General features: G+C 38.4%; 1 protein-coding gene across 2 annotated transcripts; it reads left to right on the forward strand.

The window, feature by feature from the left end:
• Positions 1–21,806: 21,806 nt before the first annotated feature.
• On the forward strand, positions 21,807–57,386 carry SNX2 (sorting nexin 2). Of its 2 annotated transcripts, XM_063319645.1 has the most exons (15): positions 21,807–21,944; positions 30,568–30,685; positions 38,927–39,090; positions 40,413–40,479; positions 40,690–40,733; positions 40,820–40,961; positions 44,281–44,359; positions 47,595–47,670; positions 48,957–49,070; positions 49,298–49,391; positions 51,179–51,384; positions 52,459–52,602; positions 55,265–55,345; positions 55,453–55,524; positions 56,323–57,377. In XM_063319645.1, exons 1-15 carry the CDS (start codon positions 21,837–21,839, stop codon positions 56,371–56,373), a joined length of 1,560 nt encoding a protein of 519 aa, XP_063175715.1. In that variant the 5' UTR covers positions 21,807–21,836; the 3' UTR covers positions 56,374–57,377. The 2 variants fall into 2 exon arrangements, with proteins under 2 accessions (XP_063175715.1, XP_063175716.1); XM_063319646.1 differs by lacking the exons at positions 55,265–55,345; positions 55,453–55,524 and having other exon boundaries at positions 56,323–57,386.
• The last annotated feature ends 3,562 nt before the right edge of the window (positions 57,387–60,948 follow it).

Here is a 60,948-nt window from a genome sequence, read left to right on the forward strand (position 1 = left end):
TTTTGACAGGTAGGAGGATACCATGGCACAAAGCCATAGCATCAGCGCTGAAGAGAGAGGGGAGAAGCCTTGCCAAAACACACTCCCTCAAAGCTAGCTGCTTACTATAATCGCACATCATTTATTGAATATGAAAGACAGTCTGATACAGGCAGGGTGCAATGACCTTGCAATTTATTTCACTTTTCTTTGCCACAGACAAGACACAGCTGGGTCAGACTGAGGTTCTTATCCACTCTCTGCCCAATATATGCTTTTTTCCCCGCCTAATGTTAGTTTTCTTTACACAGACCAATTAGGAGAAATTCCTCTTCAGAAGTTAGCAGCTCAGATACAGTGCAGGTGTTTACACTGACCCGGCTCAACTGCTCACTGCTAAATCTGTCCAGAGCACTACCCAGTATCTCGGTGGTCTCCAGATACTGTAGGGGCCCTGCCTTGCTGACCTCGCCAGTGCTTGCCCAGGGCTGGAGGAGAGACCACCAGGACTCCTCCCACAGCCATTGCAAATAGCACTTGTCCTTGTGTGGTGCATCCTGATGCTTACCAGCTTGGACTGCCAGAAAAGCAGTGTTGAGTTTGTTTCAGATACCATTTTGGGAACACTTATGGTATCACCCTGAGTTTCTCGCTAATAGAATGTACAGCCTTTATTAAATATATCTGTGCAATTCCAGGCATCAGATATTTCTCTTGAGTTTTAACAGGTTCATTTCTTTTGTGGCAAACAACATTACCATGTATAAGGTATTTATACAGAGTAAGATGGAACATGTATAAAAATACTAATCTTGTTAGGCAGCTCCATGTTTTAGATGGCACACAGTGTCTGAGCTCTCCTCCTATCTGCAGGTCCTTTTGTTTAAATAATTAGTGTGTTTTGTTGACGTTATTAGACTTGAAGGCTTGAATGACTTAGAAAGCTTAAGAGTGTACCTTCACCTCCCTTCACTGCACCCAAATTCCCTTTCAGTCTTCTCATAGCGTACAAACAGTGCTATACTCCCTGGAAACTTGACTGACTTCATTTAACTGCAGACAACCAGGATAAGTATATTATTGACACAAAAGCAGATAACAGAATGTGGGCAACTTTTGGCAGGTGACCATCTAGTGACATGACAAATGTGCCGCTTTCGTGCCAAGTGCCATAAACAGCCATGTATGTGCTGCTTTTTTATAATCCACAGGGCAGGTTACATGGATAGGACAGTTCACAGATCTATTCTTATGAAATATATAAGCTGTAGGTAGAAAACATAGATTTATTTACCTAATGGGTTTACTTGCAGAAAGTGTCTAACTCTTAACGCACATAGCAGCTTAGGATCAGAAAGCACTGTATATGTATTCATTCAGCAGCTCCTGCAGTACTCCTATGGCAAATATCCCTCTGTTCCAACTATTCCATAATTTTTTTCCTTTAGTTCTGTTAATTAATATTCATATAGTGCTTACTATTATTCTCCCAGGAAAGGACTGCATTATTTCATTTTGCTTGAACGGATCTTCCCCATTTGTTAATGTATTCTTTTCTCTTCGTGTTTTACAGGGCATTAATATGGTTTGCATGTGCTTGCCTGATCTCTTGATCTGAGGTCACAAAATTTCATAGTGCAAAATGCAGTCCAAGTCTTTTTTCTCATAAATGAAATGAAAGCAAAATATTCAGCTCTGTAGTGCTCTCACAAATCAAAGACTAAGTGAAGGATTTAGGACTCTCTCTAATAAAAAAAGCTTACAGAGAGTACTTAGTCAGGGATAAAGCCACATAAGGAAAAGGTAAATAAGGTAATAAAAGACTTGTGTATGTCCCCAGTCTTCACAACCTTTACCCCCAGGCACTTGGGATGCTGTTAAACAGTAACAACAAGAGGCAGATTATTTCGCCTTGCGATGGTCTTGCAAGAACGAAAGGAGAGTAGCTTCAGTCCTAGTGGAGTCATCCAGGCACTTTTGAATTCCCTAGTGAGTTGGGATCCAACCAGTTTAAGATAGGGCTCTCCCAGATACCACATGGCAGAACAAAACCTAGAGGTCCCTCCCGAGGCCCTTCTATGCTTCGTAACACCTAAAGCCACATAGAGAGATGTCATGCTCAAAGAGCTGGAAAAATAAACCCAAACTGATGTGAGAATGTGACTGGGGAAAATCAGCTCATGAAAGCCAAATCTGACATTAGTTTTGGACTTCATTGAATTTATTTTTTGCACAATCATAACCTCAGCTGTTGCTCTGGGAATTATAATGTAATGTTTTCCTTCATAGCCTTTAGGCTATCAATTAATGAATTCTTGGAGATTGTTACTATTTGTACAATATAAAATATATCAAGTTTATCTACTTTCTCATGGTGTCCAACGAGAGGATGATGGAGCCGTTCTTCTAACTGAACTTTAATTCTAACATCAACGAACTAAATCCTGATTCACAGGCACTGCTAGTGTAAATGTCCCGAGTACACTCCATGTCAACTCACGATGCTTCTTAGAGAAAAGCTCACTAAAAATTATATTTCTAGCTGGTCTCTGATGAAATACTTCACTAGTTTCATCAGTGGAGCCTTAGACTCCTCTACTCATCTTCATTTCTGTTTTAGCACCTTAGTAAAGCTTTTGGGATAGATATTGTGGAGACAGTATAAGAGTGGTGAGAATACTTTTCTGGCATTGAAGCTGGCCAACAGCTCTGAAACAGATCCACCTCCTAGGAATGGAGGGAACTCCTGCGTGTTACTCCAGGGAACCCCTGCGTGTAAAGAGAATTCCTGTGAATTTTTTTAAATCAGGAAAATACAAAAGATTTTCATTTTTTTTCCCAATTTGTCTTCTTCAAGGACCTACATGCTTTCTTTCTGGTAACTTTTGGGGTGCCCTGTTACTGCAGCTCACTTTTCTTGCCTACAGAAAAGAAAGTCCCAATATTTTGGGGGGATTTCCTAGGATCCTCACTGAAATGGATGAGTATCACCCAGACAACTGCTTAGAGTAGATCAATATACATCTTCCATTTAAACAAGCAAATGTCACATTGTAAATTGCTATATGCGCATTAAGCTCTCTCTTGTTCCTTATTTTCAGGGCAAAAGAATCTTTGCTATCAGACATTCAGAAATACAACATGCTTCGCAACTACTTTAATTCTTTTTCTTGCAAACAGAGTATAAAATTAAATATAAAGGTTCAAGCCTAATGAGTTATGTTATAAATAACCCAGCCCTTGACATTTCTTCTTTGTGCGTGAACTTTTTTTTCTTCTTTTCCATTTTAAATCATGATTTATGAACCGGAGTTTCACAATCCAGCTGTTCGCCTTGGGGATCCATTCCAGAACAGCACTGGAAAGGACGGCAGGTCATCTGGAGCAGAGGTTGTCATCGGTTCTCCCAGCTGGTCCCTAACCTGACAATGGCACTAGCTGCAGAACAATGCAGATGTTGCAACAGTTACTGAAAGACAGTAAGAGAGAAAAGAATTAGAACAAAGGAAGTTGAAAATTGATTACAAAAATACTCCACAAGAATTTACATTATTGAAATCCAACTTTAGCATACCTAAACAGTTTTGGTAACACATGGGAAGCCTGTACTGCATCATCATGGAGTTTAGAAAAATGGGATTCTACTCTCCAGGCAGTTTTCATTCATTTTAAAAACCATTCTGGTTTACACAGTTATTTCCTGCCTTCAGGTTTACATTGGGTATGTCAGCAACTTCCAAGAAACAGGCTGGATTTTTCCCTGGAAGGTTTTTGCCGGCTGGATTTTTCACTGGAAGTTTTTTTTCCAACAGATCAGATTCCCGTAAGAAGTACCCAGGTGGGAGGTCAGCCATCATGGCTTTCAGCCATGTTGCTGGCATCAGGTCCATGCTGAAAGAGCAGAGAAGGGAATCTGATGTCCAGGGAAAACAACAGGCAGCTGCCAGAGAACCAAGGGTGGGAAAGAGCTGCTTGGATGCAACACAGAGTAATCATTGTGCACTTATGTGGCATGTCCAGACCACAATATAAATGCAATCAGAGTAGGGAAAAATGGACTGGGAAGGTCTTGAGATGATTATGAACAATTACCAGCATCATTTCTGTGCTTATTGCATTTCCATTTTCTTCAAGGGGAAGATAGCACACTGCCGATGGCTCTTCCATAGCAAGTAGTTCATTCAGTTCTCTTTGCACCATCATCTGTGAAGATAACAGAAGAAATAAGGGCAAAGGAAAGAGAGAAGCTAGAAAGCAACAGTCTATAAAAATATGCTGTGAAACAGTGTAAGGAGGGAAAGGAAAACAAAACACATCTTGATATTGTGCCAGGATCACCATATTGTGCCAGGTTCTGCTTAGGCATGCAGTATTTTTCCCTCTACCTTGAAATTTTCATCTCAGTTTTTCCAAAAATTAGAATGAAAAATGAAAGATTATATGTTCTAAAAATGGATCTATGCATTTTGTCAGATACAAGACTGAGGAGCATAAGGCAGTGGGATGAACCAGAAATTTCTTGAGGTTCATTCCAACCCCATCTCCTAAGATCCCATGATAAGGCAGAACGTTATCACAGACAGATACATAACTGACAAAAATAACAGATCAGGTTGAACAAATGTGAGAGACAAGATCATTTTTTTAAAGAATTCTTAAGAAAATACTGTATACAGGATTTATATTGTGACAGAATGATCTAAGTGATTTTGGTTTATGTTTCAGGATTACTATCTTGCTTCACGTGAATTGGAATACTTGTTTGTGTTGGATGCTTTCCTTTTAGAAAATCCCCTGTGCCTTCTTTTTCAGATATAAATAAAGTCAAAAAAAATATGTGAAGTGTGGATGAAGGAGGAAAAACAACAGATCCAGACTCCCTGGTACCATTCAGTGGAAGCAGATGCCAAACATAACAAATAAGTTTTACAACGAGCTTTACACACTAGTCACCTTCTTCAAGAAAACTCTCAGGCAAGAAAAAAAGGGAGTTTAATTCTGCACCTCTTGATAAGCCCTTTTCAACAATCCATAAAATGGGGGTATCTCCGAGGCAATAAAAGAATCCAGTGCTTGTTCTTGCATTTATGGCTACAGTCTAAAACTGAACAAAAGGAATTAGTCTGCAGAAGCTGTCTAGGTCCAGAGGTAACAAGATGCCACCCAGCACCTAGAAGATGTAGACCTAGAAGACAGGAAGTGACCCAGTCTGCTTCCTGTTCTAAGATCTCATATACATAGACCATTCTTGAAAGACATTGTTCAGACTACTGCGTAGTGTCTCATGGAAGCGTTGATCCACACACAATCAGCTCCACACATATTAGAAAGTTTTCTAAGTATCCACACAAAACTTTCTCATATGCAAATAAGCCTTTACTTCTTGACACATTATGAGGGAAATGCATTATGGTTCACCATCACTTTTCTTTACACCATTCTTTACAACTTCTCATAGATTGGGTTAGTATCAAGTCCCTCATTGTCTTCTCAGCTTTTCCTCACAGATCATGTTATTTAACATCTTATCCTTCTTGTTACTGTCCTTTGAAGTCCTTTTAGTTTGTCTACATCTTTCTTACTGTGCTCTGCAGACACAATATTCTTGACCTGGGGCCTGAGCATGGAGTTGAGTATGCCTTATATAAAATGCCTCATGCCTTATATAAAATGCTCCTGTTAATATTCCCAGAATGAAAACTGCCTTTGCACGTGATGTCCTCAGGATCAACTTGTGGTGTGCTCTACACTCTCAATTTCCTGACGCAGTTTTGTTTCCTCAAAAATCAGTCCTTGTTTTGTATTTGTGCATTTCATATTAGCTTCCTGAATGTGATATTTATTTTTTAAATTCTAATAGGCAATTCTCAAGTTCTTTAATTTCAGAATTTAATCCTCTTTCAGCTCCTCTCACTTATTGATAGTGCACCTACACATTCATTAAGTCTGAATCTTTTTCATCAACAAAACCACAATTGAAGGACTGACCCAGAATAGATACCAGTGGCATCAGCTTACGACATCTTTGCATTTTGGCTGTGAAGCATTGACTATTCCTTTCTGATATGGCTTCTTGACTCTCTGTTGTGGTAGATGGATGAGACAGCAACTAGCTGCCACTTCCCATCAGTTTCAGATAGCTTCTCTGGGAAGCAGGTGTGTCTTTGAAAATGCCTATTACAGTAATTACTCAAAGCTATCAAGTGAAATGTTTTTTCTAAAGACAACAAACTATTTTAGGTTTCCAGTCAGTAATGTGCTATGGCTTTGATTCAGTAGATTAGCATTTTTCAATATTGCAAGCCATTTGTTACTTCTTTCTTCGTTCGTATATTCCTCATCTGCTTGGATGGACAATGTCTGATGCATCTTTCATTCAGCTAACTGGTGCACAGGTTTTATGATGCTTTTCTGGTGTACATCTCTCTGACTTTTGTGACTGAATTTGTTATCCACTTTGTAAAGATGCATGAAGAGAAGTTCCAGTCACACTGCTTTCTCAGTATGTTTTGATGCGCATAGTTCTCTACCAATGTAGCTACCTAACTAGAGAAATGGTAATTCCTGGACAATGGAGGTCTGAAGTTAGCCGCCAGAGGGAGTCTACCTAGCTTCAAATGTAACACAAAATACCCTGTGATCTCACAGGAAAAGGACTATTTCAGACCATGAATTCTGAAAGAAAGCCTGAGAAAATGGAATATGAGGACATAAGTGGCAACCTTGAAGTATGTTCTGGGTATAAACTGTGTTTCCCAGTGTAGCTTAAACACCTGTGTTAGAAAAGGAAGTCTCTTCATTTACTGACTTCATAAAGTAACTTGCTGTTTATTCCAGCTTTGACAGAAATGTCTGGGGAAAATGAAATCCAATGCACTGCTTTTCTTTGATGAAGAAAAAACACAAAATCCTTTGACTGAGACCAATGAATTTTTCCAGAAGTAACATGCTCATCTGAAATAATAGGTTCCATGTCAGCATACTGACTTAGCAAAGAGAAATATATTCTTGGCAATAGCTTAGGGGTCTTATAAGAGAACAAAAAGCTCACTAGTTCAAAATAGAATTTGCTTCATTTTTTATACTTCTGGTTAAATAACAGTATGAGAATTTCCTAAGGCTGATGGTTTATGTTAATGATTTTTTAAGAGAAGTGGCTTCTAAATAACATTTACTCTCTAAGCCAGAAAACCCACAATGCATTCCTGTCACACTGAAGTCATAATTACAAATCCACTAATGTTTTTCATTTAATTTAATTTGAATTTTCTAATGCTTGGATCTAATAAGCAGTACAATGTCAGCGTTTAAATTTTTCATCCATCAGAACCTCAGAGAAGACTTTCATTTCCTCTGTGTTTTAAAAGGCTTCAGTAAAAATGTATAAGCCCCTGAAAAAAAATACAAAAGAATTTATCCCATGTAAAATTCCAACAGGTTACACTAATCTTGATCTTGACTCAGTATGCATAAATTGCTTAGATGACACTGAAAGATGAAGATATATTAAATACTTTTAATGCTACCCTGAATCCCACATTGTCTCAGGGCGTACGGAAAAACTAAGCAAATGGCCATATCTTTATACAGAATGTCTCCAGGGATGGGGCTTCCACCACCTCACTGGAACATCTGTTCCAATGTCTCACCAGCCTCATTGTAAAGAACTTCTTCCTAATGTCTAATCTAAACCTACCCTGCCCTAGTTTAAAACCATTGCCCCTTGTCCTATTGCTCCACTCCCTGATAAAGAGTCCCTCCCCATCTTTCCTGTAGGCTCCCTTCAGGTACTGGAAGGCTGCTATATGGTCTCCCCGGAGCCTTCTCTTCTTCAGGCTGAACAACCCCAATTCTGTCCTAAGAGGAGACGTGTTCCACCCCTCTGATCATCCTCGTGGCCCTCCTCTGGACCCACTCCAACAGGTCCCTGTCCTTCTTGTGCTGAGGGCTCCAGAGCTGGACACAGTACTCCAGCTGGGGTTGGGTCTCACAAGAGTGGAGTAGAGGGGGAGAATCACCTCTCTTGACCTGCTGGCCATGCTTATGCCTATGTTTTCATTGACAGCTTTCAAGGTACCTCCTGAATGCTCCAACTGTATTCTCGGTACACAACAAATACAGGGGAGAGAATACACAGCGCCTCAAGAAACGCCACCCTCCCCCAATCCCCATCCACTCCTCTATATCCAGTGAAAGGATGTAAGGACCACTGGTGGACTGTTTCTTGGAGCTTGGACAAGGGAGAGTGATGAGCAGGGGTCAGATCTAATTCTTTGAGAGATGCTTAGCCTTCCTCAGCCTTTCTCCATGACCAGTTGGTGCCTGGACCTGGCAACCTGTATCAGACATCACTGCAAACATCTGTCTTCACAGGTCCCTGCTGCCTAAACACCTACACAAAAGCATTGGTGCCAGCTCTGCGCTTGCATTTTTGCATTTCTCTCAGTCCGCCCAGTCTTCACCAGTTCTTCAGATAATGTTGCTTCTGGGACAAGCCCTTCTACATGTGCAGCCTGCTCCACAAAAATAATATGCCAACATAATTTTTTCAGACCTTCCTTGACAAATAGGTACACAGAAGTCAGCCTAGCACATAGACTAGCTTGATGACGGCAAATGCTGGGGCACATACCAGGGTCACAAAATGAATAAAACTGTTAATGCATTGTCAGCAACAGCAGTGATGGTGAGGACCACGCAGACTGCCCTGAATCTGTTTGTGGACCACACACTGCAGGCACCAGCACTCTCTATGGTGGAGGCAGACAAGTGTCCTGTCACTGCAAGGGCTGTGCTCCATCCTTCTCTGCTCCATGTAACCAGCCCTGCCACCTGGGAAGGGGATGGGACACCTCCTCAGCTCCAGACAGGACAGATGAGGCAGCTGCTTACTCTGGTCATGGTTCCTACTGCACTGAGAGCCCCAAGTGGATTTCTTCCTTGATGGAGTCAGGCACCTTCCCAGCAGGTGCCTATTGCTAGCATGACAGTGTGCACTTTTAGGAAATCTCTGGAGTGTTTAGGTAAAAGCCAAAGAATAACTAAAGCTCAATCTACACAGGTGTGCAAGTGTCCAACCCTTTTGATCTCATTAGGAAACAGGTACCTGAATGATCTTGGGGATATAAGGTAAATTTTTAGATCACTAAAAGCATGCAGACAGTTGCAGGTCTTACTGCATGCCTGTGCAAATCAGTGTTGTATGAACTGCCTTTCTATGCTGATGAAACTTAGCCAAATGTAGGAACAGAGGAACCACCACAAGGCAGAAGTAGGGTCCTATCCCAACCACAAAAAAAATTCTCCTCCCACATAATAAAATGAATGTAGGGTAAATCTTCCAAACATCAAGAAGCAGATCATTTATATTTTAAAACATGAAGACTAATTAACCTTATAAATATTTAACTTAGTTTAACTATGGGTGACACTACACCATATGAATGTATAAGTCTTTCTTAAGGTTTCAACTACCACGTCTACATTCAGATTTTTGTACTGAACCAGATTTATTTAATTTTTATAGATCAAAAAGTACTGCAACTGAGTAATAGTTCAATCATTGGTTATAATAAAATAAATATTCTCTGAACATGAAACTTAATGCTTAGCTATTGTTCCAAACCATCATGTTCTTCACCACTTCTCACATGTGCTATTCATTACTTATTTGCCACGCAAGACCTATTTAATATTTTTAGTCCTGTGTTTCTGTCACCAAGTACATGGGAGTTGTTTCCAGACCACCTGGGACAAAACCAGCCAGGCTTGTTCAGGCTGCGAACCCGGCTGGATCCTGCCTGGGCTGGCAAAATCACTTCTGACGGCCCATCTCAGCTGGCTGGTTGGAGGATGAGCACAGCAATAACCTCCTATAGGACAGGGCAACAAAAAACAGAGTGCAGCCGCATCCACTGCTGACACAGAGAGAACTGGGGAGATTTTGGGGCACAGCCAGGCAGCCCATCCGCACAGAGCAGGTGCTGCTCCCAGCTGACACCTCAAACGGCACGTTACAACCAAAGGGTTCCCAGCACGTTGATCGTAGTGGTTCGGCCGTTCACCTGACGGCTTCCGACCGCAATCACTCCCACAGGCACTGCAGGCAGGTCGGCTGCGGCGAGCGGGCAGCCACTGCGGACAGCCAGGTGAGCAGCTGGGAAAACGTGGCTTTGAAACACCACAGCTTTTGTAGGAACTGAATTGGTCTATGAAAGAGGAAGGTGGGTATGTTTGCTGGAGGAAATTACTCCAAAAAATTCAAAGAGCTCAAATATCTTGAAATAATTAATTCCGTGGGCTGGTCGTGTTTGTTCCTCTGGATAAATCAGCTTGTCAGCCATTTATGATCTCTATTCCTAGCATCAGGCAGGAAGTGGGAGGCTGCCCTTCCTTCTTCCCTTTTAATCTGTAGAACTGCAAACCAGAAGGAAGAACTGAGATATCAGTCCATTATCCTTATGTTAATGTGCCAGTATATTAGCAGACACAGGAAAAGAACTTAGTGATCTCGAGGACAAACAAAGTTTTTTTGTTATACACTAAAATTTTGCTTCTCAAACTTCTGGCTTGGTGTATTCTGGTGTATATATATATACACACACACACACACACACAGAGATAGATATTTATACATTGAGAGATATATATAGTCTAGATATAGGGAGACTATAGACAGATACAGAGTGTATATATAAACAGAGTATATACTCTTTATAGAGTATATAGAGAGTACAGTGTATACATATAGTCTTTATACAGCCCACACATACACTATATATCTATATATGTAAATTATCTGTATACACTGATATATATATACATATATTTTGTAAATATATATATATATGTATATATCCTATCTCCCCACCCTTCCACTCTCTATGTATTGTTTTAAAGTGGCTTTTTATGTGTGGATCTATGTATTTTGTGCCTAAAAGATCAAAGCTACAAAAGCTAAAAGATAGTTTGTGTCAAAGAGGACATCCACCCGAGTTGCCCAAGGTAAGGGCCAAAAGCAAGGTGAGATAGGTTTCCTGTATGGCCAATAGAAAGAGATAAGGGCGATAAGCGGGGGTGATCTAGGGTAAATTGGAATTGCTCTCTGTATCTCGTACTGGTTAAATAGGGAACATAGAAATGGGGATGCTTACGTCACAGACAATTTAATATCATGCTTAAAATTAGGTAAGACAAAGCTCTTTAAAATCTGTCTTTATCTGAAAGGGAAAAGATGCCTTAGACAGAAAGTCCCTCTTTTTGGTAGTGCTAGGTTTTTTAAGGAGGTCTACTTAGGTGAAGTTAAGACAATCCCACCATGTGCCACTCTGGAATGCTCATGCAGAATTTCATTAGTATCACCTTAAGTTCATTCTAAGTTCATCCTGAACAGGTTCAGTGATTTCACTAATTAACTTACTGGCAGAATCATACTTGCGACCTATAGTATTGAAATGAGATGCTTGGTGCATCTCCAGTTTTTTGACATACACAACACTAGGTTAATCAAAGCAAAGAAAATATATTGTAGGATACAACATAAACTAGATAAACATAAAATTAGAAAACTGCATGCACTCTTCTGTAGCTAAAATTCTGGTTTATACAGGTTAAGCACTTAAAAAATCCCATCTAAGACAGCAAGTGAATCTCAATGGTTTGTTACTGAAGCTCCCATCTCTTTATCACTGGATTCCTCACTATCTTATGGCTGCGTGCTCCTCTAAGGACTTCCCTGAGCTCTCAAAGCTGTTTTCTTAGGAAGAAATTTGAAAATGTGATTATTAGCTTGTTTAGACAATATTTTGATTGCTTTCTCGATGCTCTTGAGAGATTAATCTTTTTTTCTTACTCTGTGTTTAGCATCTGTTATGACTTGAAGCACAAATTTGAAGCAAACAGATTTCCCAAGACCAAACTTACGCCTCTACAGGATAAACTTAGCTGGAGCATAGTGAAATAAAATTTGTCAAAGAAGGACAATGGTGTAAAGCCAGATTTTGGCTTAACATATCTGAAAATATCTTAAAGAAAAACAAATATATGTATCATATATATAAATATATGTATTAGATACTGTATTAGCTCCAGTGGCAGCAGTGCCAGACTCTTCTTTTGCAGTGCTGTTCAGTGCATATTTGCAAGCTTTCCTGTTACTTATTGGGAAAGCCATAATCAACATTAAATTGATAAACTAATTGTTATAACAGCCAGAGACAGTGCTATTTGGTGGAAATCAATTATGTTAGAAGTTTTTCATTTTTCCTACTTATCTTTTGCCTGGTCTGGCTATAATGTAGACAGATGCCCCAAGTCACTTTACAGCAAAATTGTAAATTATGCAAATTACAGCTGCATTTGGGCTGTGGAACTTTGAAACAAAGCAAATACCGGTTCATGCATACTCACTGTGCAATTTTCAATGAAAAATTGCTTTCACATGCCCTTATCTTATATGTTCACAAAGTGGGAAAAAAATGTCGGCGGATTGTAGATTATGCTCTGAAAAAAATGACTAGAGACATTTAAAACAACTTTTTCTGGCGCCTAGCTCTCTTAATCCATGCAAATACAAACATTTTGAGAGATATTTTTAAGTTCAACTGTGTTTTTTGTTTTCTTTAATTTTAGGGCTCTGGAATTTTTTAAAGCAGCAGCAGTACATGTGCCAGTGTGTCTGGAAGTGAGGGAAGTAATTTTTTCTCAGACTAATTTTGGATTGAGTATTACTGATAGTATTTTGAGTCAGGTTAATTCTACAGCCACTTTATAATTTTTATGAAGATAAATACCATAACCAGCCAACAAGACACATTTAAGATTAAGGCTTAATAACTTAAAGAGTTTACAATTTAGGATATATGCATATGCTTTGCTAAATGCGATTTTCTCACCTAACTGCAGTTGTCTCAAAGTCAAGTACCTGTCTATGTATTTGTGTAAGCATCCTCTCTGGGCAATGGAAATAGGCAGTCATCAGGCAATACATCCGAGCGTAAGAGTTAAAGACAGGTAGGACTCTAGACAAATCATCTTTTCTTCTGTTTCCTTCTGTAACTTACAAATTGAGATGAACAGTTAAGACTAGATTCCTGCCTTTTAGCCAGCTAAAGTTATGAGGGGTAAACTGTACCCAAAATGCATATGAAAATGCCAAGGGAGAACTGAAGTGCAGGGTTTTGGAGCTTTGTGTTGGATATGCGCGTTCTTAAAATTTCAACAGTGGTCTCAGAGAGCAGATTTCTGTTCTCTTACTTTCTGCTTTAAAATCAAAGTGAATTACCTCAGATCAACCACACGCAGCAATCTGAGAGGGGCAAACTTTTTTAAACCTGTAGAAGAGCAGATGCAATGTGTATCTGCTCTTGCAATGTGTCATTGCAGCAGAGGAACGGCTGGAACCCAAAACCCTGACCCTCCACAAGCTCTTCATAGACCCTCTTGGCAACTCCCTATCAATGGCTTCAAAGTCATGAGAACACACAAAATAAAGACTTTGTCTCCAGTGTCTGGAATATAAACAACAAATACTGTTCCTTATCTGGCCCAAAGATCTAGTTGCAATGTTGCCTTTGCCTTTTATGCGCACTTTATAAATGGATGAATTAGCCAGCACTATAGTTTAATGTTTTAAGAATGCAGATCTTTCAGAAAAATCCCATGATCAGTAAAACCTGCTTTTGTTCCTATGGTAACAACTGAAAACTCTCAGCCACCTTAGGATATGGCAAGCCCCCCCACTCCCATCACTGGGATCCCGCAGCATGGCAGTTGGCTGCTGCATATGAATATCTCAGCTGCTTCTTTGGGCCAAGCAAGCAGGAAAACAACCTTCCTTCCCACAGGATCAAGACTTGGCAGAACACCACAGTGCTCCCAAGGTTTATGTTTATGGTGATGAACTGGAAAAGTGATTCCACCTGTTTTTGCTGCATGTCGCTTCCATCTTCTTCTGTGCTGCCATCTTCTCTACCTTCAGGCTTTTGCCATGATTCTCAGTAAGGTCCCCACACATGCAAAAAGCTTCCTCTTCATTCACATTCTCCCCTACTCCCTCCTCAAATCTTCTAGACTAAGGTTAGCTCAAGAATTGTAACTCTTTGAAAGAGAAAGACAATCTAAACTTTCTTCACCCACCAAGTGATAACACAAAACTTATCTCATCTTAGTAAGTTCTACACTAGATGGAGGTAGTACTGCTGTCTGATAGATGTACACTGCGATGCAGCTCTGGTTACAGGATTTTTTTAACAAAGTGCGTGCTTTCAGCAGGTGATTTTCCTTTTTCTTCTAAAAACAGACACTTAGAAATGGATTGTTGTTTTTCTTCCCATTAAACTATTTTCATTATGATTCTGACCCTAATGTTCTCACTAGATTAAATTTTCCCTGGAGAAATTAGATAAAAATAAATGGTAATGATAAATCCTCCCCTGGTGAAGCAGTGATGGTAAGAGTTAGGAGGCATTTCTGAGCAGTTCCTAACACAGTACCAGAAACTAGCTGCAGAAAAAGATTATCACGTCTGACCCTGTCACCTGGCTGAGGAAAACAAAATGGTCTACAGTTGAAGAATCTTGGAATACATTAAAGAAAAATTGCATAATAGCTACATGATAGCTACATGAAACCTTTTCTCTGACCAGAGGGATTTTCAAATGGTAATTCATGATGTGCGAAACAGGGATGGCACCAACAGAGACTGTGCATTTACTTGTCTCTGACACTCTGCCAAAGGTCCAGCCTCTTTCCCTCCACCATTCTGTTTTCCTAGGTACCCTTGTATCATCCAGTTTTGGATGAAAGAATGAAGACAACCAAAAACATCAATATAGACACATATGTCTAAGAAGAATCAAATAATATGCGCTGAAGTGAATTGCTACAAATATGACTCAGAGAGCAGCTAAGATTGCATACGCCTTTTTAAGCAGACTGCCTGCTTCTTATGATTCTACCTCTAACTGAAAGTCCCAGCAAGTTAGAGAATAGTAAAAAATGGATGTTGACTTTATTGATTTGTTGTCAAAAGTCTTGTAACAATATATCCCTCATAAACAAGTTAAAATTCATTAACAAAATGTTGCAAATGTTCATACCTTATATGGGACCAGCTGCAGACCTTACGTGATTTCTTTACATTCTCTGACAGTAGGAAAGCAGGTCAAGACAGCTTTATATTTACAGAAATTTATTAAATTGACTTAGTCATGGACCATGGGCTTGTAGTTACAGGACCCCAGAATTTTGCTGGGGTGTAGTAGAACAAATAATTACTCATCATTTAGGAACCCTTAGCTCTCTTTAGTGTGATTAAGACTATGCTACTCTCTGTGGCCATAAGCAGATGCTTGAAGAAGGGGTAGCTTCAGGCAAATGCATATGATGCTTCTTCCAAGTATTTTCCTACCTCCAACCGTTCTGGGGTTTTTTAGATGCATGGCTTCTACCTTGGCAAGGCATGCCTCTGGTTTACCACCTACTAAAAACATCCTTGTGTTTGGTTTCAGCATGACTCCTGTATTGGGACACAACTCCTTATGAGCTTTGGGGAACAGCAGTCAGTGAACAGGTGACTGAAGCCCAAAGCAAATCAGGATGTCTCAGAAGTTGCTGTATGTCTCTCAGCAAGTTGCAATGGCCTGGTTTAGATTTAAGACCAGTAATGCCAAAATAAAAACAAAGCTTTGCTGGAAGGCATTTTGTCTCTTATAAAGCATAAGCAGTGGAGGACAATCCTGACAGCAGATAAATGCGCATCACAGTAACTAATGTTTCTTGCTTAGTTCTTACCTCCCATTAGTGCTTATGAAGATGGAAAAAATTACTGTTCTTCTACATCCTCTTACTGTTGTAACAGGGTAAGCATACTCAGCTAATATAGAGCTTTATATTTTAGTATACTGCAACATTAGATGAACTGGGAAACAGAAATTCCCATTCCATTAATTGATTGAGGGCAGTACCTGTCACTACTCCAAAGGTGAATGAAGTACCTGACTGGTAAAAGAACTGGTCTCTTTCACATATATGAAAATTATTTTGGTCTAATAAATGAAAACACTGACCACTCACTAGCAAAGAATAAAACAAAGGTGACAGAACAAATAAATTTTTTGTAAAACAAGAAATTAAATACCCAGCTGGAAAGATGGCATATGTTTCACAGAAGAACAGTCATCATGATCTGAAGTGTAATGTTCATTTGGCTGACTGGATGAGTGGGCACATGTGTCAACCGCACAGATTTTGTAAATATTAGTGTTTTGTAATTTTTCTTAGGAAGGCTGACTCACCGCAGAGCTTTACTGCTGTATGCAAGTGTAGGCACTACACAATAGCATGTTATTCCCTTTTTAATATTTTATAAATGGGAAAAATCAAATCTCCAAAGTCATCTACACTAATTCTAAGCACTCTGGTGGTTGCTGTTCCCTCACTGCACTTAGCCATTTTCTTACAATATTTCTTACTGAGGAAATATTCTTTTACTATTTCCTGAACATTTCTCTTTTATGATGTTTTCATAAGGAAGCTAGTGAAACATTATATATTGATCTAATATAGAGTAGGTACAAAACTGGTTAGAAAACAAAGTCAAAGACTATTTTTCAGTGATTACCATTTTTATGGAAGGACGCATGGAACGAAAGATGACAGTGGTCTACCATAGGCCTGATACAATTTAATATTCTCTCCAGTGATGGAACAGGGAGAATGGATATCATATTTGCAAGTAATACCAAACAGCTGTAGCATAGCAAGAGAATTCAACACGGTCAAAACAGATTGGAGTAAATGTTGGTAAAAAGAAAGACAAAATTCAGCTGGGAATGTGAGATTTTACCCCAAAGTCTGACTAAACCACTTCACAGATACAAAATGAGGCTGGTATCCGTTCTGAATATGTTCACAAACTGAATGCGTCCCAAGAGCAACACGCTGCTACAAAGTCATACTCCCTATGAGGAGGTATAACTGGCAGGTAGCAATGGAGTTGCTCAACACATGAGGAATATGTGTTCCTCACACACGTATTCCTCAACACACGAGGAATATCTTTTCTGATGCTAGAGAGCACAGCACCAAAAGCAGCTTGACTGCAGAGGTTTTGGGGTCTTCATCACTGGAAACCTTAAAAAAAGGTTTGACAAATATTTTCCAGCAAATGGGCAGATAACCGGTGGGCAGATATTGCTTAGAACTTTCTCATCTTTATTTTGCATCTAATTTAGTTGTTTCTGGACAGATGAACAGAAGTGTATCCAAGCAAAGTAATAAATGGTATATTGCCCATACCCAAACAACTTCTTATAACTATTTCGACAATTCAGCACCTCTGTGGCCTGAACTAGGGAAATGACACAACCCTAACACTTGCATTTTTCCTTTTAAAAGCCATTTAAAATCAACAAGATTATACTCCTCAGTGAAACCTGCTTTTGCATGATAAAAGGAAGTATTTTATTGCATAAAAGCTCCCAAGCATGTTTATGCACAAGACGCTTTTGATTTCCATCTCTCCTCTGCAAACGCTGGGTGGCAAAGGCTTGCAGAGCCCACAGCTGCCATGAGCAGAAGCAGGAGAGGTACGGTGAAAGTTTTGTGCAGCAGATGTATTGACTGCTGGGTGGTGGGCTAAAACTAGAAATGACCATTTCTGGAGGATTCTCAATTTTTCTCAAGGCTATTCAAGAAAGCATGGGACCTGACAATGGCTGATAGAAGGGAAGAAATAAAAGCCCACCCATAAAAATGGGTGTGGGTAAGGCTAGTACTGTGACAGTGAGACTTGCTGCCTAGGTTTGTAAACTGTTGAAATGTTAGGCATTACAGAAAAAAACCAAATCCTAGCTGTTTCAAGCTGGGCATCCAAATTAGTAAACACTTCAATTTTCCAGTCTCTGATCACTGCCTGTGTAATAGGCAACGTACTCCCACAGGAATACTCTGAAGATAAAATTCATCACTGCCTCTGAAATGCGGAGATTTGGTAGTGAAAAGCCTCAAAGAAAAGCTTGTGAGGAGGCAAATCTTTTTGTCTTCAGAGTAGGGCTAGAACTGCATATAATAAATGCAGTACGGTGCTAACTGTTAAGAAACAATAAGGAAAAATAGTGTCTGTTAACACTGTGGTCAATGCTCCTTGGAAAGAGGGCTCCTATAGAAACATTAGCATGTAACCAGGTAATTAAAGCAGGCACACAGTGCATACACAAAGGGCTGAAACAAGTTCCACGTGTAAATTTAGCCTTGATGTTTCTACTGTTCAGGTTCTTGACTTTGCAATCTTAATACCCTTCTCACGTAGCGTTACAGAGGTGGGTTTATTGGCTGCAAAGGAAGGGGTGGCTGCAGTTTCCATTAGGACACATGGGTAGCTTCCTCTCCTCTGCCTTAAATTCTGACTTAGTAGCACGAGGTAGAGTTGACAGCTATTACACATTTGTTGCGTGACACACAGATTAATACCTACACTGACAGGGATGAGGCTTGGCTTTAAATTGAGGTTTTGGTTTTTTGCAGTAACATATCACGATCTCATATGTGATTGGCTTTTTGCAATCATCTCGTGCAGCATTAATGGTTTTCCAATTTATTTCTGTGATTGTTTTTTTCTGTTTTGGATTATTTTTCCACATGGATTTACTAATTCACAGTTTTTCAAACTAAAATCTCAGTTAGTTAAAAATCCATGTCCTGTAGTTACCTTTGTGTTACTCCTTGACACCTCTGCCACAAAAACATCTGTAATAGATTTCTGTGGCCACAGATCTCAGAAGCATTGGAAAGGTAAGTAAAAAAATCTCCATCCTATAAATACAATGTTACTTTAAATCACAGAATCTAAACTCCTTACATACCTTTCTTAAGCAGTGACAAAAAAAGTAATACCACAGCTGACATCTTGTTTGTTCTTCATTTTATTCTGCTTCTGTAGCATACTCAATTGGTGTGAGAGATGACTACTTCAAGGTATTTCAGAGCGCGCTGATTTATAGTCTAGCCACACGAATGTTAAAGGCACGGGTGTGAATCTTGATGAAGTCAGAAAACTAGTCAATCTAGTGGAAAACTATTAAATACCTAAATATTATGCTATATTAGTATGCTTGCCAGAAATGTAAAAAATTTAATACAGCTCGTATGAACTTTCTAATCATAGCAAATAAAATTATGGTGAGATATCTTAATGTATACAGTCAAAGGACACAGTCTTATTACTGAGGTGTTTGAATCGTAATTTCTAGATAAAGCGTGCACATGCCATTTATTTGAAAAGCTTCCAGGAACAGCATAGCAGAACAGGAATACCACAACAATTTGGAAAGGCAGTAAGGATGTAATGATAGTGCCATCCACAAAAATGTACATGCCAGAAAACTGCACTTCTGGCTGGAAAATGTTTGTACCTTTTGAATAGATGTTTTTCAGTTTCTAACTCTACATTTTTAAATCTTAAAAAGACATCTGAATGTTATTTAGAGATATACTGAACAGCAATGGGATGAGTTTAGGAATAGAACAAAAATATGAATAGAGTATATTTCATGTCATAGTCACTGCAAACAACCAAAGCATCACTACTATTCTTCTTTTGTACAGAAAGGGGAAATACGGATAAGTTGGAAAATTTCGCATTCCCATGAAGCTTAAAAATGCTACCCAACTTCGTAAATGACAAAAGAGTTACTACAGCTTCTAGCGATATTGTAGCTCTGTTGGTCTCAAAATACATCTTTTACTAGAGTAGTGACAACTTCTTCTGACCTGAGGAAAATGGGAAAACTTGGTTGTTCCTTTTCCATCTACTTCTATTCTTCTAAGAAGAGATATTGTCACTCTCGTTAGAATTTTTGTTCATAAATCTCCTCTATTTGATAACTTCTTTGTTATTTACAATAGGAAACTTGGAGTTCCCAAGCTTTAACACAAATTTAGGTGTCCTGACTGGGAGATTTACAAGGTCTTACTCAAAGCACTGAGGCATAAAACGTCCTCAGATGTCAGAAGGCGTGAGGGACATTCTCTTTTAACTTAGCACTACTCATCTCCAAGGAGGGAGATCTCCACAATTTCTGCTGTCTTGAGCTTGAGCAGCACAGATAAAATAACGCCTGATATGTTTCCAAGATAACACATATTTCTGCTTACATATTTACCACTTTCTTATTTTGTGATTGGGAAGAGGCCGAAGCGAAACAATATGTAAGACTGCATTCTTTCCACTTAGTCTTTAATAGGCACTCTGCAAACACTAGAGAGGTGCCACCCTTGCCCCAAAGAGCTTATAGCCTGTAGAAACAGACACATTCTTCCTACGCAAAGAGCGCTGTCTCCACTGGACACAGTTTAGAAATTAAGTTCAACACAGCAAACATTAACAAAGTCCTCACAAAGCACGAGCATGCTGAATGGATGAAACCTGTTCTTTATCAATATGGAAAATCAAGATACTTTTAAAAACTTGTTTTCAATATAGCAGAAACAACAGTAACAGCTCAAATCAAGTGTTAAGTATCCTAGGTAATGCTTACTATATGGACACTGTTGACATCTGACTTAATCTTTTTTTTAAAATGAGTATTATAACTTAACATTTTGGAAGAATTTGTATCATTTGTGACCTAAGTCACAAAATGTTTTTCTTTGTGGGTTAGCTCACAAATGGAGGGAGGGAAGAAAAGCAATTTGGAAATGGTAACTTAGGGAATGGGCCTGCAAATATTTTATTTGCACAAGAAGTGTTACTTTAGTAGTTGTGAATATTACTGTACTCCACCAAACGACTGCTCTGCAAGAGTGGGGCGTAATACTTTTAATCCTCACTCCCTAACGAAGACCTGTTGGAGTGGGTCCGGCGGAGGACCATGAAGATGATGAGAGGGCTGGAGCACCTCTGCTATAAGGACAGTGTGGGAGAGCTGGGATTGATCAGCCTGGAGAAGAGAAGGCTCCGGGGAGACCTTATAGCAGCCTTCCAGTGTCTGAAGGAAAGATGGGGAGGGACTCTTTATCAGGGAGTGTAGCGACAGGATGAGGAGTAACAGTTTTAAACTAAAGGAGGGGAGATTTAGATTTTAGATTAGATACCAGGAAGAAATTTTTCACTATGAGGGTGGTGAGGCACTGGAACAGGGAAGCTGCGCATGTCCCTTCCTTGGAGGTGTTCTAGGCCATGCTGGACGGGGCTTTGAGCAGCCTGGTCTAGTGGGGGGTGTCCCTGCCCAGGGCAGGGAGGTTGGAACTAGGTCATCTTTAAGGTCCCTTCCAACCCGAACCATTCTATGGTTCTATGATTCTCTCGTTCTATGATCTCTTCAACAGTGTCCTGAGTGGAGTTTCCTCCCAGAAAATCAGTTTCTAATTCACCGGCTCAGCATGAAACGGAAAATAAAGCTTCTGGAAGTTCCTCCCTTGCAATGCTACAAGTCTCCATGTCGCCGTGCCGTCCGGACTCCTCGCGCAAGGCTGACAACGGGAAATGCTTCAGAGGGGAGAAGCCGGGAACGGCAGGGTGAGAAGAGGGGAGGGAAAAGAGCTTCTCCCATCGCGGCACCGGCCACAGTCCCGATCCCCATCCCGGTCCCGATCCCGGCCCCGATTACACTCCCGACCCCGATCCCCATGCCCATCCCGATCCCGCTCCTGCTCCAGGTCCCGATCCCGGCCCTGGTGCCGGTGCCGGTGGCGGCCCCGATCCCCATCCCGATCCCAGTCCCGGTCCCGGGTGCGCGCGCGCTCCCGCCGCTTGCCGGCCGCCTCCCGTCACGTGGCGGGAGGGGGGCGGGGCGGTCGTCACGTGAGCTCGGTGGAGGAGAGGCGGGCCGGGGGGGGCGCTGGGGCTGGCGGGGAAGATGGCGGCGGAGAGGGAGCCCCCGCCGCTGGGGGAGGCGCGGCCCGCCGACTTCGAGGAGCTGGAGGACGGCGAGGACCTCTTCACCAGCACCGTGTCCACCCTGGAGGTGAGAGCCCGCCCGTCCCCGCGGGCCCCGAGCACCGCCGCCGGACCGGCACCCGGCCGGGCCCTCCCTCCCCTCCCCGCCAGGCCGCTGGTGCCGCGCTCCTGAGTGGGGCCGTCGGCCCCCCGCTGGCCCTTACGGGCCCAGGCCCCAGCCCCAGCTGCAGCCCCGCCGCCTGCCACAGTTCTGGGAGCGGCGGCTGCTCGGCGCTTCCCGGCGGGCAGGCGAGTGGCCTCGGCCGCGCCGGGGCTCGGTGGTTCCCCTCAGGGCTTCTCCTGCCAAAAGGAACCGTACCCTCCTTTTTCCAAGTACCGCCGTGCTAGGTCGCCGCCTTCCCTCTCTCGCCTTGCCCCCTTCCTGTATTGCCGGAGTAATAAATATTTCCACCTTTCCTCTACGACGCCAGTTTCGCTGGTCCTGTCCCCCCGCGCCTCCCCTCCACCCCCCCTTAGATTTTGGGTGGATGTATGACATCCCATTTTTGTTTGGCCTCTTTCCGAGGCTTCACCCCCTTCCAGTTTGCAAAAAAGTTGTAGAAACTTAACTCCTCTCTCAGCCTGGGAGAGCCGGGCTGCGGGTCCTATCGCCGAGCAGCTGCCGGGGCCCCGCCGGCCACTCGCCCCCGGGCAGCCCGGGCCGCCACCGGCCACCGAAGGCAGGAGGGATCTGGGTCTGGAAGAGAAGAAAACTAGTAGTGGATAAATACCTCTTTAAACTGTGGTTGCTTTCTATGTCAGGAGTCTAGTACCAAAAAAAACCCCAAACCCAAACAAACACAACTGAACGTGTAAATAGGTCCTCGTTCTGAAAAATATATGTTCATTCGTTATAATGGGTGGTTTTCGTGCTGTGTTGTTGTGGTCGTGTTTCACCTGTGTGTTTTGCCAGTGTCTTCTGGAAGAACTTTGTTCTTCCTATACATAGTTGCCCATTTAAAAAGAAAATTGTTCCTGTTCCTCTTTTTCTGAAGAGTTTCCTGTCCCTGACCTTTACAGTGATAGGATCAGTGCATGTTTCTTTGTTTTGCTCTGGCTGTTGCCTGTCCTTAACAAAAAAGGCCAGTACACAAAGAGGCTCTGAAATGTATTTTAAAGTCACTGTTTTTCTCTCAAGTCAGTTTATTTTTTTTTTCTTGTTATAGATGCATAATCCGTGCATTGGTAGAAAAAGATCTGTGGAAAAATGCTGTGAAGGAATAGCAAATGACGTGAACCTGCAGTTGACAAGAACAGTATGAACAGACCTCTGTGCATTTCTGTGTGATACAGTGTGTATTATTGGAGTCTTGTTCTGTGCCTTAAGAAAGACTGCAGTATAACATATTGTCTGTACTGATATGGTCTAGAATTAAAGCTGCAAGAGACAAGATAGATTTAGCATCTAAATCACAGTTACAATGAGAAGTCCTTATCTTAATGAGTAAAAATAGTTACTGAAAACTCCCGTAACTGCAAAAACTGTCAAAAAAATGCACTTTCTATTGGGTGATTTGGCTGACAGTTCTGTTGTGCTGCTTTGTTTTGTAGACAGTCTATTTAGAAGAAAGTAGCTAAGCAGAAAGGGGAAGCCTCTTAGAGAGAAGCTTTGAAAAGCTTTGTCAGTAAAGATTTTTTTGACATGTTAGTCAGCTACAGCATTTAGGGAAGAGCCCTAATCTTGCGATGTTCCTGCAAATTTGGAAGGAAGAAATCATGAAAGTTTACTTTAAACTTCTCACTAAGTTGAACGTGGATTGTTTAACTCAAGCGTATAGGACACCTTATTCCAGAGAGTGGTTATCTCATGGTGTGGACCTTATTAAATTTCTGTCTTGAGTGTTGCTTTAATCCTGAAGTAGCTGATTCTAAATGTCAATGGGAGTTCTGTAGTGACAACATGGTGTCACTGGTGCTAACAGAATGGTGGTGTGCTTTTTGTAGTTGATTGTGTATTTGTTTGCTGATGCCAGAGGAGAGGGCATGGCAGGGGATGGTGAGGTCCAAAGCCAACTTATATGAAGGCTATGATACTCTGAAGGGGATCACAACTGGTTTACCTTGGAGCTGTCCATTTGCTCTTTTGTGTGATTAATTTCAGCCCTCTCCTGCCATTTTTTTCTTGCTTTCATTTTCTTTGCAGCTGGCAAAGGATGTGCTGTTCCTTTCTTACCTGTTATTTGGTTGTCCAGTGGAGAAGCTGTAAGATTTCTAATAGGTTTTCCAAATAGCTTCCATGTTAGCAAAATCTCCATTTAGAAAATACATGCTAACTTGTCTAAGTTTCTTATGACAAAATATGAATTCAATGTATTATATGAATGGCAAATATGAAATATTTAAATACAGGAAGGCTTATCTATATTTAAGTGGAGGAAGACTTCAGTGTCTTATCTGTATAATCAAATGGAGAATATTGTTTATTTCAAGTTGAATTATCTAATATGAAGAAAAAGAAGCTGGAGTTTTAACTTTCTTTGTGCAGTGCACATATTAAAAGCTAATGTCTCTGTGGATGTAAGGCACCTGTGAGCTGTGGGTGTGGGGCTGAGCAGCAGTTTGAGCTGGTGGGGTTCTCATTTCCTCATCGGATATCTACGGTGCCTAAGACTAATACTGCCTCCATTAAATTCGTGGTGACTGTGTGGTCTCCCTTCAGCTGTCAGCATTTCTTTCATCAATGAGAACAGCTAGACTGAACCAGACTAATGGTCTAAGCCAAGATTGTGTTTACAACAATACTTAACAGTGGATGCTGGGTGAAGAGCATTGCTGATGATTATATGTATGTGCTGGTAGTCATCTGCAGTGCTCTCTCAGTTACCAGAATTTTGTAGCTTAAGGACTTCCTGAGCCCTAGGTAGCATTACAATATTAATAATCTTCCATGGACTTACCTGCTTGCTAAAATGTCAAGTGCTTGTTTTTTTATTTTGTTAAAAAAAAAAAAAAAAGAGGTGTCCATGATATGCACAACAAGAAGTTCTGGAAGTTAACTGTTCATTATGATAAGAATCATCCCCTGTTATAAGTTTGTCATTAACAAATTTGTGGTCTGTGTCCTCTGCCACTACTGGGAGAGACTGCAAACAACTATATGAAAGTCACTTTTGGCAACATACATGAAAAAAGATTAGGTTAGATAAAAGTGTTAGATTTTCTGAAAAATTATATGTTTAGTGTTATTCTCATGTCATCATTTCCTCCTCCTCCTTGCCCTAGTCTGTTTCTCCGCCACCTCCCTTGTTTGTCTGTTGCACAACTTCTTCATTCATTTCCCTTAAACTTCTCACTCATTTCTCTATGGCCTATCTTTGTCCTTTGTAAAGCAGGTGCTATGTGAACATGTAGCTAAGATGCCACATACTCATTTCAATCGGTATTTATATTCCTGGCAGTTTTTTTGAAATGGAAGAATACATGGAGGCACTTGAAAACAATGAGTAAGCAGTAGATGTGTTAATCTGTCGATGACTGTCATTTGGGGCAGGGTGTGTGTATAATCTCATTGCCAGTTTATCAGTTTATGTCAAAGATCTGCAATATGCATTTGGTTTTTGCAAGCAAGGCAAAACATTAGATAGGCACAGAAGTCCAGATGTCTTTAATGATATCCATTGAATTTAACAGTGACAATTATAGAGGATGCAGTAAAGACCTCATTGGAATATCTGAGAGGAAAATTTAAGTCCTTCAATACTGTACCTTTGCAGCAAACTAAGTCTATATCCAAGATTATTGGTGTAATTCTACTGGAAATGTTTGTCTTGTTCCTTGGTGTTAAATCCAGTCTGTAATGGAAGCATGCAGGCATTCATTCTTTCATTCTAGTGTGATTGCTTGTGTCCTCTTACTGTCTGCTGAAAACATTACTGTCCTACTGTTGAGTCTGTTCGCTCTGCCCATGCTGTGATTTGTGAGCTTCTGTAACCCTGTTTCAGACAATGAGCCAGGTTAACTTGAACAACTTGAATAGTATGATGGTCAGCTTTTGTTAGCCTACTGTGTTCTGACTGAAGGAGGCTAGGAGGGGTTCAGATGAGTAGTTGAACGGGTCTGGGGCAGGAATCTACTATTAAGAGAAGGGAGGATGCCCAGACATTTAGGGCTATAATTTCAGCCAAGAGAAAATGTGAGAACTTGTTCTTGTTTCTTCATAAGTCAAAGCTATAAAATATGTAGTTATTGCCACCAAACGTAATGCACAATAAACGGAGTAAATTGAGCTTGTAATTGGAATGGGTCCGTAGGCCTCTCACCAGAAACTTGTAAAGCAAGAAATTTCACAGGCATGTACTTTTCAGGAAATGGACAAGTTTGTGACATCTTGTGAATCGCTGGCATCAAGCAAGTTTAAAATTTGTGAACAGCTATGCTGTCTCATCTTGCATTTGTTGGTTCATTGCACTGTTAGCTCCTCTGACAGCCATTTTAATCACCATTTTAGCTGTACTTCATAGAGATAAAAGAGTAAAGTTGGGGTTCTGTCTTTTAGCATGCACCTGTAGTAGAGTATAGCTGGAATAGCTTAATATGTTAATAGTTGTTGGTGTGTGCATGTCTGTTTTTTATGAGAGGCTGAATAGCGCACTCTGACCCACTGACTGTGTAAAATAATCAGATTATTAGGAATTACTGACTCTAGTTTCTGATACGTTCAGGCTGTGGCTTTCTGGGCTTTCATAGTTCCTTGAGGACTATGTCTGTTTTGAGGATAAATTTTGAAGATAACAAACTAAACTTTGTTGCAAAAACGCTTTAAAATGAGCTGATGTTGTGTTCAAGCCATGAATAATTTTTAATAAGTTTCTACATATTGTCTTTTTCATATAAAGTCCTAACTGTTTGTGAAGATATTTAACCCCATCCTTAATTTATCTTGTCTGAGAATGACAGCTGCTTAAAAATACAAAAGACTCACTGAAAGATTAATAGGCCAGGAAATACCTTATTCAGCTGTCAGCTTGTTGTGGTTTAAGTCCAGCTGGCAGCTGAGCCCTGCACAGCCACTCATTCACTTCCCCCAGCAGGATGCGAGAGAGAATTGAAAGGGTAAAAGTGAGAAAACTTGTGGATCATGATAAAGACAATGTAATAGGTAAAGCAAAAGCTGTGTGTGCAAGCAATATGTAATGAATTCATTCACTCCTTCCCATCGGCAGGCAGGTGTTTGGCCATTTCTGGGGAAGCAGGGCATCATTGTGTGTAATGGTTGCTTGGGAAGACAAATGCCATAACTCCAAACATCCTCTCCATCCTCCTTCTTCCCCCAGCTTTTACTGCTGAACACAGCGTTACCTGGTGTGGGATATCCCTCTGGTCAGTTGGGGTCAGCTGTCCCAGCTGCGTCTCCTCCCAGCTTCTTGTGCACCCCCAGCCTCCTTGCTGTCAGGGCAGTGAGAAACAGGGAAGGCCTACATGCTGTGTAAGCACTGCTCAGCAATAACTGAAATGTCCCTGTGTTGTCAACAGTGTTTTGGTCACAAATCCAAACCATGTAGCTCTACAAGCCATTATGAAGAAAATTATCCCAGCCAAAACCAGTATGCAGCTGAAAGGGTATTTTAAAGGAAAGACTTTTTACTTGTAAATTATCCACAAAACTAAGCTTTAATATCTACTGTTCTTAAAAATGGAAGTTGATATTTGTGACAAATATACATTTATTATATCTTTATAAAACAAATAATACGCAGACAGAACTTCCGTTTGACTGGAAATCTTCCTGTAAGAGTCACTTCTAGACTTTGTGTCTTGTGTACAAATTATACAAGCTACATGAATAAGGTTTGCTTCTTGAGCTTTCTAAGATGCCCTTAAGGTCTATTTGAGTCCTCTGCTTTTGCAAATATTCTTCAGTTGTGGTTTGTGGAAAACAGGGTATATGAAATTTGGAGAAAACCGTCTGAAACTGGTACACTAACTACAGCTGTGAAGCCTGGTATAGGGTACAGAATTCTTGTCTTTCTTTAACAGTGCCAACGGACAGGATCTTTCCCAGCTCAGTAACAGAAAGAAATCCATAATCCTACTAGGACTTGGTGGCATTTATTTATAGCTATTCTGTGGAGGAGTCCATTCCTTTCTGCAAAGCGATAATAGCTTTGTATTGGCCTCTGGTTAACTGTTTCTTTAGGCATGTAAATACTTGGGATTTTATATAATACCATACATTGATCAGGTTTAAGTGTTCAAGGCTAATTTTGTATCTAGTAGGGTTTCTTCTTTTGATTAGAAGACAGGTATAGTTGAAAGTAATCATCAGTAACCAAAATAGCTACCTCAGAAAAAATTGAAAAGATAGGCAAAGGGAATAGCTTGAAGATTGAGTATTCTCCAAGAGCTCTTTTCCACCATTCATTAGTCAAGAGGTCAAGGGCACAATTAAGGGATAAAGCAGAAAGCCCTCTGCTGTGTGCAACAAGTGTTCAGGAAGGCTTTTATTCCCTGTGCCTGGCTGTATTACAGCTGTTTTTCACGGAGGTGAATTGACAAGCGTGAACTACATGCCATTCTGCATCTGTGGTAGTGTGGGGTCCCCACGATGTCCTAAACCTCAGATCTATCAAAATGTTAAGTGCGTTGCTGTTCAAAGTTGACTAGCAGCAAAACTAGTTTGGAATGAGTATCTGTGTTTTTCTGAAGAATTGCACTTGCTGATAACAACTTTAAACTGCTTGAACCTCATGGGGAAATCAAGCATTCCCATTCTTTGCTGTTCTAGCTGAAGTACAAGATCTTGAAGTCGCAGCTCTGTGTAGCACTGCCTGGAGAGACAAGACTGTTTCTTCCAGAATAGGCTACTTCTGAGTTCCAAAATCACTTAAAACTGTTGACTATTACATGTGACACATACAATCTATACTATCATTTATCAAATAATGAAGCATGTCAAGAGGTGAGGTTGTCTTAAATTTCATAGTTAATTTTGTCTAAATTAGTTGCAAGTCTTGTGATACAACTTAAGTATCATGCTTCATAGAGTGAACAAATACACCTGTATTACCCCAGAGCACTCTACTTGCCATTCGGTAATTTTGGCATTGGTTTAGTATGGAATGAGAAGTGTACATGTGACTAGTGGATTGGTTCCTTTTAAGGTTATGAACTCTACTACCTACGTACAGTTCCCGTGTGTTTCTGCTTTGGCTTTCTTTGCAGGCTTTGGAGCAAAATCAAACAAGCAGTTTGAGAGGCTGCTCCTTTCATTGTTCATCATTTTGGTTTGTTTGTTGGTTTCCCCACATTACATATAGGCTTTTGAGAGAGTGGCAGCCTTTGGCAAAGGGAAGGGGGTATAACCTCTTCTGTCATCTGAATGGTGTGGTTCCTTGTTACAACCATAATCTAGAGAAATATAAATTTTCTGATATTCTTATATTTGCTTTCATCTTCCTTCTGTCTTCAGCATGGAAAACATAGAGGAAAACATTTCTTTCTTAGCTCCTCTGTACCAGAATTTCAGGTGATTCAGATCTGGATAGATGTGGGGGGCAGGATCTTGCTCTGTGCCGCTTACAGTAAAGCAGCGGTGCCACGCTCCATGTCAGGATGTACACTGTTCTTGGAGAGCAAGCTATAAGGGAGGGCCTCTCCCTTAGAACTGTTGCCCTGCTGCATTTATGAGTGTGAAAATACAATCCAGACAGACTTTTCAGTATTTTTCATCTTTAACCTTTTGTAGCCTGTGACATATGTTGAAGTGTAGCCTGAAATGTTTACTACCTGTTTCAAATTCTGATTCTGAACTTAATTACTCTATGCAAAAAACAGGAAGCAAATAATGACATAATTTACAGATGTTCCTTTTAAAGTGCATGCATCAGTGAGTAACTATGCTGTTGAAGACTCCTTAGCTAGCTGTCTTGGATGAAGTTGTGAGAAGCGAGTCTTGCAAATTTTCTAGTACTATGGCAGTAGACATAGTTGGTACTTACTCAACAAGGATTTTCTAACTAAAGGACTAATCTTCAGTTAGGTGTGTATTTATTTGGTAGCCCGTCTTCGGTATTGCTTTAATTTTCCTTGGTGTCTTACAGTATTTCTTTTTCAAAGTCATCAGTGAACTAAAAGAACTGTACCTATGGCAAGCCTAGCTTCCATGTACAGTACAATGTGACCCTCTGTGGCAATAATCCCCAAACGTAACCTGTTGCAAAGCTATCAAAATTTCTTATGCCTGCAAGCATCCTTGAATTATTTGGATGGCATTAATGCATTCTTTTAGTCTCTGAAAAACTGGTATAGAGCACTTGGGGATTTCTTTATGAATTTTTTTCTATGTACAGATACAAATTTCAATCCAAGCCTTTCCAAAAGGAACTTAATAATCAAATTACATTCGGTAGTACTAATAAATTTATTCTAGATATTTTAGTAGCAACTTTTGTTTCATGTTAATTAAACCTGGGGAAATGGGTAACTTTTTTTTTCTCTCTGACAAATGAAAAGAACTGTTGACTAGCTCATATCCTTTGTTTATTGTTACCATGCTAGGAGTAGGAAATGGAAATAGCTGACAGGGTTTCCTTTTTGTACATCTTGCCTTGTTTCTTTGCAATGAAAGAATGTTTGTTGCAATAATTCTTATATACTGACACATGGCAACTGGTTCTGTGCTAATTATTTAACTTTTTTTTTTTAATAAACAGTCAAGTCCTTCATCTCCAGAGCCAGCAAGTCTTCCTGCAGAAGACCTCAGCACAAATTCCAATGGTCCAAAGCCGGCAGAAATAATGCTAGATGATGACAGAGAAGACCTCTTTGCTGGTAATTGCTCTTTTCTTCTAATGTGTCTGCATAAATTCTTTCGCTCTTGGACTGAAAGAAGGGTGCTTTGCTGGGAAGGAGGGTTAAAACTTTTTAAGTAGTTTGACAATGATGTACAGGTTTTTTCTTGTGGTGCTTTGTAATGTTAGTTAAGTTTGTTTACTAAATACAAGTTTCTCAGTAGTGTGTACTGTCAGTGCATAGCGTGGCTGTGTTAGCTGGTTGGTATCATGTTCTGCTGACTTTAGTAACAGTACTTATCATTGTGTAATAAACAATATTCTAATCTGTTTGTAAAAACATTACTGAAGTTGCATCCTTGTTTTCTTCTTAATAACCATACATAAGCTGTCCCAGTCTTTTTTTCCAATTATAAAGAAAGATAATTCAGATCGTAATGCAAATTGGAGGGATTATCTTTTTCTTAAGACACTCTTGTTATAATGAAAAGGTAACAAACTGGCATATGGGACCAGTCCTATTGTTTCACTAGGGCATGATTCTGTCTGATACTTGACAGTACTGCATGTTTTGGAGAAAGATATATGAAAGTTCTGATAAGTAATCAGTCAATAAACACATTTCTAATTTTCTGTTAATCTGTCACTACTTTGGTGTTGGTTTTTGACTATCCTAACATGGGTTATGGTTGCTGTCAATTACAGGTGTAGGAGCAGTAACTAATCAAGAAAGGAGATATGATATTTGGAGTGTATTATGTATGTGAAAAGTTGATTCTGAATGCTGCTTCTCAATACTAACACTTTTCCTATTATTACATATTGAGTGAGTGAGTTGTCAGTCTGCTTTGAATACAGTCCCCACCTCATCTTCATTGATTCTCTGATGTAATAATTCAAAAAGAAACTTTATAGCCTTTAGTTCTGGGCTATTCTTTATAGACACATGCATACACATGCCCATTACACTTGGTCTGAACTTAACTAAATTTGTATCTCCATATATTTGAACTTATATTTTCTCATGACACACTTAGAATGTATGGACTAGTTTACTAACTCTCTGACAGTGTTTTAAGAGGAAAAAGTATAAAGAATAGATGGGTAATCTTACTTCTGTTGTATTTATGCTACCTGGTTTTATGACTTATAAAGACCAGCAGTGCTCCAGCAATGAAGCTTTCTAGTACTAGTAATGTGGTTATTTAGCTTCAGTATATAAAGCTGGCTTTTTATAACCATAGAGCCATCTGGAATGGATATTTTAGGAAAGCCAATTCTCCTTTGGATAATATTAAGAAAAAAAGGTGGCTGGAGTAAATATTGAGGGGAACCAGACAGAATGAACAAATGTTAGCAGCCAGATTGTTTCAACTGAAATGAATGCTGTGAGGAAAACACACAGAACTGATTTAATGAGTTTGAGTTTTTCTACGGAATACATTCTCTTAAATGCGTGCAGCTCTGAACTGAAAGCATCTAATACACTGCATGTCTAACACAACTAAGGCTGGTCTTTGAAAGGTCAATTTATATACAGAATGAGACTAGTACAAACTCTCAAATAAGGGGAAAAAACAGGAGTGATTTATGGAGCCTAAGACAGAGTATCTTTCACAGTATCCTATTCTGAGCAGGAACTTGGTGTAATACGGTTGTACCCTAGTGATGAACTTCTGTCCTTGTATCACTGTCAGCATAGGTGTTCTCAAAAATGATGCGTGATTTGTGTTCCAGTGCTGTGCACTTACAAGTATAAACTGTTTTTTTCTTTCTTAGGACTGTTTTGCTTGACAGTGATGTTAATCCATGTGATTAACTTTCTGATACTGATTTGCAATGAATAGAAACAGTGTAAGAAGGCAACATGAGATTTCTATTTTCTCGCTTCCAGCATGATTGTGTAAGCCTGGCTTTCTGTGAAAGCAGGACTTAATTTACAAGTGGGTGTGACTGGATTTTTTACTTGAACATGCTGAAATTCCAAATAAAACTATCTTGGGACAGCTTATAGGAATGCTTAACCGGAGAGGAAGAGAATGAAGTTCCACAGCTTTCTAACTTATGTTGTTCCTTCATATTGAATTATTAGACACTATATAATCTAGGTGAAGGAAATCCTATGGGTGGCTGTTGAAAGGAGGGGCTTTGCTTTGGGGGCATAAACAATTCTAGTTTTGCACACTTATTTGTAAAATATATGGTGGTATGCCTCTCTAGATATTGTAGACTTGATAAGTGTTTTTCATTTTTCCATCTAGTAATGCAACCTAATAGAAGAAGAGGTGAGAGAGAACAAATTATATGATTTCCTGTACTGTTTAATGCAGTTCAGAACCTGGGTTTTCTTAGTCTTTTTTGACTATACTTAAAACCTCTTTGCTATTATGTTTCTGAGGCAGCTACAGGATAGTATGTGCAATAAAATGTTTTAGATATTCATTACCTTGTCTCTGGTGAGTCATAAGTGCTTTGGCTGAACTATTAAAACTGAGTTTCAAAGGTGGAAGAAAATGAGTTTTCCAGCTGTCATTGGAGACCAGTAAATTTTCCGGCTGCGTGCATTAGTATTGCTTCTGTGAAAAAAGCAAACTGTCTTGCTAAACCCACTTAAGCACTTTCACCCTTAGAATAAAAGTCAGTGTGTTGATTATTTGGCCAAAAAAGAATTAGTTTATCTTACCTTATAGAGCTCTTACATCTGAAGACCATAATGGTCTCCAAAATCAGGTAGTATTAAGAGTATGTGTCTTAAAACCCGGCTGTCCATAAGCTTCTAATGTAGAGTGAAGAACTAGATACTGAATTAGTCTTCCAAAATGTAGGCCTTAAGTTCTCTGCAGAAACATGCCGTGGATTGCCTGTGCAGTACGTAGCTGTCTGCCTTCTGCCTCTGGTACTCATAGATGATGAGCAGGACTGTGGAGTTATATCAGTGCTCTGTCACCATTTTTGGAACAATGGAAAATTATCAATTTTCCTCTCCCCAGTCTGGTAAAAGATTACTTTTTATTTTCTTTCGGGTTTTTTTGAGCTATGAAAGGTGTTTGGGGATGGATCATCTTATGCAAGTATCTAGTTACTGTGTCCTAGGGAAAGTCAATGATTTGGGGTGGGGGGTGATATTTGCTTTACTGGGTTTTTGTTTTGTTTTTCTTCAGGTCTTGATATGTTTGTTTTAGGCTTTTTTCCTAGGAGCTGATCCAGAAAAGGAGATGCTAATTCTGCGGACCAGAGGAGACGTGTGCTTTAGGCACAGCTGAACAGCAAAACTTTCTAGGCTGTTGTCATGTGGTGTGTCTGATCAGAAGAGTTCAGTGCAGATGCCTTGCTGGTTTTTAGAAGTTGTTTGTTCGGTTCTAGGTCTTTTCCGCAAGAAACAGATGCACAGAAGCATGTACGTCTACAGCTTTGAAGTCAGAAGAAGGCCTTACTAGTGGCTGACTGTTCCGTTAAAACTATTTCTGTTCTCATTAAGATTATCTTAATACTCCTGATATAACAGCAAGGGTCATGGCCCATGACTTAGATGTAGTAGTTCTTACAGTCACTTCTGTTAGGATATCTGTCTCTGAAATAAATATTGCTACACCTGAAGCCTTTTTTTTTTTTTTAATAACTTGTCCTCTGTTCTGGACAACAGTTTCTGCTTCAGTTTACTTCCACATTTATGTGATCACCCGAGTAAACTTTCAAAGATAATAAGCCAATTGAAACACCCAAGCCATGTCAGAATGTTAGAGGTCTGACATTTAGAAGTGTGACCAGTAAAAATAACTTACTCAGCTGAAGTGAGTAAGTTCTATGGAACTCTATGCTAGTGAGGAATTGCAAACTTGCACTTCCTAAGCTGAGTTTGACAAATACTGGTGGTGAAAAGTAAAGAAACAAGAGCTGTGTAATGCTAAGATTGAGCCCTGTGCTTGAGTGCTGATAAAAAATCGGTGTAGTTGGCTGTAAAATGTTAATTAAGCATAAATGCAGCAGGATGAGATGTTTTCATGTTCTTTTGGAGCTAAGGGTCTTGACAGTGATCCATAACAAAGCCTGTTAATGGATTGTGAAGTAGGTAGTTACGTGTAGAAGACTTAACAGCATTAGATTGGTGGGAGTGCTTAACATGTGGTGATAACTGCCTTAACTGATACAAGTGTTCGATCTCACTGTTTTTCTCCTAAAAGTTGGGCAGAGTAGTTGCGTCTCTTTATGCAAGAAGAGCTTGTGCTTTTGAGAACTTCCCAGGAAAGCAAGACAAATAGATTTTATTTTTCATTCAAATACTAATACAGAATATTGAAAAAACCAACGCCTCCCCCCACCCCAAGCCACAGCCTGATTCTTAAGTTTTCAGGGGAAAATCTAAAATGAAAAAATCAAGCAAATATTTCTGAAAGTGGCATAGTTTCTACTCTGAAACCTACTGAATTCATCTTTCCATGAAAAACAAAACAAACCACAAACAGAAGAATTCTCAATGAAACTTTTTAATCTAGACCATGTCATCTGATTTCTCGAAGTGAACAAATGTATGTAAGAAGCATAAATGTCAGAGTTCATCAGAACAAATCTATTTCTTGGGAAGTCGATCTTCAGTTTATGTACTCAAAGACTGCTTTTCTGAGGGGGAAAAAAATAGCTAGAAAGTATAAGAACCTGCTGTTGCTATATAAAGTTAATACTTCTTTTTCCCTTCAGAATCTTTTAATACTTTTTTTTTTAAACTAAAAGTACAACATCCTTGTCTCTGTCCTGCTCTGTCCCATCACCTCCTTCCACTATCTTTTCCATTTCACTCGTCTAGATTTATGTAATGTCTAGAATTATGCATGCAAACTTGGGGATGAGAGGTAATGGGAGGCAGGATGGCATAAATTCTCCTTTTTTCTTCCTAAAATAACTGACCTGCTGCTATCAAACAAACAGATACTGTTTCTTCTGGGTAAGTTCTTCCAGGAAAATAGAAAAGCAGGGCTAGTAGGCAACACCTCTTAAAAATTTGCTCATGTCCAACCAACCTAGGGTCAAACAGCTTTAGAAATACTGATGTGGTCAAAGTCTAACGTTGCTGGCCTTGATGAAAGGAAACCTCGCCTTTCCCACTGCTTGTTCCTGCCGCTTTCTCTTTAACAGAAATAATGCACCAGCGCAGCAATATCTTCAGCTACCTGCTGAACATGTGATCCACAACCCAGATCAGTTTATTATACTAATGGGTGTGTGGATACAAGTCTAAAAAAGAGGATTGCTAGGAAGGAGTGTGCTTCTATCTCATCTGATAGCAGTGCTGGTTTGTTACATCGAATTCACATTTTTTTCATGAAGTCATACTTTTACAGGAACAGGAATGTTTTCTAAGCTGGTGAAAGTGAGAAATCTCTGTGCTTTGAATTGTTTCATGACTTGTTTTATAAGCCTGTCTAAAATTTGAAGGTACAGAGAAGTACTTGGTGGTGATTAATAGTTTGTTTCCTGAACACACATCCTGGAATACAACTGGTGATAGAAAAGGGAAGAATTGAGTGGAATGGCTTTATTTTATGATTTTTAAAAACATTTTATATTATATCATATTATATATATATAACATATTATATTACACAGGTATATGTATATTTTCTCAGAAATGTTTCTGTGAAATAGTCATTTGTATAACATATAACATATGTATTGAAGGCTGTTAGCCACCAAAGGAGAGAACTACCTCTTTTCCATGTTTAAATGTTGTTGTTCTAGCAATATAAAAGCTTTTTTTGCAACTCCCTCAGCATGGCTTCCCACCTGATCTGAGGTTTTGAATTAAAGTTTTTTATTGGTTTACCCTTCCTGTGGCATTTGAGGGCAGGAAGCATCATCAGGATTCTTCAGAAAGATTTATCATTAAGAATAAAGCTAGTAGGAAAACAAAGCTTTTCAAATAAAGCTTTTAGATAATCTTTATTTGTATTAAAAATGCAGAATATGAAAAGGTGATTGCTTTCCATTTTAGTTTGAAAATACTATGAAAATGTGCAATTTGAAATCAGGAAGAGTATTGCCAGCTGTCTGAGGGAAGTCATCATTACCCTCTGCTCAGCCCTGGTGAGGCCACACCTGGAGTGCTGAGCCCAGGTCTGAGCTGCCCAGTACAAGGGAGACATGGACAAACTGGAGTGAGTCCAGTGCAGGGCCATGAAGATGATTAAGGGCATGAAGTATATGGCATATGAGTAGAGACTGAGAGAGCTGGGGCTGTTGAGCCTGGAGAAGAGCAGGCTTGGGGGGAAACCTACAATATGTATAAATGCCTGATGGGAGGGAATGGAGAAGAGGGAGCCAGACTTCAGTGGTGCCCACTGACAGGACAAGAGGCAGTGAGCACAAACTGAAATACAGATAGTACATAAGAAAAAAACGTAGTTTTTTTTGTTTGGTTGGTTTTTTATTAATGGTGAGGGTGGTCAAGCACTGGCACAGGTTTTCCAAGGAGGAGGTGCATTCTCCATCCTTGGAGATGCTCAAAACCCATCTGGACATGGTCCAGAGCAGTGTGCTCTAGCTGACCCTGCCTGAGCGGAAGGGTTAGACCAGATGATCTGCAGAGGTCCTTTCCAAATTTGGCAATTCAGTGATGTACTCCAAAACACAGTGATGACAGCAGACTTTGTCAGCCGCAAGCCAGAATGAGCATCTGCTTCAAACCAGGTTAAGGCATAGTGACCTTGAAGTTTGGTTTTCAATTTATTTTGGGCTTCATTATCAAACAAAATGTAGGCACACAGTCATTTTTGTCACTGAAATAAGAGAAGTGTGGTTTTGTTCATTTATATAAAACATCAAGGACTGGCAAAAAAGGTGTTATAGAATAATGGGAAACAGAATCGACTAACAGAGTATCTCAAAGTGACAGCAGAGATAAAGCTGAGTGGTTTTGATATATTGATTATGAAAGACCATAATGTAACTTTTTGCAGTAATAAATAATATGGTTCATTGGATGCTATTTCCAGTTCTATTTTTACATTGCTAGTAGATTGTGGGCTGTTCTAGAGAAGCATACAATCCTACACAGGAAAAAAATGAGATATTTTTTTTTTAACACACATTACAACTATTTCACAAATTTTAAAGTAGATCTGATCTTTAAAACTTCTCTTTTCTTAACTGTTGAGTAAGGGCTAGTTATATTCATTATATACACCAGACTTTAAAAAGTTTGGAAGAGAGGTGGCATATTTTCATGTCAAATTCAGTGGTTCGTATAGACAGAAGTTTCAAGCACAGGTCTTCTACAAATTGCATAATAAACCTTTTTGGTGACTTTGCATAACTCGAGGTGGATCTGGTTTAGTGCCTTTTTACCTCCATGGTAAAGTACTAGTTACAAACTAAACTTCCTGTGGCAAGACTTGAGATCAGTTGGGAAGTCAATTTTGGTATCAAATGACTGTTCTGTGGTCGATGTTGTCTTTTACGGAACTAGAATTCTTGAAAACATGCATTTAGCAAGAACCACATCATTAGTTATTTAAACTAGAGCAGGAACTTCTCTATATCCAGGAAGTGTGTAATTTGCCGGTGGTCAAAACCAGTTAGAGGAAAGCTTGTGGGATTTGTAGAGCAGAGATTTACATCCCATTTAAAGACAGATGAACCGTCTACAGTCTGAAGAAAGTATTCAGTTTCTAGTGAACTGTTTTAAGCCCCAAAGAGACTGAAGACAGAGACTAAAGATAATTAGTCTTACTGTCAGAATGTCTCACCTAATATTTCTGTTTTACAGGTTGTGGGCTTTTGGCAGCAGCGGGGTGTGTTATGGTTGTGTAACTTCATTTAACACATGGCGTGGTCAATTACCAGCCTATATGACTAAATCAGCTGTTGTTCAGAGAGGAAAAAAATTGAAATTAGTACAGGTGCTGAACAAGACCTGCTTGTGTGGTAAAAAAATGTCATTGATTTTCACAATATCTGATGCAGAAATGGATCTTATCACTGGTGATAGGGTTGCAGCAACTTATCACTTGTGACTAGTTTAAAAGACTCTTTACCTAACAGTATATTAAAAAAAATAAATTGCAATCTTAATCTTATTTTAAGCCATTATGTGCAACAAGCTGAAATATCACATCTAGTTTTAGCTATGTATTGAAATAAATTATCTGGCACAAATGGATGCCATTTACAGGTGATCTTTTTAAATTTGTATATCGTCATTTTTTAGTGTGCGTGTTTGTTATCTTTGTGATGCACATCCATCTCTAGTGCACAAAAACTTCTTTGCTAACTCAAAATGTTTATCTAGAAGCAACAGAAGAAGTTTCGTTGGACAGTCCAGAAAGGGATCCAATACTTTCACCAGAACCTACTCCAGCAATCACTCCTGTAACACCGACTACATTAGTAGCTCCCAGAATGGAATCGAAAAGCGTAACAGCCCCTGTGATTTTTGATAGATCCAGAGAAGAGGTACGCAGTAAAATTGTAAATTATGGAAATGTCTTGTTTGTTTCTTGAATTTTTTTCTTCTTTTGAAATTACAGTTCCTAAATGTTGACTCACGGGATCATTTTTTGATAAGGGGAAGTCTGTAAAAGAAAATGTATTCTGTTTATTTTGCATATAAAGTTTAGTGTGAATTGGACCTATGAAAATACCATAAGAATTCATTACTTAGGTGATTATATTGGAGATATGTAGTGCAAAGAACAAGAACCTCCTTTCCTTCAGAATAGATACTGTAAAAGTGCATGTAGGAGCAAGCCGAAAGCTTGATACAGGAGAACTGTTGATGATGTATATATAATACCTCTTACTAGCATGTTATAGGTTTCAACTTGGATTTCTGAAGCTGTTGTTAATGGGGAAATGGAAGAAGCAGTTGTTAGCATTATCCTGCATGCTAACAAACAGCTGAAGCTAATGGTACTTCCAATATTGCTATTTCCATTTGGCATTCCATTCAAAGCCTGGGCATTGCCGAATGCCATTCATTCTGGAGTGTTCTCGTGCTAGACGGTGCTTCTGCTAAATGAGTTTGCAAACAAGACTTGCCTGTGACTTGATGATGGCTGCTTCCCCACACACCAGAAGATGGCATTTTATTCTGATTTTTTTTCCTCCCCCTTCAGCCCTGGTACACTGTCCCGTCTGCCGTAGTGTTTCTGAAGACCTCTGTTTTTATCAAGCTTATGCATATTACGTGAAAGAGTACAAAATTCTGCATGATTAGAGCTCAGGCAAGCATCAGAAAATTCTCATCTGTTACTTTTCCCTTCCCAAGCTCTTCTGCTACAGATACCATTAATAAAAAGGAATATCTGTCGTTTGACTAATGGCATATAGAAACATCACAAATGAAAGTGGTTTTAGAACCATAGTATCTGCTGGCATTGTAGAAGATACAATGAACATACCCCTAAGATAAATATTTGCTAAAAATTTTAAGGCCAACAAGTTCTGAGAAAAGGCTGACATACTAAAAGTTTTGCAGGAAGGCTTAAATGTAAAACCAGAGAAATACAGAATCATTTAGGTTGGAAAAGACCTTTAAGATCACGGAATCCAACCCTAAACCTAACACTGCCAAGTACACCACATGAACTTTGTCCCAGTGACAAATCAATGTTAGAAATTATATTCACTTAACATTGGATGGTAGTTTTGTAAGGGTTTTTAAATTATACAAACATACTGACTTTTCCTCCTCTTTCCTCTGTACCCTTATCCTTGTAACCATTCATAATATGAATGCACATTACTGTGTTAAATATGGCTTATCTTTTTCCTAGATGGAAGAGGAAGCAAATGGAGATTTGTTTGATATAGAAATCAATGTATCAGACCCAGAGAAAGTTGGTAAGTTCCTTGAGCCTAGTTAAGTCAGATGGTAGACTGTCTTGTTCCTTGAAGACTATTCTGAGATTTTAGCATGATTTCTTATTCAGTTACCTTTTCGCAGTTTTTAGTATCTAAATGGAAAGCTATTTAATATATATTTTGGAACAAAAAGTGTGTGGAGGGATTAAAATAACTTGCTCTCAGATAAGTATCTTAATTTTTTTACAGGAGATGGCATGAATGCTTATATGGCATACAGAGTAACAACAAAGGTAACCGGTGCAACAAATATTTGCAGATAACTTTGTATCATATCTGAGTAGATGAATCAGTAATTCATAACGATTTTTTTTTTAAGACATCACTTTCCATGTTCCACAAAAATGAATTCTCAGTTAAAAGAAGATTCAGTGATTTTCTTGGCTTGCACAGCAAATTAGCAACAAAGTACATGCACATTGGTTACATTGTGCCTCCAGCTCCAGAAAAAAGTATTGTAGGTAAGTGTAGTTCCTCTAAGGTTGAATTTAAGCATGTAATTTAAGTACTGTAATACAAATTAAGTATTTTAATACCTGTTGGGCTTGAAAAATAAATTACTTTTCTGCACAAATATTACTTACTGCTTATCAGGTAGTCCGAACTATTAAGTATTCTTCCTGTTCTGTATTTTAAAAAAGTTCGGGGTAAATTGGGAAGATATGTACTGGTCTCTTTGTAACTCAGACCAGTGTTGATAATAAGAAGGAACAGTCGTCTTAATACGTGGCCTTCTGTTTCTTATCTATCATTCTTTCTTCACTGTTGCCCTTCAAGATCTGATTAGTCTATCAAAACAAAGATGTTAAAAGAAAGTTTATTTTTAACTTGTGCTGTTATCAGTTGCCTGCAATACAGAGAGCTTCATATGTACTCCACTTCTGTAATACTTCAGTCTGTTTCTTTTGGTCATGGTGAATGCTAAAACCTCTAGTTTATTCTTCAAAGTTCTAATTCAGAAAACACTTTTGAGTGATGCTGGTCTTCATAAATGCCTTGAAAGATCGGATCCTTTCTCCATGAGCTAAGAAGCATGTCTGATGTGTTGAAGCAACTTCAGTTTTATGACCTATAAGTAGTAGAGTTTTTTTCAAAATAACTATTTAAAGCAAGAAAACCCATTGAAGTCTTTTGGATTACCCATATAAGTCAGTGATTGGACTCTAGAATGCTGTTTGATATGTAGGGTGTAGTAGGACTTTTTCAGTAGTTAGTCTGTAAAGTTAATCAGAGCAGCAGCTTCTCATATAAGTAGGAATAGGTAGACTGAGTAGATGTAGGCAGCAGAAAGCTTGGGAAAATCATGCTTTTAATCTGTGTAAAATCACTGCGTTTTTCAGTCTAGGATTGAAAATTTGGTCTGAATTTTTCTTAGTTCTTGAAGTAATGTATGATTCTATAATAACCATTTGTTTCATATAACAAAAATAATTTTAATTACAAATGCTAACATGGCTTATAAAGGTGGAATGAGGCTTCTATTCACGTCCTTTGGATGATGCAACAATTAAGGCGTTTATGACAGTGTGCAATTATGTGGAAATGTAGTGCTTCCATCACAGTCAACTTTATCTGTAAAACAAAGCTTGGACTGGATTTGAGATACTACTTTAACAAAACCAGTATAAATATTGATACACCTGGAAGTGTGTAAAATGGTGGGACTTAACTGCAGTCTAAGCAAGCATGGGCTGTCACTTCAGATCCTTATATAGAGACTTTGCTAAGCTACGGAGAAGTTGGGAAAACTCAGAGACTCTGTAGGACATTTTCCAAAGAGCATGAAGTTCCCGCTTTAAACTTGAACTTCAGTGCACAGGTGGTATTTAGCTCTGTCCAAAAATACGCAGTCTATACACTTCTAATTCTGGAGAAAAGAAGGGATACTAGGCTGATTTAAAATGAGGCATGTTAAAGCAGAGTTGTCAAAACAGCCAAAAGTAAGATGACATATTGTGTTTACATCACAGGTGTTTATTTTCAAAGTCTTAATACAAAGTATACAGTCAGTGTTATGCAGTATGTATTGTAAAAAAACTCCTTAGTCTGTTCATTTTGTTACACTGTTGATAACACCTGGAGTTTTAAGCTCCAACTTTATTTTGGTGATGAGTGGGAGGGGCTGGCATTTCAGACCTTAGCCACAAATTCAAGTGGTCAATTACTGACTGTAGAATAACAGGATAAAACTTAGTCAGTGGTGAGCTAGAGCTGGACATTCAGCCAGACTGCCTCACTACTTACATAAGTGTGTTGGAAAATCACGCTTTCTGTTTTCAAGAAAATAATCTATTTCCTTTCCTGTGAAGCATTAGAGTGCTCAGGCTACAGAAACTGCCTTTACATGTGCATTTAAGTAGGCTTATATTAGCAGAGAAAGAAACCTGATATGGTATCTAGAAATAGCTGTCAATATCACAAGGTAAGAATTCCTCATTTTGGTCATTTGATTATATATTCAGTTCTTTCCCTATGAACTTCCATTGCTATCAGATATGAAGGATCTTTTGTATTAAACTGCAGCATTTCTGGAGTGAAATATTAACAAATAGTAATACTCTAATGCCAAGAGATAAGGCATGTGAATTACCTCACCTTTGTTTGCATACTTCAATCCTTAAAGACTTATTCAATTTTACAGATAAATTTGTGGATTCACAGTTATGTTACAGTGTGTAGTATACCATTGAAAAAAATGCCGATCGGGTTTATTTTCATCATGTTACAGAGAAGGGAAAAAATAAGACTTCACTGAGAGGTTAAGGGTCCCTCCTTGTTCCTGTAAGGATGCTGTTTGTCCCCTCCATGGGTTACTGTGTGAAACTTCTAAAGCCAGAAGGAGATCTGGTGAGGAATGACTTTGGGAACTATTGACCTGGCAGGTCACAGAGTTCATATTCAGAATCTCAGAACTTATAGCTGGAGAAGCACAGAACTAACAGAGCAGGAATACACTACAGGTAGAAAGAAGGTGTCTGGACTGTATCATAACGTACCTCGCCTGTGTTTTAGGAAATAATTATGAATGTTCAGTGTTTCATGGTGTTTTTGAAAGGACTCGGGTTTCTTAACTGTCTGAGTTTAAGTCTTTAGCATGAAAAATATTGACCTCACAGTTTTAGAATTCCTCTGTTGCTGAGGTTGGATGTATTTTCCATACCACGATATATCAGTAAATCTGGCTACCCTATTGCAGTTTTTTGGCCACTCTTGAATTGGACAGAGGAAGCGATGTGAAGCTGCATACACTTTATTCCACTAATTTTATTCTCCATTCAGTTTGTAGCTGTTCATATGCTTCAGAATTTTCAGAGCTGGTTAGTTTACCTTAGTTGACTAAAAAACTTAGTTTTAGAACTTAAAAAAATAATAGAATGAAAATATTGCTATAAGCTTACCAATTAATAGGCTTATAACCTGAGATTTATTTTCCTATTCTGCTTTATTTGGGTAACTGTTTTCTTCTTCTGAACATGAGTGACCAGTAAGACTCTGATCTTCATTTAGATTGGCTTCATAAATGCAAGTTAAACTAGTTCTGTATAACTTCTAGTCACAATTATTAATACATTACAGGAAATAACATATTTCAAGAGCTGTTTCCGCAAAACCATGCAGCATGCAGTACTGATGGGGTTTTTTTTGTTCCTGTGTAGTGTTTTTCATTGTAATTTAACTTAAATACGTAAACCTGGGTGAGCTTTATCTTCTAATCACATCAGTTATATTAATGATTATTTATGATAAAATAAAATCAATATGATGCCATTTTCTTCAAAGGCATGACCAAGGTTAAAGTAGGCAAGGAAGATTCTTCATCTACTGAATTTGTAGAGAAAAGAAGAGCAGCTCTAGAAAGGTAATGTATGTATCTAACTAAAACTTGTTTAGCCTCAAAATGACTTGTAATATACTACGTGGGCTCTGTAATTGATTTTTGGGCCATCTGTATTTAGATTCTGGAGGCTGTATGCAGCTGCCCAATTTTTGTGTAGAAATGGAATAATTCCTATTAACAATGGGAAATGTAGCCTTATTCAGAGAGAGGATTATAGCTAACTCTTTTCAAACTGATTGGTCCTTAGACTTCAGATTGCAGAGATTCAGTAAGTAAAACTTTCTCTATCAGCTTACTCAGGCGTTTTGGGTTTAAGGAATTAATGCACTTCAGCAGTATTATCTGTTCCATAGAAAAATCAACTCTTGGGCAGGGAGATGGGTAAAAGAGACCTTCAGTCACTTGCAAGTAAAACGGCCTTCTGATGACTTATGGCACATTGATGTGGCTAGCTGAATTTTGGCATAAGAGATATTGGATCTCTGTCACCCAGTACTGGTATACAACTGAAATTGTTCACGTATCTTTATCGTGGAAGGGTTCCATCACTGATACGCTGCATCATTTCCCTCTGTTGACATGGCTAGTAAAGCCTTCAGAAGGTAACTAGTAGAACTTACACAAGTATACAGCCTCGATTTTTGTATGATTTTATAATTTGCCCATTGCTGTGATGCAGTTGCATCATATGAGAACAATAGACCATTTGACAGTTTCAGTTAAACTAGATTACCAAAAGTCAAAGGCTTTACGTTGTATGCTTAAAGACCTATATAACATATGAAGCACTTGAACTCCTGAAGTTCCAGAGCCAATCTTAATCAAAAAATATATCTTCAGAATCCTGTTGATAATATCTTTCCATTTCCTAAGTAACAGAAGAACATCTGAAATGATACTGAATCTCAAAATACTGATAGATTAGTTATCTCTTACTGAAAATTGGCATATAGCTTAACACTTGCCAATTAAAATTGCACCCAGAGGTTACTGAAGTTCTTCTGTCACTTGGATTGGAACTGTGAAACACATTCTAGTTGTACAAGAAGTCTATTGCTAAAGGAGCGCTGCTGTGAGATAGGAAGACTTGGAATTAGAGTCTGGAATTAGCGTAATTGGGCTTAGATAACTGAAGAGGTAGTTCCACACAACTTTAGGTCTCTGTAATAGAGATGACTGATTTCCCTCTTGGTTGCTTACTCGAACAACTGAAATAGAATTAGAAAAAGTTCAATTCACAAGCTTGTGTGTGTGCTTTAAGTGCTACTTTTTCATTTATTTGTTAAAGGAGTTGCTCTAGTGTACCACTTCTAGCGGATGTTGAGCACTCCTCCCATACTGGGTAGTGGACACCTTGGGACTTCTCACAATGTTGGAAAGGCTTCACAGTATATTCATTCCCCCCCACACCCCTGAAAGACTATGAATATCTGGCAAGGAGCAACTTTTTTGTCATGCCAACTTTGGCTGTCTTTTCCTTTTAGAATCAAAACGTTACCTACCTACCAAGGTGTTCAAACAACATTTAGAAGCGGTTGTTCTGTTGCTCTTGCCTAAAGCTGCCGAAAACATATTAATGTTCCCCAGAAAGTCATACCAAAGAAATCTGCTTTTTTTTAACTGAGAACTATAGGGAAAGTGGACAGGAAAGCAATATACCTTGTTAGTTGAGGTCACTAAAATTTACGCCCTGCAATAGTGAACTTACATACTACAAGTCTGCCTGCCAGATGTCCTCAAGCACATTGCCAGTTGTCTCCACTGAAAATGTTAGAAGTCTCCCTTGAAGTAAAGACTGTTCTCTAGCAGCAAATTTCTAAAGAAAAATCTCTTTGTCTGCTTGCCATGTTAACTTGTACTTGCTATTGAGTATAGAACAAGGAAGGAAAAGCTGAGCAATCGACTGTATAAAATAGTTTCATTGCAACCCTTAGCTTCTTTAGGAAGAAAAATAAGGATCTGGTGACCGTAGGGGATGGAAAAAATACATTACATTATCAACACACTCAGACTTTCAGTTAAAAGTCCCAGCCCACATCTCTTTCTCGGACAGTTTCGAAGCAATTTGTGAATGTAATAGGGCTGTTCTGGTACTTCACAACTGAGGCTTGAGCAAAGCTAAAGCTTTGCAAAAAGTAGAGTGTGCTTCTGATTGTTTCTGTCACTGCATCTTAATTGTCAATATCACATACTTTCTTATATTCCTGTGATCTTTTGAGGTACTAGATTTCTATAAAGCATTCACGTAATCATCACATTTTCTGTTAATATGTAATGTTAAAATCAGTTGTGGCAAACTTGCAGCAGTCTTTAGCAGAAGACAAACTTGCAGCACTTTTTAGAGGAAGAATACTGTTGAAATTTCTCTATTCAAACCATATTTCTTCAATTGACAGTTTTTAGATCTAAGCAGAAACACAAAAAATTGCAAAGGGAAGGAGTTGCATTGATTTTTATTTTTCTTTGGGAGCGGTGGGGGAGTGTATAAGTCCATTAGAACTAAAATTGGTTTAAGGTTTTAGTCTAGACAGCAAATAAATAGTTCATACCTAGAACATAATCAGCTCACTTCCCAAGTTTTCCTTTAATTTTAAAATAAGTCATCCAGAATCATCTGTAACAAAAAGCCTGTCCACTGGACTGTACAAGAATGTTGAAACGAGCTCATCTATTTTTTTTTCTGGCATAAATTGGCTGTTATTAGAGGATGAGGACTTTGCTCAGCAGTTGAAAATGGGAGTTCTAATATTTTACCACTGTGCAACATACAGTTACGGCAGGTCCAACCTTAAGGAGTTTCTGGTGTAAACAACTATGTTAGAAACCACTGTGTTCACTTCTGGTGTGTTATGTTGTGGTATGGTGTGCACGGGGCTGCAATTACTTTCAGTCAGAAGTTCCAGGTTTTGTGGCAGCCTTACTGGAGTGAGGCTTCAGTGAATGTTTCAACAGCTTCGTGGTCCTAGGGTGTAACTCTGTGTAGGATTTAGCCTAAGTGTTTGTTGGAGGAAAGTGAAAGAATGCTAAATATGGTTTGAAGAGTCATCAGAGAAGCAAAGGATTGAAGGGGCATGGAGGCTGAACTATCATCTGACCCTTTAGAGGTGACTTTTTAAGAGTGTTCAAGCCCCATTAGATAATGAGGGAGGTTTTATGCCTCCATTGTACCCATTCTTTAGGTGAAGCACACTTTTCAATGCTGTCAGCCACATTAAATCTGTTTTGTTATCTAATATTTTAATTTTTAAAATCATAGGTATCTACAACGAACAGTAAAACACCCAACCTTGTTACAGGACCCAGATCTAAGACAGTTCTTGGAAAGTTCTGAGGTATTTAAGTTCTTTCAAGTTCCCCTATTTAATTCTAGATATGGCAACCTACAAAGCAATATATTCTCTTTGTATTGAGACATAATCCCCTAAATTCATATGAAGTCAAATTGGATTGTACCCTTCATGGGGCAGAATGGCAGAGGCTACTTACGTAATGGTGTGCCTCTGCCTCTGATAAAACTTAGAGAGGTAGTGACCAAAAGATATTTGCTGTTCAGTGACTTCTCAAGCGTGTTGGTCTGTCCAGTTCTGAGTGAAGCTTGTCATATACGGTGAAAAATCATAATTGATGTTACTGGTTGTTAAGTAAGATCAAGAATTAAGCTGGCTTGGGAGCAGCTGTCTTGCCTTTAGGAGTCCAACTTGAGGTGTATTGGTAGGATAATGGGAAAATGCTAGCAATGCTGCTGGCCAGGCTCCATGGTATAGTGAATAGAGGACTTCGGTCAGCTGTGCCATCAGTCTGGCACCTTTCACAATATTAAATGTATCATTAAAGATATATAATATCTTTATAAAACTGCATACTGGATTCACTGTAATACTGAACTGTCTTTTGGTCAATGTCAATATCTTAGTTATACTAATAAGTCACAGAGACCTCACTACTGACAAAAGCATCATTGACAGATAACTTACAGTGGATTTGTCAATGCTGACAGACAAAACATTGCATGAAGGGTAAATGGTCTGACATAGGGGCCACCTTGTATGGCATATTCAGACTAGCCTGAATAATAATGTCAATTAAATTTGAAGTTTGTTAACTTACCCCTGAGGATTTCTGAGTACCTAAGCAAACGCACAGTTTTGTTGATATGCATGAGGTAGGTTGTGAAATCTGGCCTATAATGAAAAGCAAAAAGACATCAACCTTTTATAATGAGCACGCAGTGCAAATCTTGAATTACAATTAAATGTTTTACAGAATTTATTTCATCTAATTTGTTGTAAATCTAAGCTTTTCTGTTCCTATAGTGGCAGTTTGTTCTCTGTAGTGTCTAGGTGGCTAGTTAGGACCTTTGGCTAGTTCATAATAATTTTGGACAAGTGGGTTGTTTGTTCCATTTAAATGTAAAGATGTAGAAGAAAAGAAAATAGTCTATATTTTTAAGTTTTCCTCTTGAGAATGTAAAAGTAGTAAATCTGAGAAATTAGATTCCACTACACTGAAACACATAGGAGTAAAGAAAACACTATATCCTTTTCTTTCCCCCTTGTGCCCAGTTAAACCTCCATCCTTTTAACCAGTCTGTTTGCCCTTATTTGTCATTCAATTCCAGCTGCCGAGAGCGGTTAACACCCAGGCTCTGAGTGGAGCAGGAATATTGAGGATGGTGAACAAGGCTGCCGACGCTGTCAACAAAATGACAATCAAGATGAATGAATCGGATGCAGTAAGAGCTGATTTTTCGGCTTGAATAATGAGACGAATTAATGAGCCTCAACAATTGCATTTTAAAGCTGTAGAAGTAGAAAATGGGTTATTAATTTGCTTATTGGCTTGAATTCTTAGCTGTATCAGTTGACCACCCTGGCAGTATGTGGATAATTTGCTTCTTTAAAACCAGAAATGGTGTTGGTAATCTAATTTGTAATGCTTGACTCTTTCATCTTTTGTCAGTGGTTTGAAGAAAAACAGCAGCAATTTGAGAATCTGGATCAGCAACTTAGGAAACTTCATGCCAGTGTTGAAGCGTTAGTCTGCCACAGAAAAGGTAACTTTTATGTGGCTTCATGAAATGACGTGCTTAGAACTTTAGGAAATGGTGATGAAACAAGAACTTAGTATGTTAGCGCTCTTAACTAATTAATTGAGTTAAACAGTATATTTTAATGCAAAAAAATCTTCTAAATGTACCTTTTTGTTTAAACTTCTGTAGCATTTTTGTATACTGCTTTTTAATTTTAATTTTAACCAGAGTATCTATCATTCCTGAAGTTACTATATTGATTTAGCATTGCTTTTTTTGTTGCAGAGATTCAGTACCATACCTAGCAAGTGATTCTACTACAGTAGACATCCATAAATGTATCTCTAGGTCTCATAGCAAGAGTCATTTCCTTCTGAACAAAAAGTGGCTGCATAAATCCATTTAAACATCTTTTAGTTCATATTGCTCTGTTAACTGAGTTTAAACTCTTAAACAGAAATTACTATTCTTAATTTGGTCCATGTAATGATACATCATCAAACTACTGTTAAGGTAAACTTTTCTGGAAAGATAAGTAGACTCACAATATCAGATTTTGGTTTACTTATTTTAGAGAGAAGCAAAGCCTGTAAGTTTACATTTTAAAATGACCTGTGCTGCTGTGTTGTCCAAGATTGCTTTCTGACAGATGACTTTTAAAAGCCAAACACCAAAACTTCGATTTCTAGATAAAGGAAGACCATAAATATGCCTTCTGACACTACTGTGTTATGTTAAAATATGAAGTCACCATTCAGCTTTACAGTTTGAAATGTGTGTGAAAACATCATAAGTTGCATTCTCATAACTCTATCAGGAATTACCCTCTGCTGTAAAAAATCTTTGGCCAGATGTCCTTAACACTGAAGAGTATTTTAAAAAGTAATGGAAAATCGAAGTGTTGTTTGGGTTTTTTTTTTTACTGTTGATTTGACACCTGCTTATAGGTTTGAAGAAGTGTTTATTTTTTCTAACGAGTTGTGTTTGAATTTTAAGGATTTTAAATATCTGAAGACATTTTGCTTCTACAAATGTTTCTGGTGTTCTGATGATTCCACAGAAGCAGCAGATTTGCAAACAAACCTGCACTTTCAGTCCTGAAGTAATTTGAATTAACATTTGTTCAAAGGTCCTTCATATGACTTAACTTTGTACAGGATGACTTACATGGGATTTGATGAGACAATTGTCCTAGAATTTGTTAATAAATAAGCTCAAAACTTTACCTTCATAGATGCCAGCCACGCTGGTATGTGGTTTGTTTTTTTTTTTTCTTTTAAGGCTTGTCAGGATGTTGCAACACATTACAGTATTCACAATTAAAGGTACTTTAATCAATAAAACAGTCCAACAGAAAGAAATTCCACTCATGGGGGTGGATGGTTTTGTGAAACAGCTGAGATTTTTTTCCAATCTGAACTGCATGGAACAACTGTGCTATAGACCTATTTCAAATTTGTAGGTGACTTGTTTTGTGTGCTTGCATTTTCTCTGAACTAGGCAGGTGGGTAACACCGAAGTGACAGTTTTTTCCCTGTCTTTTGATAGACAGTGTAGGCATGACATTAGCAGTCTCAACAAAATATTTACTGATGGAAAGGTGGTTTTGTGCAGGAGGTTTTCTCCTAAATGTGGTTTCATCATGATCTTCTTGTGTATTTTATCATGAGCTTTAGAAAATACAGCTTATATTTTTTCAGTTGGTTAAGTTAGGTTTGAAATAGGGCAGAGGTCTCTGCTCCATTGATGTATGCTGCAGAGTAATGTAACAAATTAACTACATTGTACTGAACATCACTCCTGTGTTTCAGAGCTTTCAGCCAACACAGCTGCCTTTGCTAAAAGTGCTGCCATGTTAGGTAACTCTGAGGACCACACTGCTCTATCTAGGGCTTTGTCTCAGCTTGCAGAGGTTGAGGAGAAGATAGATCAATTGCATCAAGAACAAGCTTTTGCTGATTTCTATGTGTTCTCAGAACTGCTTGGTGATTACATTCGTCTCATTGCTGCAGTAAAAGTGAGTACTACTAGGAAAAAAACTGATATTTTTCTGTGTGTAAAGTCACATTCCTCAACTTCTAGATTTAGGGTAAATGAATGTGTGCATTTGCACACATTGTAACACAATGAAGACTAAGTTTCTGCCTGAAACTTAGCTGAGTAAAATGAATGCGTCCATGATCAGTTATTCCAATGATAAAAATGGTTGTGATCAAAAATGTGAATGGATTAATAAGATTCAGCCAAAATGTAAATGGTGGACATATTCTTCTTTGAGCAGTACTAGTTGTGCAGCAGTTGACCAGCACTAGTAGTGTATGGTGTCCCCAGATACTAGAGTATTTGTGGACACCATACACTACTGTGTCTAAGCATACTGTAGTTGTTTCTTTCAGGTTACTACATTTTCAGTATGCTCATCAATTTTCGAGGACGTAATTTTGCCGTGTTTGGCAGATAGCCAATAGTTTCTGTAAATAAGAAACAAATATAATTTGTGGATTTACATCTCATTAAAGGAAATACTCAATTTTGGTGTAAGTCATGCTGCACAGCATAATTAGCTTTTGATATGGGAAGGGGTGTCTACAGATTTTATCCAGAAATATCTTTGAACTTGCCAGGTTGTTGGGAGTATCCATTTTTCTTTTATTTTCTTTTTTTTTTGTTTTTTACTATGTATCCTTTGATTCTGCTACCTTAGTCCATTGCTAACAAAATGTATTGCTGAAAAGCATGTAATCCATATGCATAAAAAACTTGCTAGAATCTGCATTTAGAGAAGTTTTTGCATAATAGAGCACTTTGTAGTGGTTCTTTTGGTAGTCTTTTGATGAAATGAGGAACGTAAAATGGTTTGGGGCACTAAGGTATCTGCTCTGAAAAGGCTTCTTGAATATCCTGTTATTTGTGGAAGGTACTGAGCTGCGCAAGCATGCTGCCAAATGAAATGCAAGAAGACATATGGTAGACACAGTGAGGTTTCTTTGAGTATACTTCTTCCAGTTTTATCCAGAATTACCTTTTCCTACTAGGAATTTAGATAGCTTTAACAATTCCATTTGTTTAATAAATTTGTCTGTCCTTACAGGGTGTGTTTGATCATCGAATGAAATGCTGGCAGAAGTGGCAAGATGCTCAGGTCACTTTACAAAAAAAACGTGAAGCTGAAGCAAAGCTCCAACTTGCCAACAAACCTGATAAACTGCAGCAAGCTAAAGATGAGATAAAAGAGGTAATGTTATCAAACATTATTTTGGAGGCTAGACTTTCTGCATTAACTCATTCATTCTGCATTAATGCACTACTTTATACCATTTTTATTTAGAAATCATTTACTCATGTTCTGTTTTCCATATTTACTGAAATTGTTAAAAGGAATTTATTTAAAATATTAAATGTGCGCAATTGTTACTCATTGTAAGATCTGTAAGGCAGTTAATACTGTCTCTACAGAGTCTGGGAGATGGGAGGAGGGGATCATGGACAAGTTAAATAATGCTTTTTAAGTGTTAAGAGATCACTTGGGTAGGCAGAGGAGCATCTCTTGGCTTCTAAAGCTAAAATCTAGCTAAGATGACTAATGGAGAACTGTTCCGATGTTTTTCTTAATTATGCAGCGTATCTACCCATATATATGTGTGTGTATATATGGTGTAATTTCAGTAAAAATAAATCTAACATGTTGAAGTGTCATAATTTATACACTTTTTCTGTCATGCTTCACTAAGGAAATTGAAGAGGTAGGACAACTTAATTATTTAACATTAATGCATTCTAATTATGCACCAGTAGTCTCCCATTAAATAATGGGAGAACATCATTGCAGGTTTCAAGCTCTCTTATGCAGTTACTTTGTTTGGCTTTCTCATTGGTCACTAACCACATGCTGCTTTGTTCTTTTTTGCCCTTCAATGTATTTTGCGTACGGTGTTGAAGTTACTCATTAACTTGGCTTTTTCTTAAAAAAGACCTTTGTTTACTGGGAAAACTTGCTGTCACTCTTGTGTGACCACATTCTTGCTGGTTGCCTCTCTTGATGTTACCCATCCATCCACAATACAAGTGAGCTGGAACTCCTTGTCAAAAATACTTCCCGAGTACTGGAAGTAGTAGGATCCTTTCTCAGTCCCAATATTAAAAGAATTAATTATGGTGTTCCTGAAGGATTTATTTTTCCTCCTTTATTGGATGATTAGAGAAGGTTGTTAGTAAACCCACAATTTGAATGTACTGATGGAAAGTTATTGCTGCCATTGAAATACGTTCAGAGTTGCTGAATTCTGTAATGGTAATCCTTCTGGCAGAGAAATTGCAAAGTGGAAGCCTACATAGCTTGAGCTTCATCCATTACTCAGTTGCTTTTTGCAGATAAAAGGCCAAAGAGCAGTCCTAGAAATACCCTATTGAATAAGGAGAAATTTTTCCTTGTCAGAAGCTGTAAGATGGCAGACTATTATCCAGGGATAATTTGTATAGGACCTGGCATTTGGGCATGATGAAACTGGAATGTTGGATCCATTAGGCCTACAGATGTTTTCACTGAAGTCTCAGGCACCTCTAGTTGCTGTGGTAGGAAGGCACAGACAGTCATAACCTACCTTTTCCTTGGCTGAGTTTTGTAATGTTTCAGTTATCGAATAACTCTTCAGGCTGTTCTTCTGTGAAGAACATCCCATTATGACTTACTGCATAGCTTCGTAGTGTATAACTGAAAAGGCAATAAGAGGACTGTGAATAATAAATATCTATTTATTTCTATTTTTAGTTTAGAACATACGTGATGTTGATCTCCTATCACAATAGTAACTTGACACTGCACCACAAAGTGCTCTTGTGAATAAATAGCACCAGTGGATTGCTAACAGGAATATGCTGTATTGAAGAATGTTGTTTCCCTGCTGCCTTTTTCTGAGGAAGATAAGTGTTAGTGGATGTATTGGCTCCCATGACTCAGTAATATGTTGAGATGGACAGATACAGTTGCATTTTAAATATCTGTTAGCTTGCATGCATCTGAAGTGTGGGGCTGATAGCTTTTTTTCACAATTTATCTACACACTAACAATACAATAGGTGTGTAAAAGCAGTTATAAGGTAACGTAGATGATGGTGATCTTGTATTGTGTAGCTGGATGCCTTTACCCTTAAACTAAGGAGAAACGTAACTCCCAATATGGCAAAATCGGACAAGCAACATCACTTTCTCTGAATTTTCCTTTTGTGCCCTCCTTACCTGCAGCAATTTTCCTACTGCTGCTTTCTCTGAAAATAGTCCCCACTGAATAAGAAAGCATCTGTTTTGGATTGCCTAAGCAATGTGCATTCTGGCTGGAGAGCCAATAAACAGGTCCTCAATAGCTCGTCATCTGCAACAGAAATAGGATAGAGATAATCATATACTTGAAAATAGGCAGAGAGGAAGATTTAGTCATCTCTTCTGGGATTAGGAAAGTATAGGGAACTAACTTTTGAGACTCTTCCACACTTGGTTAGACAGGTAGTCACCGAAACCTTACAGGTTTAGATTCCTTTTACAACAGTGTTTGTAAACAGAATAGCAGATAACGCTTTAGTGGTCCTTTTTCTTTCCTAAACAATCTCTAGAAAATGTTGTGAAGTGTTCCTTAATGGCAATACTAAGATATTTTCACATTTCATCTACAGATAGCATTACCTTAGATATACCATTGTTTTAACTGATCTGATGACATCCTATTATACAAACTGTTATTTTGAAATTGTTATTGTAAGACTTCCCCTTAAGTATGCCAAAAAATCAAATATGTCCTGTCAGCTCTTGAGTGACTCTCACTAATACACTAAAAAATGTTCAGATACTGGTAGACTGAATGGACAACATGAAGTCTTACCTCTGCATGTCTTTCCTTTGCCAGTGGGAGACAAAAGTTCAGCAAGGGGAAAAAGATTTTGAACAGATCTCCAAAACCATTCGCAAGGAAGTGGGAAGATTTGAGGCACGTATAATTTTGTCCAAGTAAATGACAGTTTTACTTTAGATAATATTGACTTTCCAAGTAAAATTGGTTAAGAGGTTAATATGCCATAATTTATTTATTAACAGAAGGAACGAGTGAAAGACTTTAAAACTGTTATTATCAAGTACTTAGAGTCGTTAGTGCAAACACAACAGCAGGTAAGATGAATTTTAAGTTTTGTACAAGTTAATATTTAATATGTTCCATATTAGGTTAGTTAAAAAAGACTGGCTTTAAGTATAGCAGTTTCTAATAACATAAAGAACGACTTCTAGTCTGCACTGTGTTGCAGAATAACATAGTGAAAATAGTTTCCCAGCTATTGCTATGCTTCCTTGCACAGCTCTAATTCAGGGAAGCAAGGGAGAAGCTCCCTTAGGGCGATATGCGCGAATGGAGGATCTTGTCATCTTCTGAAACTGAAGTAATACTTTCACTTATAGATTGCAGTAAATTGTCATAAACATGTGCTTAGACTTACTGAAGAGACTTGAATACTTAAATGTTCATTGCTCTTTTTAAAAAGTATAAAGTATTACTGAATATTTTAAAGCAGTAAAACAGTTTCCAGTGACTCAGAAGTAACCTTGCTGCCAAAAGAGTGTCTGGAGTCTTCCCGTTGTTCATTCTGGGAATATTAACCTTTGTGTAAGGGTACCGCTTTTTTTTTTTAATTAGAGTTAAAAATAGCAAACTGGTTTTGCAAACAAATTCTGTATAACTGTGTTTTACAGCATTGTGTTCAATGTGTGGTAACAACTCTGTTGCTATGACCAGATTTGTGTATTACTTTTATTTTTTCTTGCATTATGTAATAGTGTGAATGGATAATATGAAGCACCTATGTTGTTATTTTGTCCAGTGGAGATAAGTTTTCCACAAGAGAAGTAAGGTACATGTGTTTTCTTTTCCAACATTTAGTACTTAGTAATGAGTGTTTTTCCTTTCTCTTCAAGCTAATAAAATACTGGGAGGCATTCCTACCTGAAGCCAAAGCCATCGCCTAAAAGAAGAATATTCCAAATGACAAGACACTCTGGATGTTTGTCCTGGATAAAACTAAATTCCACAGTGAAATCACTTTAAATCATCCAAATAAACCACTATATATTTTATGAATTAACATGTGGCTTTTTTTATATACTACAGCATTTTATTAACCAGCTGCATGTCCTGACCCTCTTTGAAGTGGACTGTGGCATGATGTTCTGCAATACATTGCTGAATTGAACACTATTGTGTCTTAATACTTGCACTAAAATGTGCACTGCAAGGCCAGAAAGCTGATATTTTTGTTCTTTACAATGATCTGTAGTATGTTTACCTGATCTTTATGAAACAAATTTATTTGCATTGATTAATGTTCACTTAAACATTCCTGTACAAAATCATGTTTTTGTGATTCCAATAATAAAGGGATGTACCTTGTGAAACATTAAATGCTCTGGTTTTGTATCTGTAGATATTTACTGCTGTTCTTAGAAGTATCCTTTAAAACAAATTGAGATTATATCAAAGGCAGAAACAACACTTAGTAAAGAATGCTGGAGGTGGTATTAAAGGTACACAAAGAAGTATTTCTGGTAAACTATTCTGTTTTTTAATTCTGAATCTATTCTTTACAGGTATTCTTTTCACCTGAAGTTATCACTGCCTTGGTACACTGTAATGCGTTAATACTCACAGGGTCAAATGACTGATGCTTGGGCAACAGACAGGCATAAACTGAAATCTCTTCCAAGTGCTTTACAAAGCTTCTGAAGGGTTAAGGTCACCTGCATGGTCAAATACTGATGTCCTACTTGACTGCTAAATTTCATCAATTGTCTTTAGTGGTCTCAGGATACAAAAAGAAAAAATCTTGCAATACTTCTGGTAGTCAGGGAAGAAGAAAAGTAGATAATTCAGCTGAGTGCAAGATAGTTGTAAGGGCTAGCATTCTACTTGGATTTTCTTGGGTAGAAAATACATTTGCAGGGACTGATTATATCTTCTGTAAGAAATCAGAGCAGCTACACATTTTTCTGAAATATACAATATCAACATAGGATGTTCTGCCCTGTCATTCTAATGACATACTGAGCTTGTCAATGGCATGTAATAGTATTAATGGCAGGTATTAATAGTAACAAATTTTAAACAAATATTAATCATACAAAACACAGGAGAAGCTGTTGCTTTCAGCTAATCATAAGACTGCAGGATAAGCCCATGAATTTTTATTGGTTTTGGTCCAGCTTGAAGAAACACCCAATACTCTTTCTGAACAGAATGGAAACGTGAATTCAGCTGGAAGATCACACACGATTTATGCAATAAAATTAGTGTAAACTTTCCAGATTAGTGTCTCCTGTTTTTTCTGTACTTAAGAGTTCTGTTCACTCTGTATTTCTAGGAATTTTCAAGGAAATTAGTACAGAAACTGTTATGTTAAAAAAAAATAAATTATCAAGCATCTTTTTAATGGTGAAATGCTAAAACCTTACGCTTATAATACCTTGTGCATCAGTGTTTGTTAAGTCATTTAGCTTGTAACTGCTTTTGTAAAGCTTAAGTATGCAAGAGGTTTAAGATGACGAAATTGATCTAGGCATAACACTCTACTAAGTACTGTGATATACTTGGCTTTGGCTTGCTCAGTGCTAATGAAAATTGACCAACATTAAACTTCAGATTTGTTCCAGTGAGAGTGAAAGCGAGTACTTCCAGAATTAAAGACCCAATTTGGACATGCAGAGCTCAAAATGGGTAAACTTATACTTTCATGATCTTTTTTTCTTTAAGTGTTTCATCCAACTTTCTTAGCTCTTGATCTTTTTTTTTTTTTTTTTTTATTCTATCAGGAATAGAATTCAGTTGAATTATGGGTCAGATTTCTTCTGTCTGTGATGAGAGAATGAGGAATAGCTTTCACGTTAGTTTCCTAGCAGGGATTAGTGTGACTTTCTTTGTAGTAGACAACTGAAAATGAGGAGGAGTTGTGTGTTGGGTTTTTTTGGTTTTTTTTCTTAAAACAGCAGAAGCCTGTTGGAGAACAAAAGGATAATAGCATTTCTGGAGTTCAGTGTCCCAGAGGGTTGCTAATACAAAAAATCTGTAGTCTGCTTTTTGCGTCACAAGGTTAATTTGAACAGAAGATCCAGATCAGCTGTCACATTTGGTTAGCATAAAACTCTTGTTGTTTCAAGACTCTGTTAATTTATTTTGTGTATATTCCCCTCCATTATGAAGATTAAAGGTCTATCGTCATCCTAGTACAATAACTATTCATATTAGCAGATGTTTCTGAAGCCAAGTGAATGGAGGTGTTGCTGAACTATTTTCTCCATGGAGCTCACTACAGGATCTTGCGCTAAATTTAAGTGTTGTTTCCCTGAAACTCCAAGCCAGTGTACCACTGAAGAATCACTAGCGTGAAGAAAATGAATGTTTTCAAAATGGTGAACTACATTTGGAATACTGTATAAAAGACAAGGTTTTGTCTTTTACTAAACTACTGAAGTTTATTTTACTTTTCAGGTTAAAATAAACTCTGTAGATGTTTACAAAAATTTTAAGTGATCCCCATTCTTGTAGCCGTCATGTCCACGTGCTTTTTTAATTAAAAATATATGATGTGATGTGGCTCACATGGAAGACATTTTTCCCTCTTAAACTGACTTTCAGTCTACAATAAGCCTCCGATTCTTTAGTCACTGTCCCCTTTAAAATGGAATATTCTGCTTCCCTATCAATTATTCGTTCTTTTACCTCTCCTAAGTTATTTCCCTCTGAAAGCCTCATATGGCAGCTTGTGTTTCAGCATCTCTGGAGTTCATGCCCCAGATATGTCAGTTTCTTTCAAATTCTGGTGGAGATGAGCTGCTGGCTAGTATATCCTCTGCATTTAAGTGAACAGCCAACATCCACTAAAATTACACGTACAGTGAAATGATTGTCTTAAAGAAAAACAAAAAGGAAAAAAAGAAAACGTACATATTTTTTTTTCTGTCCTTCCACTGTAGAGTACAACAGGCTGTGTAATAATTTCAATCTCTTGCAAAATATAAGTCAATTACAACCATGTGAGAAAAAACAGCTCAGTATTAAAACATATAAGGAGCTAAAGTTCCAGGATGTTCAAAATGTTACTTGTTATCTGCTAAAGGGATTCTTCCTTTTTTAAAAATTCGTGTCTTCCATAGTTGAATGGGGGGTGAGCTTGCTAGTAAGTAAAATTACTTGTGACTTCTCTGCTAAAACACTACTTTTTTTTTGTTTTCCCCTTCAGATCAGTAAGGAAATGACTAACATAGGGAAGGGATATAAAATAACCCAAATCTGTTTTCTGTCATTAAGAAAGAGGGTCTCAGAAGAGTATGCAAGGCAGGTTAGGCAGAATAATTCTAGCAGGATATTTGTATGAAAACTAAAGCGAAAGAAAGGTGCAATGAAAATGGAGGGGCGAGAAAAGACTTGAGATAAACATTGTATCTGTGGCTTAGAGAGATCGAGATAAGAAGAGCACAAGGAAGGAAGATAGCACAAATCGTGACAAAGGAAACGCTTTATCTTAGCCTCACATCTGATGTGGAACTTCCACGGGAGGTCTCAGTAGGGTAGAGGAGCACTGCACCATATGAAAACCTGCAGTTATTTTACATCGTACTAATACACTGATTTCCCCTACCTTGACCCACCCACACACGTGTGTGCACACGCTCCAGGTGTTCAGAAAACTACCTACTTACCAGCTCCAAACATTGTGGCTCTTAGGAGAAGCACTGAGGTTTTTATTTGATACTATGAACTCAAGTAGAAAACTGACTGACCTTTCTGGAGTTTTATGATTCTGCCTGTAGTTGTTTTGTTGGTCTTGTTTGTACTTGCTGGCTGATGAAAATGCTTTGTGATATTTTAGAAACAACTACACAGCTTTAAAAAAAACCAAACAACAAAAAAACAAAAACACGCAGCTAAATCTTTAGAGGTGTAGGAAGACGTGAACCCCTTAAAAAGTAAATGCTGTTCTACTCCAAGTTTTATCAAGTGTGTTGAATTTTGCTACTACTTATTTAAGAGACCAGTATCTGTGGGAGTACAAGGAGTACTGGGAGGTGCAAGTTTACTTAAAACCAGTCTTTCTGGCAGCAACTGAAAAATTGGCAAACTGAGGTTGTGATCTTATTAAGGACTATCTCTTGTTTTAATCTGGCCTCTTGTTTGATGTGTGCTTTACTTATCACTTTGATTAGAATTTTTATATGCATTTCTTTGCCTACTTCTATTCTGGGAACTAGCCATTCAGAAAGTCCTTGAATCATGAGGATTAGTGGAAACTGATCTTTCACAGTGGCCTATGTTGGTTCCTTTTTCTCCCCCATGAATCATTCTAGCATGATGAATGCTGAATCCCCCGCATAGGAGGAATTGCAGTGACAGATTTGGGAAAGAGAAAAACAGAAATGGCTAGCAAAGGGGTGTTTTTGTTTTGTTTTCAAAAATATATTTCATTTTTAGATAGTCTGAAAGTTCGATTGTGAAAATGCCACGTTCTTATTCAATGATTTAAGCGTGGCTTACTTCACTGATTGAACTTGATT

The sequence above is a fragment of the Chroicocephalus ridibundus genome, chromosome Z (assembly GCF_963924245.1).
Source record: "Chroicocephalus ridibundus chromosome Z, bChrRid1.1, whole genome shotgun sequence".
NCBI lineage: Eukaryota > Metazoa > Chordata > Aves > Charadriiformes > Laridae > Chroicocephalus > Chroicocephalus ridibundus.

Coding starts and splice junctions, on each gene's coding strand:
- SNX2 (XM_063319645.1), top strand. CDS start 21,837: ATGGCGGCGGAGAGGGAGCCCCCGCCGCTGGGGGAGGCGCGGCCCGCC. Junction 40,480..40,689: donor ATCAGACCCAGAGAAAGTTG/GTAAGTTCCTTG, acceptor ATTTTTTTACAG/GAGATGGCATGAATGCTTAT. Junction 55,525..56,322: donor TAGTGCAAACACAACAGCAG/GTAAGATGAATT, acceptor TTTCTCTTCAAG/CTAATAAAATACTGGGAGGC.